This window comes from Diadema setosum, chromosome 21 (assembly GCF_964275005.1).
Source record: "Diadema setosum chromosome 21, eeDiaSeto1, whole genome shotgun sequence".
NCBI classification, from domain to species: domain Eukaryota; kingdom Metazoa; phylum Echinodermata; class Echinoidea; order Diadematoida; family Diadematidae; genus Diadema; species Diadema setosum.
The window spans coordinates 6,540,248-6,612,336 of record NC_092705.1 but is presented as its reverse complement, the minus strand read 5'-3'; the positions used below and the strand labels follow the sequence as shown (position 1 = coordinate 6,612,336).

General features: G+C 37.5%; 3 protein-coding genes across 3 annotated transcripts in view; 1 reads left to right on the top strand and 2 right to left on the bottom strand.

Moving 5' to 3' along the window:
* Window positions 1-8,085, bottom strand: part of LOC140244857 (adhesion G protein-coupled receptor E3-like) — a 74,887-nt gene extending 66,802 nt beyond the window's left edge. Inside the window, exon 1 of the mRNA XM_072324468.1 lies at window positions 8,019-8,085. Coding sequence (XP_072180569.1) covers window positions 8,019-8,085 — 67 coding nt within the window. The remainder of the gene's footprint in view (window positions 1-8,018) is intronic.
* A 12,435-nt stretch (window positions 8,086-20,520) lies between these two features.
* Window positions 20,521-52,602, top strand: LOC140244855 (putative adhesion G protein-coupled receptor E4P). Its single transcript, XM_072324465.1, has 16 exons — window positions 20,521-20,607; window positions 28,233-28,287; window positions 29,655-29,912; window positions 30,727-30,909; window positions 39,573-39,757; window positions 40,700-40,749; window positions 41,013-41,112; window positions 42,175-42,287; window positions 43,092-43,191; window positions 44,906-45,056; window positions 46,569-46,635; window positions 48,586-48,652; window positions 50,361-50,446; window positions 51,413-51,539; window positions 51,760-51,801; window positions 52,483-52,602. Exons 1-16 carry the CDS (start codon window positions 20,521-20,523, stop codon window positions 52,600-52,602), a joined length of 1,791 nt encoding a protein of 596 aa, XP_072180566.1.
* Window positions 52,603-62,122: 9,520 nt separating this feature from the next.
* Window positions 62,123-64,975, bottom strand: LOC140244589 (transmembrane protein 45B-like). Its single transcript, XM_072324212.1, has one exon. It carries the CDS (start codon window positions 63,912-63,914, stop codon window positions 62,826-62,828), a length of 1,089 nt encoding a protein of 362 aa, XP_072180313.1. The 5' UTR covers window positions 63,915-64,975; the 3' UTR covers window positions 62,123-62,825.
* Window positions 64,976-72,089: the final 7,114 nt, after the last annotated feature.

The following is a 72,089-nucleotide window of genomic DNA, read 5'->3' as shown; positions in this document are numbered from 1 at the left end:
GTTCTAATCCTTATAGCATGCAGCGGGTACTGCTTTGTTATTCAAATTCATGAAATTCTTCCGTCGAGATGTTTTCATTGCAACTGATTGACAAATTGCCCCACATCGACGTAAATAAACACTGAATTGATCAGTGTTTTGGTAGTAGCCATGATAAAAATCATGGGCGTACATACTCGAGCAGGATTCGAACCTACGACCTCCTGATCACCGGACAGGCGTCATCTCCACTAGACCACCGAGCTTTCGCCCGACAGCAAGTGTTGGTTCTAATCCTTATAGCATGAAGCGGGTACTGCTTTGTTATTCAAATTCATGAAATTCTTCCGTCGAGATGTTTTCATTGCAACTGATTGACAAATTGCCCCACATCGACATAAATAAACACTGAATTGATCAGTGTTTTAGTAGTAGCCATGATAAAAAATCATGGGCGTACATACTCGAGCAGGATTCGAACCTACGACCTCCTGATCACCGGACAGGCGTAATCTCCACTAGACCACCGAGCTTTCGCCCGACAGCAAGTGTTGGTTCTAATCCTTATAGCATGCAGCGGGTACTGCTTTGTTATTCAAATTCATGAAATTCTTCCGTCGAGATGTTTTCATTGCAACTGATTGACAAATTGCCCCACATCGACGTAAATAAACACTGAATTGATCAGTGTTTTAGTAGTAGCCATGATAAAAAATCATGGGCGTACATACTCGAGCAGGATTCGAACCTACGACCTCCTGATCACCGGACAGGCGTCATCTCCACTAGACCACCGAGCTTTCGCCCGACAGAAAGTGTTGGTTCTAATCCTTATAGCATGCAGCGGGTACTGCTTTGTTATTCAAATTCATGAAATTCTTCCGTCGAGATGTTTTCATTGCAACTGATCAGTCAGTCCGCAACACGTATGCTAATGGGCCGATCCGGCAAGATTTATTCAGCACTCTCGTTGACGATCTTTGCGTTCGAAAGGTGTCTCGTCGTGCGAGATTTTGCGAGACTTTGATAGGGCTATGGTTTTCACAGTGTAGCGACTTGTACATACATTCGTCATGGCTACAAGTCACGGTAAATTGTTCTCCAGACTTTGATCTTTATTTTGATACTAAATTTGCGTATAACATCGGATCTTATCATGACTCTATAATCAGTTGAATTTGCGTAAATTTTACCTGCTTTTCACGGAAGATTTTGTCGTCTAAAGTTCTTTTTTAGTTCCTGACCGGATTAAGAAACTGTTGTTTCTGATTTTGGCTTTTTCGTAGAGAGGAAACTTAGATGCTCATCATATATTGGAGTCAAGGAGACGCAAGCATGATTTATACTAGTTTTTCCGTTTTGAAATGTCTGTAAAATTCACTCCTAAGCCGGAAGTATGCTCCACACAAAGTGTACAGTGGCGCGAGAGAGCTCTCTCATTGGATAGTGCTTGCCTCCAGCACTTGAACTTGGCTTGAACTACACCCGTGCCAAGAAACCGCAAGTGGCATGAAACCGTTATGTAGCAGCGTAATAACGTAATGCAAGCGCTGAATGCAAGCGCTGTCCAATGAGAGAGCGAACTTGCTCTTGAGATTGCACGGTTTCAAGCTGATCAGCACTGACATCGATGTATATTTTACTGGTTCCTGACCGGATTAAGCAACAAATTGTCAAGATATTTACATGGATACAAAGATTTAGAGATGGACTACCAAATAAAGCATTTTCATTGAGACGCAAGGTGAATTTGGTATTTTTTGAACGTCTTGAACATGTACTGCACGAACTACTTTTTTCATCATTTTTCAAGCTCAAATTACGCTATGATATTTTTCATTTACAATAATTTGAGTAACATGTGACGATAGTTTACATATTTTCCTCGAATTTGATACCAAATTTGTGAACATAAGGTGTATTCTTGTTGCCGAAAGCCCAAGGACAAAATCCCCTTACGCAGCTCATTACGTATGCAAGCCTAGAGCGGGCTTGCATACGAGTTGAATAAATACGAGCGAATTATCGGGTGCTGCGGACTGACTGTGATTGACAAATTGCCCCACATCGACGTAAATAAACACTGAATTGATCAGTGTTTTAGTAGTAGCCATGATAAAAAAATCATGGGCGTACATACTCGAGCAGGATTCGAACCTACGACCTCCTGATCACCGGACAGGCGTCATCTCCACTAGACCACCGAGCTTTCGCCCGACAGCAAGTGTTGGTTCTAATCCTTATAGCACGCAGCGGGTACTGCTTTGCAGCGGGTACTGCCTATGATTTTTTTATCATGGCTACTACTAAAACACTGATCAATTCAGTGTTCATTTACGTCGATGTGGGGCAATTTGTCAATCAGTTGCAAAGCAAAGCTTGTAGGGTATATATAACATATAAACACAAAGATATATAAGTCTGGGTGCCAAAGCCACTTTTTGGGCCTAACCTTGTTTTACCGTCCACCCAATGTTTTTTGATGGTTTTGCCCTATTTTGAGGGTGTTGAATCCGAATCTGGATGATGCAACTCTTGCATCCTTGAGGGTTTTGAGATATTCAAAATGGCCGCCAAAATGGCCGCCCAAACCGGATATTCCCATGTATTTCCTTTTAAATGGTGAGAAATTAAAAACAATTGATAGTTTTACCCTATTTCGATGGTGCTGAATCCGAATATGGATGATGCAACTCTTGCATCGTTGACGGTTTTGACATATTCAAGATGGCCGCCCAAGTAGCCGCCAAAATGACCGCCAATCAAAACTAGATATTCTGATGTATTTCCTTCTAAATGGTGAGAAATTGAAAACAATTGATGGTTTTACCCTGTTTGGAGAATGCTGAATCCGAATCAGGGTGATGCAACTCCTGCATCCTTGAGGATTTTGAGATATTCCAGATGGTCGCAAAAATGGCCGCCAAAACCGGAAATTCTCACGTATTTCATTGTCAATAGTGAAAAATTAAGAACAATTGATGCTTTTACCCTATTTCGAGGGTGCTGAATCCAAATCTGGATGATGCTAGTCTTGCATCCTTGAGGATTTTGAGATATTCAAGATGGTCGCCAAAACGGCCGCCAAAACTGGAAATTCCCATGAATATCCTTTTAAATGGTGAGAAATTGAAAACAATTGGTGGTTTTACCCTATTTCGAAGGTGTTGAATCCGAATCTGGATGATGCAACTCTTGCACCCTTGAGGGTTTTGAGATATTCAAGATGGCCGCCAAAATGGCCGCCCAAACCGGAAAATACCATGTATTTCCTTCTAAATGGTGAGATATTAAAAACAATTGATAGTTTTACCATATTTCGAGGGTGCTGAATCCAAATCTGGATGATGCAACTCTTGCATATTTGAGGATTTTGAGATATTCAAGATGGCCGCCAAAATGGCCGCAGAGACCGGAAATTCCCATGTATTTCCTTCTAAATGGTGAGTTATCGAAAGCAATTGATTCTTCTACCCTATTTCAAGGGTGCTGAATCCGCCCGAATCTGGATGATGCAACTCTTGCATCCTTGAGGGTTTTGAGATATTCAAGATGGCCGCCAAATCTGGCGCCAAAATCGGAAATTCCCACGTACTAGTATTTCATTCGCAATTGTTCAAAATTGAGAACAGTAATGTTGATGGTTCTATCCTATTCCGATTTCAAAATGGCCGCCAAAACCGGAAATTTCCACGTATTTCAATATCAATGGTTCGAAATTGAGAAAGTTTTATTGATGATTCTACCCTATTTCGATCACTGTGCTGGAGATATTCAAGATAGCCGCCAAAATGCTCGCCTGAATGGTGAGAAATTGATAATAATTGATGGTTTCACCCTATTTCTGCTTTTCGTCAATGGCAAAATCTAAACCGAACTATACTCTGCTGATAAACAACGCATATTGTAGTTCTTTTATACCAGTTTGAACTTGCTGTACAGTGAAACCAGCTCTACCGGATATCTTGGAGTTGGTACGGTATCAGCTTTGCCAGCAATGAATCCTGCAAGACTACAGATGCGGTTGAATATTTTGAAAGATTACACTGTTTAATCTACATTTGTATTATCATGGATATGTTTTGAACACTAACAATCAGTGGACAAGACGTGTCCATCCCTATCATATTGCTATAGTGATGAAGAGAAGTTTACTGAGATTCCCAACATTACCTGTCTTAATCCATGAACAGTTTTAATCGTTTCATCCAAGAACACTCACATTGGTTGATTGGGGTACATTGGTGGTCTTGATGACATCGTTGAAGACACGAGTTGGACATTTTTATAGTTATGCTTCATATTTTTCTTCAATATGATGTAATATTATATATATACGTATATATCTACAAAATGTCACATGTTCAGGGAGAAAAACAAAAACTTAAACAAAAAGCAAACAAACATGGCAGCCAAGCACTATTAAAAATGAGAGAACCTTTCCTTTGACATGCCATGGTAGCTTCATTTTTGGGGCAAGACAGCTAAGGTTTGGACAGGATATCATTAACTGATTATCTGACTGTTTATTAAAAAAAAAATAATTTTCACCAAAATTTCAGATACAGGGTCTTGTCGCCCAAGCGACATCATTATATACACACGAGGGGGTGGAAAAATCACAAGGAACGAGAAAAAAAAAATAAAAACAAACAAACGACAACATGCAAGGTTATAGTTGATAGTCCAGTACTTACGAATATCATAATCACGCAGAGTGCTTTTGAAATTACCCTTATATTGATATCTACTATAGTGGTCATGGATGCAACCATTTCTAGTGACGTAGTCAGAATATGCCACAAGTTTCACAAGAGTACGCGGCGAGACTCACAAGAATACAAGACAAATTTCAACACCAAATACCAGCAGGCCATAATTTAATATTACTCTTTTAGCCAAAAAGGATTAACTTCACATCAGTCTGCGGAGCCCTTATTGGTTACCACAGGCATTACTCTATAACAATTGTGGATAAAAAAATGTCAGTCTTATCTTTGAGTTTCTACGTTTCAGCATGATGTCAATATCATTTTTCTTTCCATTACACGTTAGGTGCCATTTGAGACATATCGGAATATCTCAGTATATTACAATACCATTGTGACAGTCTTTTGGAAGCCATTAATTGTTGGCTGATTTGACAAATTTGCTCAACCGAGTTGAATTCAAGAATACGGATTATTGCTTATAATCCCTCGCTTCACGTTATAGCACAATATTTCACAATTTATAAGAAAATATCAAGGAATTTCCGTTTGTACAGGAAATTTGTAAATATCCCAAAACCTTCAGAACTCTCGAAATGAGGTGAGGCCATCAATTTATTTTCAAATTTTCACCATTTAGAAAAAAAAATGTTAACATTGGAATTTCAATTTCTGCCAATTATTTTGGCGGTCATCTTGGACATCTGAAAACCCTAAGGAATGCAAAAATGGCAACAACAAAATGTCGAGGGTGCTGAATAGGGTCTCAAAAATTTGATATTGACAGTTATTTTGGCGGTCATCTTGGAATTCTCAAAACCCCCAAAACACAAGAGTTGCATCAACCAGGTTCGGATTCAGCACCCTCAAAATACGGTAAAACCACCAATTGTTTTCAATTTTACACCATTTTGAACGACGGCCATTTGGGGGCCGTTTTGGCGGCCATCTTTACCATCTCAAAACCATCAAGGATGCAAGAGCTGATATCCTGCAGCTTCAAATTCAGCAAACTCAAAAAAGGGTAAAACCAGTAATTTGTTTTCAATTTTACACTATTTAGAAGGAAAAAGGAGGTCTACTTATGAGTTTCCATTTTTGGTGGTAATTTTGGTGGTCATCGTTATTATCTCAAAACCCTTAAAGATGCAAGAGTTTTATCAAGATTCTGATCCAGCACCCTCGAACTAGGGTAAAACCATCAACAATTTTTCAATTTCTCACCATTTAGAAATAAATACAGGGGAATTTCCGGTTTGGGCGGCCATTTTGGCGGCCATCTTGAATATCTCAGAACCCTTAACGATGCAAGAGTTGCATTATCCTGATTCGGATTTACCACCGTCGAAATAGCTTCGAACTATCAATTGTTTTCAATTACTCACCATTAAGAAGGAAATACATAGGAATTTCCGGTTTGGGCGGCCATTTTGGCGGTCATCCTGAATATCTCAAAGTCCTCAAGGATGCAAGAGTCGCATCAGCCACATTCGGATTCAGCACCCTCGAAATAGCTGAGAACCATCAATTGTTTTGAACTTCTCACCATTTAGAAGGAAATACATAGGAATTTCCGGGTTTTGGCGGCCATTTTGGCGGCCATCTTGTATATCTCAACATCCTCAAGGATGCAAGAGTCGCATCAGCCAGATTCGGATTCAGCTCCCACGAAATAGCTTAGAACCATCAATTTTTTTTTTCAATTTCTCACCATTTAGAAGGAAATACATAGGAATTTCCGATTTTGGCAGCCATTTTTGCGGCCATCTTGAATATCTCAAAATCCTCAAGGATGCAAGAGTTGCATCATCCAGATTTGTATTCAGCGCCCTCGAAATAGGGTAAAACCATCATTATTGTTTTCAATTTCTCACCATTTAGAAGGAAATACATGGGAATTTCCGGTTTGGGCGGCCATTTTGGCGGCCATCTTGAATATCTCAAAACCCTCAAGGACGCAAGAGTTGCATCATGGAGATTCGGATTCAGCACCCCTGAAATAGGGTAAAACCATCAAAAAACATTGGGTGGACGGTATAACAAGGTTCAACCTTTGGCACCCAGACTAATAACAATATCTTTGGTAATGATAGATTCATACAAAGACACGTGAAAATCTCAGCTTGTCGTCTATTCAGGCATCAGGGATGTAAAAGGAGATTCCGTGTACAATGGGAAAGAAACGAAGCATGGGAAACAACTTGTAGTGCACGTTTCGGAGCACTAAAACTCTTTCGAAATGAGATTCATTAGCATTGCTCCAGCCAATGATGTCACCGTACAAATGGGGTGAAATATTATTGTTTGACTATGAATTAACTTTGAAATAGCGATACTTTGATTTAATCATTGTGCCAATATGTTTGATAATTTGTTCCAAACATAACCGACATGATTTGGCCAATTACATTCATAGTCCTCATTTATTCCGAGGAAATTCAAAGAAGAGACCTGTTTAATTAAAAAAAAAAAACGACCCACAATATTGTGCTGATAGGTACTGCATGCCATACTCTTTGTAAATATCAGAAATTGAATTTTGCTAAATGACTCAGCAATTTATCAGTCGGCGAATCCATTTTGCATCAGATTGCAATTCTTATAAACCTCTTGCACAAAGTCAATATTATCATGCTCAATTCTTGTTAGTCTTGGAATGTCAAAATGTTCATCACCCTACTTCTTAAATAAAAGAAACACACACACATCACTGCCATTTGGCAATGTTTATGACGGACGTTCACCCAACCCAGGGCGGGTCACCTCCCTGCATGCCCAACCCAACGTTTCTTTCGTTGATTTCCCCCTTTTCTGTTATCGTGTACTGAGTAAAATGTGACTCTTTGCATGCATTTATTAGCAGTATGCAAGCATTTGTAAAGATGCCACATGATATTCTCTGACCCATACTCAAACCTGTACCGGTAGGTTCTGTCATCTTTTATCCTTTTCTTTTCTACGATTTTTAAGGGTTTTAGCCCACAATTACTGCAGGTGACACTCTATACTAGAGAGCGACTATATGCAATGCAAGTGAGTGATAGTGACTTATACCGTACAAAGGCTTCATCTCTCTCTCTCTCTTTTAATTTTGTTTTAATGCATTTCATTCATCATCTGCATCCTATACTTTATTTTGGCAGCAATATTCTTTAGAGCTCTGTACAAGTTAACCTATCTTTTAGCTAGTCCACACCAAATTTCAAAAATGTTCTTTTATCTTATTTTTCAGACTAATAACCGCCATCATGTTGCTTCTATGTTTATTCTTTCCTTATTTTGCGCCTCCTGCTCTTTTCTGATCACGTACTGAACTGCTAAAGCACCCACACACGCAGAATCCACGCACACCGCCATCTTCCCGATGCACTCTGGGCACGTTCCGCTTCGTCGCCATGGCGATGAAGCGTTTAGTTAAACTCATTGTATCACGGATCCTGAACACGCAGCAGACGACCAGCCACTAAAAGGCACCATATATGGGAAGTGTTGTAGCCGTGTATGTTCATATTCAATTTAGATTTAAAAATTAATAGTGATTTATTTATTCAAGGGAGGAGTCAACTACACTTGCCAGCATTATATCGCAGTATAACTTGACTAACATGACTAAGGCCTACCATACATTTTTGCATACTCTGCATATTTGTTTTATGTACCCCTGATGGAAAGTATCCCACAGTGTGTTCATAGTCAACAATGTGGAAACGCTCGAATTTGACAGTGTGAAGATGATTTCACACTGTGATGTGTTTTTTTTTCACAGAGAATTCACATAGGAATGTTCTGTTTAACACAATATGGTCACAATGTTTAAACGCTCGAAGAACAGTGTGAAGATACATGTATTTCACACAGTGTTTCACATTGTGTTTCACACTGTGTTTCACACTGTGTTTCACACTGTGTTTCACATTATGTTTCACACTGTGGAAGACTGTGTTCTTTCCAACAGGGCGGTGCCCGAGTGCACCAAGCGTGTGCACGCACAAGCATCATGTGGCACTTAACTACACTTAAGAATCTCATGCATAAGCACTATTTCTTTGTACAGTCCTCTTGTATATCAAAATCAAGTTTTTAGAGAAGCCGGACTTTTCCTCAAGCTGTGTTTAACATGGCGGTCATCTGCACTTTCTAACTGTTATTCGTTTCCTTTTATTTCATTTATTTGTCTCCATAATAATCTAAGTGATAATCGGTTTGTACAAGAAGGTGAAATGTCATGAAGCACGGATACAAATGCAAACAATAACAACACAACAGTATACACATACCTATACACCTACAAACTGTCATATAATTAATACACGTGTGAGTTCAAATAGCCCTCGCTAGTAAAGGAATATGGGGGATATGGACGGAACTTGCACAAAAAGCAGAGCTTTTTTCTCACCGATATCTAAATTATATTCTTCAATAATGCAACCTCAACCCAAGCTTATCTTTATGTTTTTGTTTTGACTTACTTTTTGTCATTTCTGTATTTAATTAGATTTGTCTCTTTCTGCTGTTGATGAATCTTAGGTTTTGTAGTGACATAAGTATCATTTGTAGAAAGTGCGGAAAGTCTTTCCTGAAATAAGGAAGTAAACCAACTTCCAACTACCCAGAAAGGAAAATGCTTGTGTGTATATATATATATATATATATATATATATATATATAGAGAGAGAGAGAGAGAGAGAGAGAGAGAGAGAGAGAGAGAGTCTGCAAAATGAACAAAATGCATTGTAAAATATCAGAAGCATTAAGTATGAATCAAGTACAAGAGAAATTAGATCGACCCCAGTGTTGATCCCTCATGATCCAAGAAACTAAACAGGGTCTCGACACTAATTCTGAGCGATCTGTTCGGGGTGATCAATTTTAACCAGGCTTTCGGAAAGGTGGCGAGAACAAGCATTTAAGTAGCAGTTGCACTTTCAGCGTTTTCACGGACTTGGATAAAGTAATCATGCAGTCGAAAGAGACAGTAGTTGACAGCCCATTTGTATCACCACATCGCCATCGCTGTCTATCACTCACCCACTCACTCAATCTATCAAGCAATCAACCAACCAATCAATCAATGTATGAATGTATTTGTATCACCATATCGCTGGGGTATCATATGTTCTACAGTATCTTAAAGGTAATAATTTTGATTATGAAGGTTTCTGATAGTTTGGCAGAGAAACATGGTGCATCGTTGGTAACTGACATTTCGGAATCAGAAAAACTACAGTTTAAAACACTTCATTGTGAAATGAGAGAGAGAAAAAGAAGAAGAATAGCCACCCCAACACTAAACAAAGCAAAAACCAACCGACCAGCCAACCAGCCAACCAACCAACCAACCAACCAACCAACCAACCAACCAACCAACAAACAAACAAACAAACAAACAAACAAACAAACAAACAAACAAACAAACAAACCTGAATGATAGAAATAGGGGAAAAGGGAATGATCAAGGTTTTCCAATTTTATTTTCCAATATTATTAGTTTGTCCCGCCCAATTTTATCAACATGGTAAAGATGCAATTATACAACTTCGAGCGAATTTTAATGGTTACCGAATTTGGCATTATTGAAAAAAAAAAACCCTAACTAGCTTATTAAAGTTCATTTGTTAAGCATGCGATTATAAATTCAAATCCAAGAATAAGTATAAGCAAGTAAAGCATTTCGGCTAAGCATTTCGGCTACGATTTTCATGACTACTTGCCTTCTTTGTATATTTCATAAGTTTGAATAAATTATGCAAACTTCATATAACTTGAAATGGGACCTTTCCCCTGTGTGATTTCCCCCCTTTCATTCTGACAAACCGTGTTGGAAGCAGCAGCTCGTATGATTTCCCTTTTATATTTTCATTTATATTACGAATATGGTGGCGACTCAAGGAGAGTACAATAATATGTTAATCTCGAATGTAGATTGTTAGACTGGCAAAAGCATTTTACAATCAATTCTAGTCAATTTTTATTTTCATATTTCTCGATGAAAAAATACATCAAATATAACAAAATTGAATAATACATGAGATCCCCCTAGGGAGAAATGCATAGAATATTGCAAACAAAAGTGGTCGATCTATGAAAGTGGGAATCTGAGAATGAATGGTAAAGAAATATGAAGGAACCTACTTAAAAGCAAGCTTGTCGAGTGTAGGTCCCAATCGACAAGACCACCCAGGAGTGGCCGCCACTCTAGGAATGAGAATATGTTACATCTATGCTGTTCATTCGCCGTTTGGTAATAAAGTGAAACTGAAAAATAAAATTAGAAAGAAATGAAATGGATAAAATGTGAGTATATGAAAATGAAATTGTGTAACTAAAAAAAAGAGAAAAAAAGATGAGGCAAATACAAAACTACAGAACATAATAGAACTTCAGAACTTGTTAAGTTCAGTGTATTGGAAAGTTCAAAAGGCGAATGCGTATGCCTATGAATGAAATTGAAATGGGTTTTGGGGACGAAATTGAACGCCTTTTCAGCTACATGGCTAGAAAATTGAAGAAAATATCACGTTGTCAAACTGAATGAATTTCTCTCTATATTGAATGAAATAAGATCTGATATAAATGATATAAAGAGAAACCGAATGCTCAAAGAATAATAAAAAAAATGAGCCATGAAATGAGATGAACTTGAAATCTTATGGATGAATTGGAATGCAACTCTGAAAAGGTTTGGAGGAAAACCTATGGTGTATACTCAGTGGATGGAAGCAGGCATTTTTGCCTTCTTTGGCAGGTTGATTGATAGATTTTCAACCCGTCCCCCACCCCAGCCGCTTAAGAGAATATACAAAGATGAACTGCAAATGGTCAAGAACAATAAGCCATGAATAGTGAAATTTCGACATTTTCGCACGTCAAATTTGCATCATAATCAGAATTTCACCTGAAATAAGACTACGTGTGATTGTGAAAATATACGCACTCGGACTAAGTGCTGTGTGATTAATCAATTCTAGTGTATTGGTAATGGCTTTTCGCAAGGCCATTGTGTAAGGTTGCCATTGTACGTGTATAGTACACGATAGAAGCCCTTTTCATAACTTTACTATTATGTAGGCCTACGTAGGCTTTTGGGTTTGAAAGGTATAGTGATCTTGTATTGGGAAAGAAAATAAAACCTAACAATTGTCGTGAATAACGAAGGAGGAAGAGTCAAGGTATAATTATAAATCGACTCAAGGAGAATGATATCATCAAACAACGTCGAAGGAGGGATAGTGCCTCTTTCTTTGCAGATTTCCCGTAGTGAAAGGTGTGATGTATCTCATTAATAGTATTAACTTCCGTGGACAAGGATGATTTAAACCGTTCATCTTTCAGTGCGCGCAAACTGAACGATGAGACAGCAAAAATGATAATTTTCATATTGCCAATTTAAACCCCCGTTGACTATCACTCGTGAACGACCAAGAGAATATAAACCGGGTTTGATTTGATGGAACTAGCAACGTTTCTAAATTCACTTTTATGTAAATTCTGCAAGTAAGTAGTAGATATGTGTGCTTTTAGTACCTTTAATAGGGATGGCTAGTAACTGATCAGTGGGAATCAATGGGAATGCTGGAGGGATGATTGTTCCAATCCCTGTGGGATTCATTTAAGAGTACATTATGTATCTATTGTCGACGTGTGAAAATTATTTGCTTCAGAATGGTCTCATAATCAAGCAATGTGCAGTTTAATGCTTCCAGGTTAGCATGCCTGTACAGAATTTGCCCGATTTCCATCCTTGATAATGGAAATAAACTGGAACAAAGCAAATGTTATAATCTCTGAGAACTGTTGGCAGGCGGCAACTCATACAATGACAAAATCCTGCTATGTTCCCTTCACTTTATATTCAAAGTCCATATTAACCGACTGAACATCAATCTTTCCAACCCTGCCCCCTGATATCACCTATCTAACAGGAAGGTGCCTATTCCTGAATACCTCTCTGCGATCCACGCTCGTCAATCTCCGACATTAAGGAGGGAGGAAAAGGAGGAGAAGAAGACGGGGCGATTAAACTACTTGAATATGAAACTATTCTGAAGCAAATAATTTTCACACAAAAATAGATATATAATGTACTCTTAAATGAATCCCACAAGGATTGGAACAATCATCCCCCTGCATGCCCACTGATTTCCACTGATCAGTTACTAGCCATCCCCTTTAAAACAGATACAATTCCACTCCTGAAGCTGGTGTTTATACTAAGAGGATAGCAGAATTCGTCTTTTTTTTCACAATAACGCGCACGAAATACACAAATTATGAAATGTTCACGTTTCAAATGATTTGATAAAGAAAACTTCCTCACAAGAAGATGTTTTGTTCATCTGATTTTTGCTTTAAAAACAAATGGCTATGAAATATCTATATAGAATGGATGATAATAGACGTCATTGAAGAGAAAACGAAGAATTATTGATGGCTTACAAGGAATATTCCAAGTCACCTTCTGATTCCGTTCTGTTTCTGCGTTTTACTGATGCGCATTAACGTTCACTGCTTACTGCTTCTAAATTATCGGAACCATGACGATAGTAATTCCGTTCAGTGGGATTTCGCTTCGGGACGCATTAAAGGGATGATATAGTTTTGGTTGAGATGATACGTAAGGTTTCCAACTTCTTATGAAATATGTAAGAGCATAAAACTCTAAGAGGAATTCAAAGTTCATTTGATGAAAATTGGTTTCGAAATGGCTGAGATATCCAAAACAAGGCGATACTAATAAAATGTAGCGTAGCCGGGGAGCGGTCCAAGAGCCTTAATTATTATGTCTACATGTATAATGTGTACTATGTGTAGCAGCACATCATTTGATCAGCACCTTATTCAGATAGCTCGCACACAGTCATACTCCACGTCTCTATACGGGCATTAGGACTCACTAGGCGCATTAGAAACCAGGGATTCTCCCAATCAACCATACAGCAACCCATTCACAGGGTCTAGTACCAAAGACTACCAGTTGCAAGAAGGAGGCTGGTGTGGAAACGACAGTCCGAAATACGGTTCAGTGCAGCATTGTTATATATTGTACTTCCTGCTGTTACAACCGATGAATTTCTCTCTGCTGAGCTCTGTGTGGTTCCCCATTAATTCTATAGTTTATTACCAAAAAGGAGAGAGTGTTGTGGACCCGCACTTACCCCCAACCCAACTGAAAACTTGTGCAGTGAGCTCGCGGTATTTATACCCTCTCGAGCCAGGGTCACGTGACTTATCCTTTCTTATTAACCCATCATGTATCAACATGAATTGGAGTACTATACTACCCTATTTCTATGACTTAATATTTTCTGAGCCCTTTTCCCTAGGGCTTCTGGCCTTTTTCCCTACTTTGGACATCATTAGCCTTGGTTTCTGTACAGGGTGTATCACAAAACTATAGGGTGTTCCAAAACCTTCTATACAATTTCTCCATTGGAAATGCACGGGGGCAAACTCTTTGGGATTTTTACACATGTTCAGAAATTAAGGGCATGAGCCGCATATTTTAAAGGTGCCCTATCGCATTTTCGCCACAAAAACATTTTTTTTTTTTTTTTAAGAGTCGCTTTGTTTTACTTTGTTTTCGGATATTTCAGCCATTTCAAAACCAAATTCTTCAAATGAACTTTTAATTTCGCTTAGAATTGTATGCTCTTTGATATTTCATTAGTGGCTTCTGATTAATCTGAATCCTCATCAACCAAAACTATACCATTCCTTTAAACATATATTCATATATCAGGCCGTTTTTTTTTTTACTCTGGTTTCGTTCGCAATTGTGTCTGTTCATTGAAGAGTGCCGGAATATATATATTTTTTTTTAGATTTTTGTTTTCAATATACTCAACGACCAAAATATTGTGGGGGATTAAGCAAATTGACACAGATTTGAAGGGGTTAAATTTCCAGGAGAAAAATCAATGGTACGGATTCTCCTTCATTCAATCAAATCCAGAGGGTAAATGCGAAGGCTTGATGAGGTTTTCCCTGGCTAGCGAATATCCGAGTGTGCAAATTTAGTGACTGGAGATTTATAATGTTTGGACAAGGTTTCACTACTGAGGTTTTGCTCTCTGTCTTTTTATGTGTTCGGAAGGATATAAAATCCATACATACAAATATATATGCATATTGTATATATATACAAATGTATACTATACATCTATATCTATATATGCACACATACATACGCATGTACATACATTATATAAATATATGTATATATATATATGTATACATATATATATATATATATATATCTATTTACATAAACGTGTATATGTATATATATATATATATATATATATATATATATAATATTATATGTATGTGCATGCACACAATTATGTAAAAGTGTATTTATTCAGCTCTATATTTACCAATGAATAAAAAACACAATCAGATTAAAATATATACTCGCCTAAATATGATATATCAAGTAGGCCCCATCATGTTTCATATATCTTAGCATTATATCCATGAACGATATTGTCATGCAGTAACATGTACAGTATACGTCCCCCCCCCCCTAAAAATTACAGTCGGATTTTAGCATTGATAACTTCCACTATGATTAAACTGTCTGAATGCTTTTCCAAGGTCTAAAAATATAACGTCTTACCGGTATTTTGCAGAAAGCCCCATTCAGTTTGGTTAAGTGGTCACAGAGAAATGTGGATCGTTGGAAAACATGTCATGGGTCTGATTATTCCAAGTTTGGCATTTGGATGCTCTTGGAGCTGCATAATGTGTAAACACAATTGACAGAACTTGGAGGGAAGGGATTAACCGATTCCTGTCATGTTCTACAAAAATCTCCATTTCTCTTTGACCGTTGGAACAAATCGCATGGGGTTTCTGTAAGATGTGGGTACTAAATTATAGTTTCATACTCTGAAATTGTATTTGGTTTGATTCACTATTTTTAAAGTTATTGTTGAGGAGGCTCCCGTTGTATTTTTTTTTTGTGGGGGGGGGGGGGCATACGGTAGAATTGAAGCACCATTACAACGGTAAAAAAAAATGATGTGGCGAAAGATGCTAATACTGAAGTTAAATGAATGCAAAGAATCAAAATTGTTCTTGAAGTCATATCGTCGAATAAGTCAGAAGGCAAAATGCAACTAATGATGCACCGTGATAGACAATAATTGCCGCATCGATCTCAAAGTTGGATTTGAGCAAACCCATAAACTGTTCAGCTGCTGTTGGGATCACACATAAAGACTTTCTTTTTGTTTTTCCTTGATCTTTATTGATACCATTCAAATCACACATGGATTAACTGGATTAACCCATTATGGGTATAACATGAACAAAGACAATACAAATACAAATCAAAAACAAAAAGCAAATCTATTTTCAATATATACTAAGTACTGCAAATAATATCTCATTTCAACGTAATAATGACTCAGTTATAAACCATTCGCACTGGTAAATTCTTCACGAAAGAATAAATTGACATAATAAATTATGCAAAGTTAGTATATTTCCCTTGAATATGTTGGAATCATATAAATCATACTCCCCTTCCAGGAACATATACATATAAAATGCATCGTACAAATCAAGAATGAAATCATTCATATAAGACGCACACAAAGACAACAACACACACACACACACGCACACGCACGCATGCACACACACATCCACACACACACACACACAAAATTAACACGGTATAAAGACAATACAGCTAACAATGGCTAACGGGACTTCAGCTTCATTGCACGTGGAATGGATAGACAATACACGTTTCCACTAAATAGATTAAAATGGTATGTATATGTTCAATTCATTATCTGCACGTGTGATTGATTTAAAATGCACAAGCTAATCATATTCAGTCGGGGAGTATTGAACCCGCCATTGAAATCTATATCTGCTTTGGGAAAAAAAAAAACCACTTCAGATATGAAAAGGCATCTTGCTGGTGTTTTCTAGTAATCATTAGAGGGTGATTCCGCAGTGTTGGTGATATTCTTTCCTTTTTTTTCACACTATTTTTTGTCCTTAGTACGTCTCATCAATCATTATTATTTATCGTCATTATTTGACCACACCATTGGCAATTGTCATTGTCTCGTTATACTAAACTCCTCTGAAATCCTGCGTCGGGCCTAGATAACCCCTTAAACTTTTGAAAGAAAACAAAGACATAATACTTTATAATGTTTGAATAAAACTACGGATATGTTTTTTTTTTTTTTTTGGTGTAAGTCCATTTTTTGGTAATTCTTTATTCGAAGTTTGTTCAAGTTCATATCACAGAAACAAAAAACGTTCACAGAAACAAAAACAAAACATTATACACAAATAAACTGTGTTATACACAAACATTGTACAAATAATATCAATCTTACATTATATAAAGACAAAATGCAGTATACACAAAAATTGTGATACGATGCTCTGGTACAAAAGAAAAGGAGTACACGCACGCACGCACAAGCACTCACCCACACACACACACACACACACACTCGAACACACGAACACACATACTTCCATGCGCTTATAACATAATACATGGACATAGACATTGACACTCTCGTCAAAACCTGTATAGGTTACTCCTCTCGCATAGATTAGTTGTCCATCACCACATCTACCCCTCTCCCGTCATGCACTGATGATAACGTGGCATCGCGAGTGATAGCATCCCGTTACCGGGGCAACCGATTGATTATATTACCAGAGCGCCTCATCAGAGGGTACACTTCTCTGTGTGTATTTCTGTGGTGACAACGTTACAGAATAATGTGTTCAAGAGCTCTACAGAGCGCAATTGTATAGACATTGTTATAATAGGTAATTCTCAGGGTTACAACGTTTGCGGCAATGGACTTAAAATATCACTTCCTATCAACACCTGATCAATCATCTTTGGTACGCCAAAAGAAATGTTTTACAATATTGGGGCTTTTAAATGACAAATTGACTCACATTACTTGCAAATCTGTTTGTTGTTTGTTTGTGTGTTTGTTTGTTTTGTCATTGAGTACGACTTTTGATGTCCCTGTAATGCCATTATAATACCATGGAGCTATTACAAGAAATAATACGATGAGTGACTGGAAGACAGTCCATTATAATATACAAATCCACAGATGTCATATCTTCCACAGTATTCAGTTTTTCCTTCGTTTTCGGAGGGGGGGGGGGAGAAAGCATAAAGTGCGAGTAAGCATGACTTCAAGAAAGGTACTTTTATTTGGCTTAAATACAAATTCCTACTCTTACTTTCAATATCTTTTTTTTGTGTAATATAACTTAAATTGATGTTATAGAAAAAATATTTTCAACAATTAAAGCTTAAAAAAAACCCACACCAAAATAACTGGAAAACAACATGGTTTCAACTTTTTATCAAAATGTACATAGATATCAAGACAATATTCGTCTTATGTTCCTTGCAAATTATTTCTTCCTTTCTTAGAGCAATCCATACAATTAAAAAATATACATAAATATATATATATATATATATATATATATATATATATATGCTTTTAATTTCTTTTTCCATGTACAGTTAAGATAACATTATACATGTAGTTGCTTACTTGTTCATTTTAATATAAAGATGAAATTAATATGACTATTTCATGTATTATTGAAGTTATGTGTGATTTGAAATTCTTTTCTCATGTAAGCGTTAATATTACTCTGCATCACTTTGTAAGGATGTTTATCCAATCATTTGAATTGAATTGAATTGAATTGAACTGATCTCAAACAATATGTTTCTACCTAGTGAAATAGAGGTGTAATCGTTTTTGTTTAATTAAAAAGAAAAGATGTGTTTAGTCTTTGTATCCACAGGATAATCGGGGTATGAAAGAAAAATAACATAAATGTAGTTCGATTTGCAGAATCGCATTATAGCCAAAAGATGCGAACTATAGATGATTGAGTTAATAGAGACATCAAAGAGAAATAAGGCAAGCAATCAATCAATCAATAGATCAATCTATCGATCACTCACTAAGTCAATTAATTAGTCAATTAATTAATCAATTGATCAATAAATCTACCTATCTATCACTATCACTCACTCAATCAATCAATCAATCAAGCAATCAATCAACTATTCAATCAATGTATGTATGTATGTATGAATTTGTCAGGTACTCAGAATTGGTATAGAATTTGCCTTATCACTAATATAAAGAAATATTTTTAACAGAGTCAAAAATAGAAAACTGTAAAGCTTATGTCACCAAATTAGGCTTTATGCGCATTTTCTTTTCTTTTTATGAGCTACGGCTTAAACGGGTAACGTTATCACGCACATAATATTGCAGAGAGAGAGAGAGAGAGAGAGAAGAAACGTCGTGTGGATCACTTACAAGTGTTGTAGAACAGTTAGAAATATATTTGTATATAACCTATAAATGAGTTTCGATAGTCATATAGGAAATATGGAGAATACGTAGAAAGGATGAACACTTTTTCTACTTCATAGGTTATTTAGGTGCAATTATATAAAGTACCCATCAAACCGGCCGAGGGGAATCGCACCACCGCATCGCTAATTTTATTCGAGGTCTAACAGATAATTGGTTTTCGTATTCGGAAAGAGAAAAACAAAACAGAATGCAAAGAAAGGGGGAAACTAGGCAGAGAGAGAGAAAGATCTAAGACAGAGAAATAGTCAGATAGAGAAATAGACAGATATGGAGACAGGAAAGAAGGAGAGGGAGAAAGATGGAAAGTGAAGGAGTGTCAGAGAAGAAGAGCAACAAATAGTGGTGATAATCTCTCATCGTTATAGAGCTTTGAGATTTGAAATAGAAATAGAGTTTTGATGAATACATTGTACTAAGGAATCAAAGATAAATAGAGCTTCTGTTGAAAGGCATAGAAACCAGAACAAGTCGACGATATATTTCGATGAAGCCGAGGGGGGGGGGGGGGGAGATGTGACATTACACAGCGGTCCGTCCCGACACACACACACACACACACACGCGCGCGCGCGCGCACACACACACACAATAAAATCCAAGAAAATACATCTCTAAAGGGGAAAAAAGTATTTTCCAAACATGAATTATTTATGAACAATCATCGAGAGTGCCCGATTAAAATGGTATGGATTCGCCTCCACGCTTCGCTAATAATTTTCGAGGTCTAACGGCTTTTGTGGTGGTTTTCTGAACTCAAAGGAGGAAATAGGGGATGGCGGTGGTAGAAAGGTAGGGTGCGAGAGAGAAGGGCAGAAAGAGAGGGAGAGAGAGTAAGAGAGAGAGAGAGTGGGTAGAAATGAGCCAATGATTATCGTGATTATCCGTCATAAATAAATACATCGCTAATCATTTCGCTTTACAACTGTACTCTCTCCTCAACGTCTGTTACTCGGGCAACTGGCGCTATTCCCGGACTGCAGCTCTCTTGCCAAACTTGTTATCCGGTGGTGATTGGCTGAAAGGGAGCAGTTTTCACGGATCTCGAACAGATACCAGCGAAAGCGCTGAGTCGCGGTGTCCGTAGCTTCCGTGCCTTACCCACTCCCGATGTGCTCATCCAATATCCAGTCTCCTCGTGCTGCGTGGGGTTTGCTATATTCTCAAATCAAATCGAAATATTGTTCTTGAAGACGATTAGTCCGTGACGGCAGTGAGAGATAGGAAACTCAGCCAAATACCAACCAATTATTATTGGATTCCAGCTTGAACTTATGGAAAGAGCCGCTTCTTTGCACACTAACCATCGTCAATACGCCCACTGTCTTGCAACCAACAATCGATTTCAAATTGAGAAATCATAAACATATCATTTTTTTTTTAATCGGAAGCGGGTTACCATTTACCACCCACACACCACCATGACTCGTGGACTTGTCCCCGTAGTGTCCAGGAACCTGCGACTATTTCTGAACATCGTTGTAATGGTCTTGCTTGGACATGCTTTGGTAAGTTACATTGATTAGCTATTTCTTTGAATGCGCAGCTGAACGTATATAGCGTCACGTTAGAAGAGAGAGAATTCTTGATTGCCTTTAAGTGTGAGTGCCATGGCACAAGACGTGGCATGTATAGTGTTTGAATTGTTCTCACTTTCACTATAACATTTTCATATAGAATATGCATCTTTCGTTATCCGTACCTTCATATGACATTTGTTATGTTTTATGTTTTATGTGTGTGTGTGTGTGTGTGTGTGTGTGGTTGTGTGTGAGAGAGAGACTTCCTAGAATCCAAAGATGCCATGTATCAAACAAAATATTATACTATGGTTCTGTTTTTCTTGACAGTAACACAATTTTGTAACAACAGCCTCCCATTGCCACAAAGCAAAACATTTATACAAAATATGGAAGTGTAGATCCTCAACACAAAGGAGAAAGAATGATACAACGCAAACTCCCTGCTCATTGCGATGGATGAATGAAGCGGGATCTTTTACGTGCATGAGATAGTTGTGACTCTCTCACGCATACTCACGGGACAACCATTGTATGTCCTATCCGAGGGACCGAGTGTTTTGCCTCTTACTAAAGGGAACGGTATGATTACACACAACATTGCTCCGTTAGACTCGGGAATCAAACCCTGGGTCCTCTGGATCTGGAGGCAGACGCGCTCCCGACTGAGCCAATTTACCGCTAAATGATATGCAATCCCTACCCTACCTATATCGTGGACCTTTCTGAGAAGCGAAGCGATCGAGCGGGGTACGGTCTGTATTACATAGACTTAGTAACTCCCACATCGTCCGACGCATGAGGCAGCCAGCTTCCTCCATTTGGACCCATCGGCGGTCAGATCTTTTAAGTCTTCCCAGTTTCAATGCAAAGCTGCCTTAAAGATCTCGATGGATGATCTGTTGCTTGGTCATCTTGGGTCTGAGTCGGCGTCTTCTCCCTTTCGGGTTCCACCACAAAGAGCTTGGGTTGCAAAACAGAATGGCGGGAGCCTTGCAGCATGACCTAACCATTTACGGCCTCTATAATTTGCAGATTACATTTAATACTGGAGGTTGGTTTGACATATCTCTGACTTCTGTATTTGTTATGAAGTCCGTACATGATCCGTAGAATTCTTCGGAGACTCTTTGCATCGAAAGCATCAAGCTTTAATTCTTTCCTGGAATAACTTGAGATTCCAAGTTTCACAGCCATTAAAGCGTGCACATGGGCAGCACAGTTGCATCGTAAGATGTTCGTTTCAACTTTACAGAAAACTTCTTGCTCGACCGAATTTTGTTCAGCTGTTTGAATGCAGATGAAGCCTTCCGAATTCTGCAATTGATTTTATTTGACACGTCCCCTTGCTAGATTTATCGACCTGCTAAGATATGTAAAGTTATCGACAACTGTAAAGTTGTCGACAACTGATATTCACTGCCGACCAAGGCAGATATCATGTTAGGGTGCAGTCTCCTGTAAGCATGCCTTTGTTCCTCCCCTCGCTTATATTCAGGCCGAGTTGTCGGGTGCACGTCACGAGACCAACACCCACGAATCATACAGCCCATGAGTCATACAGCCCACGAGTCATACAGCCCATGAGTCATAAAGCCCATGAGTTATACAGCCCACAAATTAAACAGCTCACGAGTCATACAGCCCGTGAGTTCGACACTAAGCAAACAAGGCCCACGAGACCGACAAACGCCGTGTTGTATCTGTCAAACTCGTGGGTTGTTTTTGCCTAGTGTCGAACTCGTGGGCTTTATTTACCAATTAGTGTCAAACTCATGGGCCGTATGACTCGTGAGCTGTATGATTCATGGACCTGTTTTCAATGTCGAACTCGTGGGTGTATGACTCGTGGGTGTCGGTCTCATGGGATGACCCCGAGTTGTCCAGCATTGTTACCAATGACATCAACTAGCTCTTGTAACTGTTTGAGCGATCTGATAACTTCATCTTTCCAGTCCAGTCGGTTCTTTTATCTACAGTCGCTTGGCTGCTGGCATCAAGATTCGGCAATAGAATACATCCTTGACGTAGACACCCGTGAGCACCTGGAACCCACGCTTAAAATCTTCAGTTCTTACACCCTGTATAGCATCTTGAGCTGACATATATCTTCTTTATTGCTGGAACAATTATGTCAGGCAGACCATATTACGAGATAAGCACTTTCCATAAGGACGAGCGATGCACGCCATCAAAAGCCTTGCTAAATTAATTTAACTAATGGCAAAGGGGATTCAATACTCCTGGCTCTTTTCTATAATGCGACGGAGAGTCAACATCAGTTCTTTTGGGACTGTATCCTGCTTACTCGTCGCATAGCATATCATCTATCACATGTCTTAACTTGTTCAAAATCATCTGGCAGTAAACTTTACTAGGAATGGACAGTAGAGCCACGTACTCCCTCCCCTCCAGTTGTTACAGTCGGCTTATCTCTCCTTCTTTGGAACGCACACCACAAGCGCCCTTCCATGCAGTCCTGGGGCATATTTCTATCCACCTATGAACTGTTGCACATGTATTATGGAGATTCCAGTAAGGTACATTTTCATTTCATTTTTATTTCATTTCCGGCCAAACCATACATGACAAATGCATATAAACAAATTAAGTACAATGTAACTTTAGCATATCCAAATGAAATTTAAATACACGTTAGTTGTTTACATGAAACAATAAACATACTTTAGTTGAAGAAATACTTCAGCATTCCACTTCTCAGCAGTTACACCGGTTACAGTTCGTTATTCCGAAGGTTCGTTATTCCAAAGGTTCTTTAGTCCGAAGGTTCTTTAGTCCGAAGGTTCGTTATTCCGAAGGTTCGTTATTCCGAAAATTCGTTATTCCAAAGGTTCGTTAATCCGAAAATGTGATAAGGTTTGTTATTCTGAAGGTTCGTTAATCTGAAAATGAAGTAAGGTTCGTTATTCCGAAGGTTCGTTAATCCGAAAATGAAACAAGCTCGTTATTCTGAAGGTTCGTTATGGACCCTATTTCAATGTCGGATCAACGAACCTTCGGAATAACGAACCCTATTTCATTTTCGGATTAACGAGCCTTCGGAATAGCGTACTCTAATTCATTTTCGGATTAACGAACCTTCGGAATGACGAACCTTTGGAATAACGCCACAAATGTTCGGATGAACGAACCCTTTTTCATTTTCGGATTAACGAGCCTCTATAGGTATAGGGACTTTGTGTGTGTTTCGGATTAACGAACCTTCGGAATAATGAACAGCACCCGTTACACCATCCATACCAGGCATTTTCTTATTCCTCATCACCTTATTAGCCCTCCTTTCCCTGCTAGAAAGAACACAGTGTGTCACAGTAACTATGAAACACAATGTGAAACACAGTGTGAACACATAGTAAACACATACACAGTGTAGAATCTTTTCACACTGTTGGAATCGAGCGTTTAAACAGTGTGAACACACTATGAATCATCAATCAACATTGTGACAACTCATCGCTTCATAGTGTGAAAGAGAACATTTCTCTGCGAAAACTGTGAACAACAACACTACAGTGTGGAATCATCTTCACACTGTTAAATTCGAGCGTTTTCACAAAGCCGACCATGTGAACACCTTGTGAATACACTGCGGGGCATCGAGTTCTTTCCAGCAAGGTTCTTCAGCTGGAGTAGAAACCTTTGTATCAAGTGAGAACATTTCAGTTCGTTCAGTTGGTTGATGAGGTATCTGGTTCGGCTCTATTTTGAACCTCCTTGAAGTGCTCTGCCCACCTGTCTAGTCTTTCCTCTCCTTTGGAGAGGAGCCTAAAGCTCCCATCTTTTGTTTTTATTGGTGCAGTTCTTGTAGGGTTCTTCTTGATAATCTTTTGACAACTTGATAAATCGTCCTCAAGTCGTTACGAGCAGCAGCCTCTTCAGTACAGGGTACGGTCTGGGAAGAGTAGCATAGACCCTATTTTTGTGTAAAATCGATCAATTTTTCCCCTTTAATTGTTTGGTTTGACAATAAAATTACTCATGAAGAAAAGTCTATGATCTTCTTCCTGTCTATACCGCATTGTTCTAACGTATTGCTTATACCAAGTTCAGCATCATCGTTCTTGGATTTGTGTTGACGAATTATGTTGACGAAGACGTCAACATGACCTCATTCAGGTTGATCACTTCCGGGTTACGAATGTGAAGGAGAGCAAGAGACATTCGTCGAGTTCATCATGGGTGTAGGAATACAATTGAGTTCATTATTCTAGGAAGCACGCCGGCGAGGAAGCGCAGCTAGCCTGAAATCGAATGGTGTATGGGGGATGATGGTAACCCCACCCTTTTCCAAACGAGGGAATTTCTGCATTTTAATATAACAACTTAAAATTCACCGATCCAGCGCACACTTTGATGAGTGGGAATATTTGGGAAATTTTCAATACAAAAAGTTTAAATGATACCTTTATATATTGTTTATATTCAAATTGGAAAATAAAGCCGAAGCATACTAATCTCTGCAAATAAGCAAGATTTTGATCCGAATCGCTGTTGTTGTTGTTGTTGTTGTTGTTGTTGTTGTTAGTGCTGTTGTTGTTTTTAATGAAAAGATGGGGGCCTATTGAAAAAAAAAAATGCATCTGCCATGACTGATATCAAATTAAATGATGTTACGATCAAACGATATAAATAGCAATCAGCTTCGAAGAGACTATCATCCTCCTGCTAATTATCATCCCCTAATGGTATTACATTGTACTACCCCAGCGGTACGCTGGTAGCCTTGAAGTGAAATGAAATTGCATTAAAAAAAATACCGTATGTATGTGTGTGTGTTTTTTATAGTTTCTAGTAAAAAGCAAGTTTAAAGGTACTGTTTACAATTGGAAGCAGTGATTCAAGAAGATGTTCGAGTTATCACATTTGATGCATATGTGTAGGTCAGTTGTATCACAAAACATCCTACCATACAAACATTTCACAATAAAGCCTAAAATATTAGGAGATTCAAGCTGTATCACTGTATCACTTCTCACTATAAACCATAACTGTAGATAGTTTAGTCTAGGAACAATTTTATTATAACTATGGCTCACATTTTGTATATTTAACAATACTTAACATGTATCATAATGATGGCATTTTTACATTGGTTGTTTCTATCCCTACATCACATTTGAGAACTATTTTTAAGCACTAACGCTGGGTTTTTGTTTTGCCTATATTACACCTGATTCAAAACGTTGCTGTATATGGGCTTATTGGTATATGTGGACGTTGAACATTAAAGTTTACAAAGGATACTATATATATATATATATATATATATATATATATATATATATATATATAATGTATTGAGACTATCAAGGGTTTATATTGAATTTTGCTCAGTTTAAACAGTCTGCTTTGCTTTGCAATAAAAATACATTTAAATCTTGTAACAGTTATTTAGAACCGTATGTTTGCATCATGTAATTTGTGCAGAGCTATTTGTTATAGAATTAATGTTAAGTGGTATTTGAGATTATTTGAAGTATTTGAATTAACCTTTTACTTTTGTCTATCTACTTAAACAGTGTGCAAGGAAAGTATAAAAACAGGGACAGTAGAATATGGAGTAGCCAGACAGATGAAAAAACACCAGAAGCAAACGAATCAGAAATGTCTTTGATGGATTGATACATCAACGTATCACCTTTAAAATCCTTCTTATGGTTTTTAAGATCATATGTTACAATGTTGCTCCATCTTATCTCAAAGACTTGATTTCTATAAACAGTTTCGAAGTGGAAATGCAGGAAATTAGGCTATTTTACGAGCTTTTTGAGGTACGTGTAATTCAATTCAATTCAATTCAATTCAATTCAATTCAAATTTATTTCATTTATTCGACGAGAACATATACATTTCACTTTCTCTGGTAGCATAGAATAAAGTTTCATAAGCAAAACAAATCAAAGTGAGAATTTTTATTGATATTTTCTATTGATAGATGCTTTATTTTCTGCAAATCAATATGTACATAAACATGAACATGGGTAACGTACAAAGTATATTTGAAACAGAGTCATTTGACTTGCATAAACAACGATATAAAGGGAAATTAATGATATAATATCACAGTATGCACGTCTATGCAGCAGGGATTACAATAACAATATCATATTTAAGAAGCGATAATGCAGAGGGCCGCCATTGTAAGCATTGCTTGAAAAGATGGCCGGCCCGAGGAAAAGGTAGGGACGTACTAGATTCGTAACAATGCAAATTCTGCTGCGAAGATAGCAGGGGAAAATAAACTCTGATGTGTGATGGTGGTGAATGTGCGTGCAAGTGCTTGAAAGTGCACAGGGGCAGATAGGCTGGAATTTAGAATAATAGAATTGGTTTGCTGGAAGAGGGAACGAGTAGAAGAGAAGAGTATATTGTGGAACCATATACATTGTAATGAAAGCTGAAGTGCTCAAAATTAAATAACAATACGCAAACTGCGAAAAATGGAGGGACCCATTCCCCCCCCCCCCAAAAAAAAAAATGGCAACTGCCTCTGGAGATATCATTGGTGCAGGGCACTGCTTCGGGAATTAATGAATAAAGTGCAATGTGCCGTTGCTCTGGTGACGAAATGTGCGTTGCTCTATATCATATCCTTACCCGGGGCCTGCATTCCCATTGACTGTGCTCAAAAGAATAGAAGCCGACCACTTTTCTGTCAAAAGCAAGGAGGTAGCAACGGCGGGTTTGAAAACGAATGTTTGTTGGCTCGTTTTCTTTCGGAAGAGGCACTAAAGGCATAGCAGAATCAGTTTTTAAGTGCATCTCATGAATAGCAGATTATTATTTTGGGCAATTATGTAAGGTGTGGAGAGCGTCGTTTGAATGTTGACATAACCATACCTCATTTTTCATGACAAAGTCTAAACCAGACATAATGGCATAAACATATTTCTCTCTGTTCCTTATTTCTTACTTTTTGAAATCAACTCAAAAGTCAAAAGGAGCCCGAGTTTTGGATCCTGTAGCAGAATCTTCGTCAGCTGCGAAATTGCAAACATGTATGAAAAGCAATATGAAAACATGACATATAGGGACTACACACAACAAGCATGCACAGTCTGAAGAGGGCTAGGAACACAAGACAAAAAAACAAACAAACAAACAAACAGAAAGAAAATGTGTGGGTGTAGAAGTTAAAGGCCGGGAGCCATGGAAATAATTTACGATTATAAAAGAAAGAAAAAATGTTATGTCCATTGATAATAATCTAAGTAGCTTGTATAGCATGTTAGCATTTTTTTTTCTCGGAAATTTTGTTAACAGACAATGTGCCATGTACGTATTTATCTTGATCAACTTGACAATGTTTGCATGGGACGCTTGTCTAGTGATTCTTGCTCAGTATACCATACATGAATTAATCTCGAGAAAACAGAGTAGTCATTAGAAATTTTAGATATTTAGAAATATAATGTTATCTAATATCATTTAGTATAAAATGTACTTTTCAATGCTAGTGAAGTTAGGAGTTTAAACTTCAAACTAACACATATAATGAAAGTAAAAAAAAGGTCATGGTCGAAGGGAAAATACAGTACAGTACTTAAAAATTTAAGTCAGTTTTCTTCTTATCGACATCATTCCCTTGACAGACTTCTTCGTGCGCAGAATCAGACTACGGAAGATGTGAAAGCTTCCCCAACGACAGTAAGTTCAGTCAAGAGTACACCTATATCTCATTGCTGCATATACATTGTATAATATATAGGCTCTATACGTATATGCATAATATAGGCATATCATATATGATGTATAATGTAATTTATACAGATATATCATGAATGTAATATATGATATAATATCATATACATTATATAATATATTATATATTACATATTGTATATTATATATTATATATCATATATTAGATATAATATATATTAAGCCAAACACTTACTTTTTTCTCTGATGGTCACTAAAATCTTTCAATGTGAAATTTTAGGTAGTCCGAAATAACAAGGAGACATGACAATCCATTTTAAAACTTAGTTGCCTGATCGGGCCTCCAGAAATTTGGTGGCTAAATTTGGTGGCTCGACATCATTTTTTAGTGGCCGCTGCCCACGGCTTATGTCAAGCCCTGTACATGCTGTATAAATATTATTATATAATATCATATGAGAACAACCAAAAACAGGACAGGCAAAGCAAGACATAATGCTTTCCTATAGAGGTAGAAACTGTTATCTATTCTTCTTGCGTATTTGTCCACGCTCGCTCGAACTGTCGGTTGCTCCGAAATCCCGGGGACTTAGCTTTGGTTCACACTTAATGGGATATTATTGGTTTGTTTGTTTTTATTTAACTGAGGTAGTCTACTCAATATGCCATCACGAATGTTAATGTTTTTATGTGTTTTTGTTTTACTTGTACATCATTACTCACAGGTTATTTCCTGAGATTTGTAGTTCGCATTGTAAATAATATTATCCTCATCAAGTCATAATGATATTATTTACAATTCAAATTCATATCAAATTCCAGTTTACATTAAACTGCATCCCTGTGTGTGGTATTGATTGACAAGCTCATAGAATGTTTTTTCAATGTTGCGCTCGTGTATAAAGCGTGTGTGTGTGCGTGTGTGTGTGTGTGGGTATATATATCCTATATATACGTATACCTTTGACAAAAACATTGGTAAGAGTTAAAATGAGTGAAAGCAGCATTTTTTTTTTTTTATCCATGAACGGTCAGAACCCGCAGAAGACGAATGATCATTTCTTGTCTTACAGCTGTGGAAGCATCGTCATAAGATTAGGCATTAAACTATCATATTCCAAGAGAAGCTTACAATATTTCATATTTAAATTTGCTGTAAATCAGTTCACTTTGTCTCCTTAGCGTGGGACAGCAAAAAAAAAAAAAAAAATGGAGGTAAAAAAAGAAAGAAAAATGGGAAAAATATCACATAATATCTCTTTAAACAAATTTATCGAATGAACCCTCTAAATTTATATAACTATTACGGTTCTTGCCAAATTCAAATTGATATTTCTTTGTTTGGCCACAAGCGAGTAGCTGCAGCAACCTCTTGCTGAGTTGCGGCGGCCAGCCGATTTCGGTCAACAACCGCAACGTGGTTGTCGACGTCTTCATGCTGCGTAACGTCACGCAACCCACCGATTACGATTTAGCATCTTGCCTCGTCGAAGAGCACTGCAATAACCAGACCGACTGCGACGTCGTCGACCTGATCATGATGGAGATCGAGTCCGTGATCTGTCCAGATGAGTGCTACTACATAAGCATTCCACACGAGTCTTGCAACGGTGAGACAACAAAGAAGGAACAAAAAACAAAATCAAAAACAAAAAGTGATATGACGTGAGTAGAGCTAAAAGAGGGAGAGAGAAAAACCACACAATATTTAATACAAGTGATACGAAGGGAGAGAGAGGGAGAGAGAGAAGGCGCGGTACAGACTGGCAAAAGATCGAGAAGTTTAAGATCGCGAAGTTTGGGCCATTGGTACGCGCGCAAGCAAGAATGCGCCGTCCGATGGCTAATGATTGTGACGAAACAATGCAAATCTATACATGACAATGGCCTCGCGCTTCGGAGGTACCGCCCGCAAACAGATCGAGAAGTTTCGCGGGAAGTTTCGCGGGAAGTTTGCGGTCACACTGGCAAAACTTCGAGATCTTTTGCCAGTCTGACCGCGCCTAGAGAGAGAGAGAGAGAGAGATGAAATTATTAAAGGAAATAATATGTTTTCTGGACATCTGATGTGTCTTCAAGTTTTAAGTCTATTTGTTTGTAATTCGTGGGAACATTTACCCAGATCAGAAAAATCTTTTTTTTTTTTTTTTTTCTCTCACCAATCAGTATTTGGGGTTTGGGCGAGCATAATCTGCAGCTTGAAACATGGTATATATTTTTCTAAAACACTGAGCTAAGCAGTAGCAAAAAAAAAAAAAAAAAAAAAAAAAAGAAAGACCCTCCCCCCAAAACAAACAAACAAACAAACTTCGAAGTGGTATGATGTTCTTTGCTTATTTGTGTATTACATGTATATGTAAACCTGTGTGCGCGTAAAAATTCTTACAGTCTCTTATCTCCCTGTTTTTATACTTTCTCCGATAGAAGATGGAAAAACCTTCAATACCACGACCTTTCTCATGCAGCTGAAGGATAAGAGAATTGTTATAAGGCGTGTCATTTCGAACAATCCCATCAACGACATCCGAGTGAATTCATCTTGTCTTGTGGAGGGATCGTCTGTCGATGACAACAATGCCACCTGCCAGATCGATCTCTCTTGTAAAGGTAGGAGAATCCATGTTTCAAATACTTATGCTGCTCCCTTTTCTGTATACTGCTGAGGGGCCTATGTGTTTCATAAAGAGTTGCGATTGATCTTACGCTTGATTTACTGAGCGTAACTCGTGAATCGAGCGTAAGTTCAATATTAAACGTAAGTCCTGATTCATAAACACACTTATTCTTGATTTCAAGATAAAAAAAATCAAGGGTAACTTTCAGTAGATTGAACGCTATTTGCGATCAATCACAAACTTGTTTATGAAATGTAATTTGCGATTGACTGTAACTTACCCACAATCTCTATGAAACAGGCCCCAGAACCGAGAATACAAGGCGTGACGAATTTTACTTCAGAAATCATCATATTCCATGTCTTCTTTGTAAAATCGAGAACTCTGTCTATATATTGGAGAAAGATCTTTGTTTGTTTTTCTGTCTGTCTGTCTGTTTGTTTGTTTTTTACACTCCAATTCAGCGGATGAAGAATGTAAATACTCTGGGCACTGAAAATCTAACATTAATTTGTAGCAAAAACTTTATTGACACACTTTTGACTGAAATTGTCACTTTATGTCACTAAATGTCATGTCAAGTAATCTACAAAAACATGCTGGAGCCAGGCATTTCAATTACTTACATCATGTACGCATTTGTGAATAATAAAATGACAATTGTGCCGCTGATTGTGTCCGACAGGTAACCAACGACATTATATAATTTATTGGACGTGCTTAGTTAAGTGTGTGTGTGTGTGTGTGTGTGTGTGTGTGTGTGTGTGTGTGTGTATGTGTGTGCATGAAGCAGAGGCATGTAGCAGAATATTGGAAACATTGAATTGTACTAAATAATACTATGGCACTCTGCAAAAATAAATGCATTGCAGTTATGAATCTGACACATTTAATTAACATTATTACATTTGATGTCTTAATTTCTCAAAATAGTCAGCATTTTCTGACGTTTTACTGATTTCAGCCACTGGGGTATTTTTTCCCCTTTGTCTATTCTCATGTTATAGTAAATATTATTTTTTAGAAGAGTGAATGTAATAGATGGAGTAATAATAGATAGATTTGCATTATAGTTCTGCAGATGCACGTTGTTACTTTTAAATCTTACGGCGATACTTCGTGATGTAGAATTAAATGCATATATACCGTATCATGTCCGCACTAGGCGCAAATCTCAACAAAGTGTCCTTGTAATAATTATGTTCCCGGAGGTCACGGCAGTCACGTTTCAGGCCACCGTGGACAAAACGGGATGGACGTGAGACAGCGCGGTGGAACGGGATAGGCAAACGTGACAGGTCTACGTGATAACCGGTGGAGGCCGTGTCAGATATTGAATTTGTTCCCCCTCCCCCCCCCCAAAAAAAAAAACCAACAAAAAAAAAAGACAAAAGAACAACAACATGGCGATCCCAATGCTAATACGAAGTCTTGTAGGTAGCTATAGAACGGGGTGAACGTAACCAAACGAGACGGCACGTAAGAGGCCGTAACATACATTGTAGACGGTCTGTAGTGGGACGCGACAGAATATATTGTGTAGTCTATCCTGACCAGACGCTGTAAGAACGGCGTCTGATATCTACATGATGTTACCCGAGGACTAGAACGAACAAGACTAGAATATGGAGGGGAAACAGTAGAATATCTCATCTACCCACGGCGCATTACGTTTCGGGCAACGGGGCTGCCATGGCCGCCGGGAACATGGCGTATACGCAGCATAAGAAATGAAGTCAGGAGTGTAGGTCCTAAATATTGCTAAAATTGCTTTAAAAAAATTGCTTAAATCATTTCAGAATTTTTAATACTCAGCAATGAATACCGGGTATAGACAGGGAGCCAAAGTTTGCAATATTGTTGACAAGAATGCAGTAATTATCATTTTTTTTTCTTTTTTTTGTGCTAATTTACCACAACAGAAAAACGAAATTGCCCTATCAAATTTGAACATTGGTCTTGCAGATCTTATCACATCGTTGAAATCCATATGATTGAAATTCCTTCTTTACTGTCTGACCTAACAATGTTAGTCAGAGTTTATATGAAAGTACGTGGTATGGAGTTCTTCTTCCAGCTTGGAGTCGCTCGACATTACCGTGCAACGCTCTAAACACCGTCTCTGCAGTATACCTGTACCAAAATTAATGGATCTTTCGTTTCCTACAACCTAGCTCTTAACGAACCATTTTATACACCCAATAATAACAATAGCAACAACGACAACAACAACAAAAATAAAAGTAATGATGAAAAACAAAGTTCTCATATAGCTCATTTAAGACTTTAAAAGAATTTCAATAAGTTTTACAAACAATATAATACAAAATATACCAACAAAAATTGCAAAATTTAATATGATATGTTTTACTCTGCCATATAATCGTTTTACACATACGTACACACAAGAGGTCAAAGTTGCAAATACATCCGTCGTAATTGCACGAATAAGTTCAAAGTTAACAAACATTATGCTATTTTGTGCAAATAAGTTTTGAATTTCTGTTTGAAATTGTCAAATGACGTCTGACTTTTCGATCTGACTGATAGAGAATTTCAGAGTGTATGGGTGCAGCATGAGAAAAAGCCCTTTCTTCCATGAGACTTTTTCTTAGGGATGGGCGGTATTGACCGATTCGGGTTCGTTGAGGGCAGCAGACATTTTATGGCACTGGGCGCAGCCATGAGCTCAAATTGCGGTGTCTCAGCCGACCCCCCCCCCCTGCTCTCCCCCACCCCACGGGCAACATGTTTATCGCGCAACTGTAACAAAGGTTCGCGCACTAAGCAAGCATTCGCGCACTCAGTACGAGATGCCCATTGGCTAAAACAACCATGCATCAGTTTTTCATTCTGCGCGCGTGAGAGGGGTGGGGAGAGAGGAGGGGGGGGGGGGGTCGGATGATACATCGCAGTAATGGCGCTGCCCATGCCAAAAATACACATAGCGCGTCACAGAAGTTTTGAGCGAAGGATCGGAAACATCTAGAAGGCTTGAATGGGGTTATGAGCTCTGTGTATGTGGTGTAATACAGGGTTGTTCCATATTCTGCTTGAAAGTGATGAGAAGGACCAATGCTGTACTTTGAAGGAAGCTATAGTGCAGATCTTGAGGGTTCTTGAGGTTTCTTTAATGAGCAGAAAGTTCACTTCACATTCATCAGTTGTTGCAAAGTAGGGCAACCCTCCGTCGAGCTTTGTGCTTGCTCAGGCAGCTTTTAGTGAACAATGCATGTAGAATAATAGAATTGGAATACTTAACAGAAAGAACCAATCTGTTATACACGTTACCGTCGATCGCTTTGCTTATTCAAATTCATCATTAGCAATTCCACACTCTATTTCGTTTCCCTCTCTTCCTCCTTCCCTCTACCTTTCTCTCACTTTCTACCCAGAGCTTGACGGCAGGCACCAATTAAATGAATGGCTATACATGTTACTTTTTGTGTCTTACTGATCATAACATTGTGATAGTTTTAATGCAACAACAGTTTATAGCGTATATACCAAAGTAGGCTTTATATGCAAATCATGTCCTACTCCGGAAACCAAAGATAGCTTGGTCACAGTAAAGGTTCTTATTTTAGTATATATTTTTCTTTTTTTATCACATAGGCATACCCCGCTTTTCTTATTTGGTACCATTAAATCGCCTGGTCTTATCTTCTATCCGTTCTCCGTTTCTTTTTCACAAACACTGATTACTCGGGGCTTACAGCCAAACAAGCTAGCTTTCATGTAGGTCCCGTCATACTTCTCTTTGTTCGACCCCATTTCGATTTTGACCAGTTATCTTTACAATTGATGTGTTATCACCACACTCTTAAAATAGTTGGGCAAAAAAAAAAAATGCCCAACTTTTAACCAGCACTGGGCAACATACTGTCCACACAACTATTGGTTAAAATCTGCCCAACTGATGTTGGGTAATGAGTTTGCTATGTGGTTGGGCAAATTAAATTGCCCATCAGGTGTTGACCAATCAGACTTTACCCAACTTTGCAATTTCTCAACCGTTGGTTATATTTTGAGTTGGGTAATTATTTGCCCAACCAATTTTACCCAATTAGATATTGTTGACAAAATTAATTTTCTGTTTAATTATTTGATGTAGGAATTTTTACCAGAACATGTGTATGTAAAGACATTGTTCACATCTAATCTATCATTATCCTACAGCTAGTCTCAAAGCCTATACCTACAAGTACATCTAGGCTTAGCGTACATCCTAGACCTAGTTAGTACCAGGGATATTTCATTCACATATATAGGGCCATTTAGTTGTAATGCTTTAAGACATGGTTACCATGTAGATTACACTTTTATTTAAAAAAATATGAAAATATCTCATCAAAGGTACAAGTTGAAATTGTGAATATAACGGCAATAATATTCAATGAATTTCTAATACATTTCAGACATTTCAGAGTTTATTGAAAACATAAAAAACATTAAATCTAACAATATTTTGTCTTTTTCGCGAAGAAAATTTGAATAGCTTATGAATATTCATGAAAAAAAAAAAACAAACAGTAAAAACCAATAGAAACCAACTGGTATCAACTGGTATCAAATTTCAATGTTTTAGTTACTGGGTTTTAATCTGGAATGAAGTGGTCAGCAAGTCCAGTCAGGTATTAGGGGTTTCAAATTGTGTCATCTAACTATTTGCACACAAACCGACACATACACGCACGTGCACACACACACACACACACACACACAAGCACACACAAAAAACAACTAGCAATACTATAGGAGTATCCTGTAGTTTGCTCCCACAGACAGATACTCCCACAATGTTGATTTTTTAACCCCTCCGGTGTTGACGGAATAAAGGGAAACGTAAGAAAATTTTGTCAAAATACGTCCACAATGTAGCTCTTGCTTATATATATTGAATATAATATATGTATGTATATATATATATATGTATATATAGACAATACCGTGTGTGTGTGTGTGTGTGTTGTCCCCCCCCCCCCCCCCCCTTCCCATTCCTAAAACGGAGAACACCCTTTAGTAATTCTTGGTACGCCCTACAAAATCGTAAGGTTCGGCCATCCTTCCATACGTAGGCCTATACCACACACACACACACACACATACACACACACACACACACACACACACACACACACACACACACACACACACACGCACACACCGTCACATACATACACACATACACGCGTACACCACAGACTTTTTTACTTGTCCATGAAAATTTACCAACTTAGAAAGGAACGTAACAAAATTACCCAAGTACTGATAAGAAATACCCAGGCTTAATGTCCAAAATAATAATTTATTTGTAAATTATCAGACTGATTATAAAAGGCGAATTTCTACCCAAGTATTAGTTGCCCCAACAAAAAATACCCAACACGCAAAGGGAATGCGTCACTTACACAACAGCGGGGCGAAAAGTACCCAACTCTCCATTACCAATTCTGTTGGTAAATATTCGCCTAATATTCAAGTAAGTATTCAATGTTGGTTTAATCACCTAAAAGCTCAATTAGGCGATAATTGCCCAGAATGATGATTTTTTTTTTTTTTTACCAACCAACAATTACCCAACTAAATTTACCCAATATTTCAAGAGTGCATGTATGTTGATTGTTTTCTGCACATTGTTTACAAGGTAAAAGAACTTGTATTATTATTTCTGTTGTAATATTCATAAATGAGAAGTATGAAAATAAAATGAATTGAATTGAATTGAAATTATAATTATAGTGAAACAACCGAGCGTTTCTGGTGAGGTGGTCGCGGAAGTTCTCGAAACGTTTATGCCCGGAGAGAAGGTGGAGGTGAATATGAACGCAGAAGACGGGACACAGGTTTCGATTGGTCTCAGCGCCCCGTCATTAGCCGAAAAGGGAGGTAACAGCTGTACTTGTGTGGCTTAAAATAAAAAAGAGATAAAGATGTTGATGAAGGCCATGTAATAACAGTTTAGTTCCATTTATTGCCCATTAAAGCAACCAGCCAATGCAAATGCTTGTTAGCTTGTATATGATACCTTTATAATCGCTGTTGTTGTATGTGGCCAAACGAATATCTAAATACATGCCATATACAGTCAACACAACTAAAATCGGGTCCAAAGAAACCAGTGAAAATCATTCCACTGTACTAACGTGAAGTGTGACTTAAACAATAGAATAAGAATAACAAGAAGTTAATATCCATATGGGGTAAAACATCTCTTCGACTTAGCCAATCTACGACTTGTGCAAAGTCGACAAAGGCAAGATTGATAGTATATTCTTAAAAGATAAAATTTTTCTTCAGATTATTTGGATACGCGCACAAAAAACCTTCCAAACTATAAAGATTATACCAGTGGCATCATCTGTCAATCATTGCAAAAGTATACGTGATTAACAAAAGACAATGGAATGCGCCTTTCTCTAGGCTGAGCGTGTAACTTGCATGCTTCCCTCGTTATTAATTAACAAAGACCAAATATTCAAATTCATTTTGAATGCAAATTCCCACTTTTTTGCAATCTTACTGGATTGCCCATCTGATGTTAGCAAACCTTTTGAAGAAAATGGCATTTATGGCGGCCATTTTAAAAAAAATGGCTACCATGGCCGTTGAGGGCGATTTTTCCGATGGCCAAATGTAGATCTATTTTGAATGTAATTTCTCATTTGTGAGTAAAATCTTATTGACTTTTGCCTCCTAAAATTAGTAAATTTTACGGAAAATGGCATTTATGGCAGCCATTTTGAAAAATGGCTGCCATGGACGTTGAGGGCGCTATTTACGATGGCCCAATATCTAAATTTAGTCTGAACATGATTGTCAACCTGTGTACGAAATTTGGTGCTTTTATCACAAAATGCACAATTGTTCGGCTATGCCGCTCCACTAAATATGATTATACAAAAGACATTGCCCGAAAATGTGCATGCTATGCTCAGTCTATGGGAAGCTGGTGCATGCCATTGTCTTTTGTTAAGCGCGTTAGTGCTCAAAGCAGTTATTAATCAATGACGTCACTGGAAGAATCTTGGCTTGGATTTCCTGTGTTATTTGTGGATGTACAAAGTAATATGAAGTTATAACAATACTAAAATTAATCCAAAGTAATCTGAAGTTATAACAATAGAACAACTGCTATAGAATACACTGCACATAATTATATTCTCTAGATTTTATCCTGGCCATAAGATCAATACAAGTCAACATGAATTTGCATTGCATAGCCCCTTTAACAATAAATAATTCATGTTCAATATTCGAACAAAAAAAAAGTAACTTGCTATCCCAATTGCCCGATATTATCTGGAAAAGGCTGGAGAAGTTTTTTTTTTTTTTTTTTTTTTTTCAATAAGCAGGGGGTATAAAGATTAACGTAAGTGAGCAGAAATGAACAGGTTATAGACTGGTGTGAAAATCCCAAACACTGATTATATTCCAACTGTATTTCCACCGATTTACTGATTTATCATACAATTACAAGCCTGGCTAAATGAAGAGATATGACCAAGGCTGCAAGTCCTTTCGAAAGCCGTTTCCAAAGCCCTTCAGAAACGGCTTCCAAAATAGTTGCGATTATCAACTCATCACGAACACGAAAACTGGCCTTGTCACTTTGCAGCTGCATTGTGCAATTTGACCCGAGGAGAAGGGGACGTATACTGTAACCGCAGTACAAAGCCGTTTCAAGACAGCTTTGCGTTTATCTTTTTTCAAAGGGCTTCTAGAAACAGGTTTCTGGAAACCTGTTTCGGAAACCTGTTTCTGAAAGCACAAATTTATAAGGCTTTCCGAACCCCATAATCAAAACAGCTTTGCATTTATCATCTCGTAAAAATTCCCTGAAAGCCGTTTAGAAAACCTGTTTCTGCCGAGAAAAAGAGTTGATAAACGCACCCCAAGACGTTGTTCATGTTTTGCATAGCTAACATGCACTGCGTGATTTGTTATAATCTGTGTCATCAAGAATTTAAATGTTACGATTAAAAATACTAAAACTATATATATATATATATATATATATATATATATATATATATATATATATATATATATATACATATATATACATATATTGTAGCGGTGATTTCTTTTGCAAAACATAATCCCAATTCACCGGTGCGTGATTCTTATTAGAAGATCCAGCTGAGGCACGCGGTTGGTTGTTATTCAAAACTCCCTGCCCCAAAAAGGAACATGTGCATAAAGAGTTGAAAGGTTGGTCCGTCGGGTAATCGAGCTTGGGTCTGCCTGAACTGCCATGACGTCTCCGTGGCTGAGCAGTTTAAGACGTTTGCGTTCCATGCCAAAGACCCAGGTTCGATTCCCAGCGGTGACCAATTTTTCAACTCTTGCACTTTTCCGAAAAGGAGGAACAGTTAGAGGAATAATGTATGATGTCAAATCTACGCATCGATTTCTCCTTACTTTCTCATATATGTATGTATATATATATATATATATATATATATATATATATATATATATATACACAAATATACATGATATATAGTATATGTATACTATGTTAAAATACTCTCCTTTAGTTACGCGAGAAAAGAAACAAAAAGATCATGAAACTTGACTCTCCATTCTAACAATTTTCGAAGCCTACAATTGGGTCATATTTTACCTGTGTGGTTTATATCAACCTCGAAGTGTCCGTGGCCGCGTCAATGATCAAGCCCGATGACCCTGACACAGTGGTTAAAGGCGAGACGGAAGGGGTTGTGCTCAAAATCGACTCCGTGGTTCTCGATCTCGTTTTCCTCGACAAGAACGGTTCGGCCCTCGAACTCAAGGACGGCGAGACGATTGATATCGTCTTCGATTCCGAGGAACCGGTAGGTGGCATACGAAGCTATTCATAATCGTCTCTTAGTGCCTTCAAACATTAATGCCGCTTCAAACATTGTCAAACACTCGATTTTGCTGCTTCGAATTCCCTAGCGTTTTAAACCTTACAAACTACAATGACGACCTTCCATGTCATCACAATCATCATAGATTCCATCAAATGTCCGTGATACTTTGCTAATTATATTTTCCGTTGTCCGTTCCGCTCCCTTGTCCTGCGCGGCTGTTATGCCCTGTCTTTCTTGTTGTCGTCATAATAACTCCGTACGCACGTCCCCTTATGCTTGGATATCAATGTCCACAATCATGTACAATGTATATAGACCTTCTTCTCTGATTTCGTCTCTGCATGTCTCTGTCGTTTATTGTCCTGGATCCCCATAGCACTGTTTCTATTTATTCATCTCTCATGATTCCCTGCATAACTGGATGTGCATAATCTTCTTGTTCCTTTAACTTTTAGAGCTGTGCTCCCAGCATGTTTCAAATCATTGCCATAGTTACAATTTGTACTTACGTGTATTGTTTGCTGGAAAATGAACCTGAACTAGACACGACATTTCAACGATGTTGATAAAAGCGGACTAACAAACACACCCACACACACACAGAAAGGGACGAAACACTCTGTGGCCATCTTCGCAAGACGCTGTTGGGCTGTATAGGTGCCCGAAGCATTCAAGTCTTGTCAACATTTGACACTGAATAGCCATTGAAGTTCGTGTGAATATGGCCTCTTGCAAAGGGAAGAATCAGACATTATCTTACCAATTAACTCTGCACTCATGTAATGATGCTTCAAGTGACATTTTTCAAACAACCAAGATGTAAACAACTCTATCACGATCAGGACCATCATTTTAGGCGTAGAAACGTCGCTGGTGTTGTAGTCTTTTTACACGAATGAACCTATGCTTGTCATTTTGCAGGGAGAAAATGCAACAAGGCTTTGTTCATTCTACGACGTCGATGGGAACATGTAAGTCATACCTCAACTCTCCGATTGTGTTTCTTTTAACTAACTTCATTCACAACATCATTCCGTTTGTATCTAATTTCCAAGTTACAACAGGGATCATTCTATATGTCTATCATTTAAGTGCTCTGCACGCTAAAATGAGTTTTGACAAGGCGATGTGTTTAGTCGTGTTATCATCTATCATGAGGTGTTTTGTGGTTTGTTTACTATTTGTTTGTGCATACCTTCACGCTACTATATGCATTTGTAATTTTCTGAGAAAGATGGTCTAACTACGGATGCTATCCATCGAACTGGACGGCGTCTAAGATGACGTGCACATGCAACCACACCACCAGTTTTGCCGTTCTTTTGCAGTTTTCTGTGAGTATAGCATCAAAACAACAAGCATTCATCCATGGATGTAGTGTCTACTGGCTATTGTGGTATGCATGCGACGCGCATGGTTTTAGGAATTTCACACACAAGCCCTGTATATAATGACAGATGTCATCTATCCTTCCCCTTTATGTAAGTAGCTGATGTCTGATGTATACTTATGCCACATCTAACAAGCCCAAGTTATGCTAAAAATTTATAACAAGTCCGGATAATGACTCTCTCATAACTAACGCAGTCACTGACAACTATGATATAGCCATTTCGCATAAAAGATTCTTATATATAAAAACTGATACTGGCATGCCGGGACAAGATGATTGCGTTTTACGCTAAAAATGCGACGGGAATTGCTCGTTATCAGAGGCGACAAGAATACTTGATACTCATCTTTCTTGACAGTGCCGTTTTTGCAAATAAAAATCACAAAACATAATTATGCATTCATTTAAACAGAAGTGAAGAAAAAGTTAGTCAAACAAGATATTAACCGGTATAACCTATTGCAACAGGTGTTTAAAGAAAGTTAGCGTCACTTCAGAGTAGTTGCATGGATGGAAAAAAAATGCAAGCTATTACTGCAACTGACAAAATCGAAACCTAAATCCGCGTATGTATAAAAAAAAAATTAGGGCATGTATAAAAAAAAAAATGCGATATCATTTTGTCGTTGTTGTTGTTGTTGTTGTTGTTGTTGTTGTTGTTGTTGTCGTCGTTGTTGTTGTCGTTGTTGTTAAGATGTGTTGTTTGCTTGGAGAATAATGTGACACAGAGGATCATAGAAACATTTGTAGTTGATTTATTTATATGCCATGTTCAGAACGTTCATTGTAACTGTCACGTAAACAAGTACATGTTATGTGAGATGTGTTTGTATTGTTGTTCATTTCAATGGAAGTAATATTTCCATGTTCTTTGATATATCAACAGAGATGAATCTGAGTCGGAATATAGGTTATCTATACATATTAATCACGTGACTCACAATCGACCGCGTTTGAATAATGAAAGGGGTTTTCCCTTGTTTGATATTATACCTCACCACAGGATAACGTGATCACTGGACCTAACTTGAAGGTACAAACTCTTCTAACGAGAGTCCTCAACGCCTTTTCCATCGGAACACTCTTTTTGTCTGTCGTGATATTCGTTTACTTCAAGTGAGTAACTATATGCCATATATTCATATTTTGAACAAGATATCCTCTGGCGTCTATTCTAAACCAATGCACGTGACCGTGCGTCACAACACCAACAAAAAGTCGCATCACCTGATTTTACGAGAGGACTCAAAAAGGGGAAACGGGTCAAGCAAGTTAATCCTGATTTTTACACGAGAGCCTTTCTTCTTCTACATTATTCTAAAGTTGGGGATCATATATCAACGTATGGGAAAGTGTGTTTCCAACAGTTTTTCTACTACATTTTTTTGTAGAATAATGTGATTAGATATGTCTTAGAGTCCCCTTTTAATTTCTTAAAAATCCTTTACACACTCTTCACTCTCAACTCTAATAACTTTTGAAAGGATAATGCTACTGCTTTTGACGTTAACATTAATCATAAAGAGAATGTATTCATAGAGTATGCTCAATTTTAGTTTAATCTGATTGTCCTTTCATTATTGTTGCTCCGGTGGTTTACATCCTGTTTTTGTCCCATTCATCACACAGCGAGCATGGCTTGGTGAAAATTAAGCGCTTGAATATAGACCCTGTACTTCAGAGCCTCTTTTCTCAGTTCACACCGAGTGTGTGCTTTCTTTCCAATATTTGGGTAGGTTAGGAACGTCCACTTGAGTTGAGTTATATATCATTTTAAAGCTCAGAGTCCGTTCTTTGAGAATCTACCCTCAACTAAAAATTAATGTTGGCAACTTTTTTTTAAATGTTTTTGGTTTTGTGATGCAGGAATATGTATATTTGATGTTATTTCTTTTTTTTAATTTCTGTTTAACCACGGAGGCTCTACCACTCGGACCAGGTCAAAGTTCACATCTCGTTAGCTATTTCCCTGGCATTGGCTCAGACTCTCATGCTCTTCATGGACCAAACCCAAAGTCCGGTAAGTATGCATGTGACCAATCGAGACTCGAATCGGCGCCATGTTCCTGCTGAATTGAGAAAGCACGGTTGGAATGCGTGAAGAAATATGAGAAAAGCAAGGAGAACACACCAATACACAGTCACACACACACACACACGCACACACACACACACACACACACACACACACACACAGACATGTACATGTATATTGATTATAAATATGATTACATATTTTTCTCTTTAATATTTCACATTCCCCTGGGTGGTAACTCTTCCAGAAAAAAAAAAAACCAAAAAACTATAGTCCTATTGATATGAATATTCTTCTTGTTTTAGAGATTTTCTATGCTAGGCATCAAACAACCTGCCATATTTCCGATAATTTTGGCTGTAGAAAACATTAAAGGTTGAAGAAGGACAAACAAAAACATGATAACTTTTTGAAGTGTCTGTGTATGTGTATGTATGTACAATAGACATACATACTGACGCTACGAGCTGAGGCGTCTAATGGCAACATAGAAACTTAACTTATGAGACAAAATGGTGCTCAGCATAGTCACCGCTGCTTCCAGTCCCGACAGTGTGATATCGACATACACGGACAGTGTACTGATAATTGCCAAACGCAATACAAATAATAGAGTAGCTCCATGTATAGATCCATGGTAATACACTGTTATAGAACAGTGTCATTTATATTATACTTTGAGTGCTGGGGTGCGTGCAGGTGGTAATGCTTTCTTTCTTTGTCTGGTTTTTATAGTAGTAGTTTAGTTTTGATTCGCTTTGAGCTGCATGAGAACGGGGAGATGGTGGCGTGATAGATCAGATCTGCTGTATCATTCATGTCATTATAGTGTATGTTTTGCAATCTCAGGTTTCATAATTATTGTATTATAATGTTTCTGTTGATATTATACCATTTCATGTTTGTGAATATTATGTGTTTATAATATTGTACAAGCTGGGCCCCCATGAACAGCAGTGTTCAACTCACTGGTGGAGCCATATACCTGTGAAAAGAAGGCAAATGAGTAGATAAACGAATATATAAATGAATAGATAAATAAATGAGTAAACGTGTGTGTGTGTGTGTGCGTGAGTGTGTGTGTGTGTGTGTGTGGACGGTGATTTAGGAAACATGTTCCTGTAAACCTGAGATGAAAGATTAAAAGTCAGAAAAGATCGAGAACTCCATTCCAAAATATTTGCGACTCTTATCTCTCTTTCTTTCTATCTATCTATCTATCTTTCTCTCTATCTATCTATCTATCTATCTCTCTTTTTCTCTATTATGATTCTATGTCTATCTATCTCTTTATCTCTCTCTCTCTCTCTATCTATCTATCTATATCTCTCTCTTTCTCTCTATTATGATTCTATCTATGTCTATCTATCTCTCTATCTATCATGAGTCATTCTATCTATCTATCTATCTATCTGTCTGTCTATCAATCTGTCTATCTATCTATCTATCTATATCTCTCTCTTTCTCTCTATTATGATTCTATCTATGTCTTTCTATCTATCTATCTATCTCTCTATCTATCTGTCTGTCTATCTATCTATCTGTCTATCTATCTATCTATCTAATTTATCTATCTATCTATCTATCTATCTATCTATCTATCTATCTATCTATCTATCTATCTATCATGATTCATTCTATCTAATCTTTCTATCTATCTATCTATTTATATCTATCTATCTATCTATCTATCTTGCAGGATATGTGCAAAGCCATCGCCGGATTGCTGCACTATCTGATGACCGTCTACTGTGTGTGTATGATGCAGGAGGGGATCCTGCTGTCGCGCAAGGCATCGAAGACCCAGAAACCTCCCGTCAAGGGATGGGTACTCGTGCTCACTGCCTGGGGTGCGTGTCCGACCTATATCAGGGTCCCGTTTTATCAAAAGATAAAATCGATTTTAAATTTCCTTACCACACAGGCTGCTATAGACTTACAGTTGAAATCAACTTTAAAATCAATTTTAACTCTTCATAAAACAGGGCCCATAACAATCAAAAGAAGAAAAATTAAAACATTAAAAAATTAAAGTTATTAAAAAATCACATCAAATTAAAGGGGAATTCCAGACAATTTTCATAATTTCACATCATGTAGTACATAAATCGACAGCTCTATGTGAAGATTTGTGGAATATTATTGTTGTCCTTGAGCAGAAAAATGATATTTTGAAAAACCTTAAACAAATTACACTGAACAATGATGATGACATAGGAGGCTCACATATTTCAGAAATGTAGCAGTGTACTTCCATTACAATACTGTTTGATTGCAAGTTTACCTGTGTGTAATCTATGCATGCCTTCTTCTTTTGTTCTGCTTCCTTGAGCTCCAACTCATGCATTCTTATGGTGACCCTGCCATGTCATCATCCTTGTTCATTGCAATTTGTTATAAATTTTGAAAACATTCTTTATTCTTCACCCTAATCATTATAAATTTTGAAACTCTGTACTCAATATAACTAATTTACACTTGTTCAAATGTAAAAATATGAAAATCATTTGTAGGTCTCCTTTAAAACCACCAGCACCATCCAAAATACAGACCCAACGCTGTCAGCAAGAGCAGTATCACCGCTGCTTATTTCAAAAAGTCGGTAAACATATACTGACACCAATATCAACTCATCCTCAAATCCTAATGCAACTACCTCACGCCAAAGCCCCTACCGACTTTGATGGGCATATTTACTTTACAGTTATCCTAATCCGTATGCATGCCCATATCTTTATCAAATATCTACATCCATGTTCATATTCATATTCACAACGTCTACATCTACAGCTACATCTATATGAATATCCGTATTCAATTTATTAATTCATATTAGTATAAATATGTGTTTCCCTACCTCTCACCCAAATCCATAACCACATCCATTTCCATACTCATTCTTATACTCTTCGATATCCCTGTATTCATATTTACAGTACATTTATGCATATCAACATCCATATACTGAGTAATATATCAATATTTATCATATCCATACCCATACATATATCAATATATATACCCATATCCATACCCATATCTATATCCATATCCATATAAATATAAATATCCATACCCATATCCATATCCATATCCATACCCATATCCATATCCATATCCATATCCATATCCATATCCATATCTGAGTCCATATTCATGTTGATAGCAATACCTGCCTCCACATCGGCATACACAGCCACATCCAAAGCCACAGATAGCTAAAGCTATACACTGTATGTACATTCTGATTCATATATCCATAAATTGTCCATACCCACACCGATACCACCTACTCAACGGCTTTTACCATGTACAACTGTTTATAACATCCATTAACACCGATGATGCCTTTATATGACCAGGTATGCCGTTGGTGATGGTAGTTACCCTCATGTTCACCATGCAGGATGGATACGGATCCGACACAGTGTAAGTTAATCTACACTTGTTGACACTTAGGAATATACTACGTGCATTTGCTGATATTATTTTTGCAATTCTATTGGATTGTCAGTGATCGTGCGGAGCTTGTGGAATGTTCAGGCATGGTCTCTGAAAATTGCATTTTATAAAGACGGCAGACTGGTGATAATTTTGATAATCATCGGGTTTATCTACCTGGAAGGCTTGTGGCTTGTCGGGAAGTGGAAATTAGATTGAATTTGAATTGGAACTGGAATTGGACTTAGACTCTCAAAATCAGATTTGCGCGTGATGCATTGATATCCAAATTGTTCTGCGTATCCATTATTGTAAATTATCAAATTTGGGTTCAGTCAATACAATTTTTGTAAAACTTTATCCTAAACAAATCATTAAATCAGCTCATCCTCCTCTTTTTCTTCCATTCTTTTTCTTCTTAGAGGGGATAATGTTTGTGCAACATGAGCTTTTGCATTGTATGAAAGTGGGTTCTGTAATTTCTGTCCAGACTACATCGCTTTCATGTATAGCAATATTTCTTTGATAGATACGTTATTTTCTGCAAATCAATATATACATAAATTACATAATCATGAACATGGGAAACATACAAAGTATATATGAAACAGAGTCGTTTGACTTGCATAAACAACGATATAAAAGGAAATTAATGATATAATATTACAGTATGCATGTCTATGCAGCAGGGATTACAATAACAATATTATATTTAAGAAGCGATAATGCAGAGGGCCGCCATTGTAAGCATTGCTTGAAAAGATGGCCGGCCCGAGGAAAAGGTAGGGACGTATTAAATTCGTAACAATACAAATTCTGCTGCAAAGATAGCAGGGGAAAATAAACTCTGATGTGTGATGGTGGTGAATGTGCGTACAGGTGCTTGAAAGTGCACAGGGGCAGATAGGCTGGAATTTAGAATAATAAAATTGGTTTGCTGGAAGAGTGAACGACATACGATGTTGCTATTGGGAGACCAACATGAGTCATATAAATTATTTGTGCTTAGCTCGTATTTGAAGTATACTGCAGTAATGAAAACAAGGAGCACACTGTTTCAACTCCTCAGGAAGAGTGTTCCATGTATCCGGACCGTGATGTCTAATCGACTTTTGAGCAAGTAAAAGCTTTGGATTACTTAAATGAAAATCATGGGAACGACGGGTAGGGTATGGGTGAATATGGTCATTGGTTACTAGGGCATTATGGAAAAATAGTAATAAATTTCGAATGTGTTTATACATAAATATGGCAGTTAGCTATAAATGTATATCATGGGCCTTTAGAGTTTTTAGGCGATAAAATATGGGATCAGTGTGAGCCAAAAAATTTGAATGTGTGCATATATCAAATGTTTTTGGTTGTGTGTAGGTGTGCAGTATAGATTGTGCTTATGATTTTGAATTGTGATGATGCTTGTGTAATGTGTGTGCATTAATGAGTACGTGTGTAGTGTGTGTGCGCGCGTGTGTGTGTGCATGTATGTGTGTGTGATTGTGGCTAGAGGGTTTTTGATGTTTTGGATAGTTGGCTTTATACTGTTAGAAAGGGCAGCTATAGGGAGAATTGTTTTGGGGATGGGTTTCACTTTTCTAATAGATAAACGTCCGATTCTTGGGAGTTGGTAGTTTGCTGTACTAATTATTTAATTTCATTTGCAACCATGAAAACTGAAATGCATGTGTCATTCCCAAGTGCGGAAATGTTACTAAAAGAACTATTTTTCTTACGTTGTACAAAAATACCAAATTGGATTGCTGATTTTGGTATTCAGTTGACTGGAAGTGAATTCATAATTAAAAAAAGAAAGAAGAAGAAGTGATTGTGTATGATGGCGATGTGAGAGTGTCTTTAGAGACACTTTGATTGTACTCAATCATCAAAACATACATCATCTGCGTTAGATTAATACAGTCGTTTGGTTTTTCTTATCTACAGCTGTTGGCTAACAGTAGAAGGCAAGACAATGTGGATATTCGTTGCCCAGATAAGCGTTGTTGTGACGGTAAGTAGATTGAGATTGGTCGGTCCTGGAAAACGCCTTAGTCATACGATCAGATCCTACATGGACTTGCACAGAAATATACAAAGTCGCTCAGTCAGTGCTAAATAAAATGTTGGAGATTAGAATTTAATGCCGGGGGGGGGGGGGGGGGGGGGCTGTATGAATGATGACCCTTTTCATCAGTTTTCTCCGAGATTACTGTTCTTTTTTGAATAACTTGGATATTTTTTCGGGTGACAGTCCTACACCTTGTCTTTGTCTTCTGTTTTTTTTTTCTTTGAGAATATAGATGCGGATTGTGGATATCAATTGATCTTACCCATTGTACAGCGATGTTTCTAATCTACGTTAATAACAACACCAAACCTTCAGCTACATGAAGAGTACGTCCTTTTACCAGTCACTTACCGGATGAAATGGTATACGATTTCACGCTCGGGTGACGAGGTCGGGTTAATATTTTAATCCCACTCCATCCGTGCACGTGATTGAGAATTGCGAATGCTCTGAACAACAGTTTAACCCATGAGCTTCGGGTTGTATGATGGATTTATTGCACGTTTTTTTATGTTAATCGTAACCTTGGCTTTCGGTAGTCATGGTAGTAAGGATGGGGTGGAAATTGTCCCCGTTCTATGTGAGACAGTTGATGATTGATGTTGACACCCAGTACCATTTCAGTCTATACCAGTACATGTATACTTCCATACGTATTGTAAATGAGTCAACTTATCTCTTTTCAATTCAATTCAATTCAATTCATTTATTTTCATTCTTCTTTTTCCAACAAAACATAACAGAATAAATCAGGGGCCCATTTCATAATACTTGTCATCAGTGACCAGTTGTCATAGATGTGACAAGCTACTGAAATCCTTGCATGTGATTGGCTGAGAGCAAATTTGTCATAGAAATGTGGCAGTTGTCACTGATAACAAGTTTTATGAAACGGGCCCCAGGAATAAAACATAAACATTCGACTTTGCAAAAGATAAATGATACAGATAAATATAAGAAGGCATACTGGCAAATAATACAAAGTTATGCTTCAGTTGAGAAACAAAAAGAACTTAGAAGTCTTTATGCATTCGTTTTAAGTGACAACTGCCACATTTCTATGACAAATTTGCTCTCAGCCAATCAGATGCAAGGATATCAGTAGCTTGTCACATCTATGACAACTTGTCACTGATGACAAGTTTTATGAAACGGGCCCCTGCTGGAGCACGGTAGTCATGTGGCAGTGGTAAAGTTGACAAGGCTATCGCTGGCTATGGGAAGTTCCAGGGTTCGAATACCGCCCGGTCCGTTTACCCCCGATTACGATGCCTCGCCCACAAAGTCCCTCTTCAGACAGGTGTATATGCCTGGCATTGCTAGATACAGTAAAACCTGCCTTAGCGGCATCCTGTCTATAGCGGACACCTGCCGTAAACGGCCAGTAAAAGAAAACAATTCCAACAGCCACGTTAACGACTATTTCTATATCGGCAACTTGTCTTTAACGGCCACTTCTTTCGTCAGGATTTTAGACAGGGTTGACTGTATTACAAAATGGCAAGACTCTCTGATCGACAAGTGTCAACACTGTAAAGAGGATAAACGCTCATAACACACACAAAGAACATATATATTACTCATTACATTTATTCCCGAATATTGCAAATGCATTTTCTTCTTCTTCTCTTCTTTTCTTTTTCGGCAACAGGTAAGCAGCGTGTTACTGTTCTCGATTATGCAGACGTTCGTTTCCCTGAAGGCGAACAAAAAGAAGAGTGACAGCGATAAAATCAAGTGAGTTTTGGGCGATGAAAAAACAAAAACAAAACAAAATATATTCTCTCTTTTCTTTTATTTATATCTTTTCTTGACGGTTCTTTTTCCCTGTTATTTTATCATTATTTTTTCTCCTAAGCTTTTCAAAAGGATTTCAACATGAAGAAACCAAAACCCTCCAAAATCAACATCAACGACATCAGAGAGTTGAAATAATGAGTCAAAGACGATTTTTTTATTTTATTTGAAAAACCAGGGTTAGCACATTTGCTTGATTACTGACAACAAACGATGTTTTACTAGTCAAAAGGATGACGTCATTAATGAATGTAAACGTGATCAGTACCATCGTTTAAGAAAAGCAAATTATAGAAACTCAACAACATGTTAGCTTTGGCCTACAGTCAAAGTTTTCTTTTTGGTTTGCGTTACTGTCTTTGTTTTTACTTAAAGGGTGTGTACAGTTCTGGTCAAGGTGAGGATTTAGCTTATAACGTTTTGCGAGATATTCAGAAACCACTCTATGAGATGTCAAAGAGCATGCAATTCTAAGGGGTATCAAAAGTTTATTTGATGAAAATCGGTTTTGAAATGGCTGAGATATCCAAAAACAAGGTGAAACAAAGAGATCCTAATAAAAGGCGTGGCCTGTCACCTTTTATTATTATCACTTTTTTTGGATATCTCACCCATTTGAAAACCAATTTTCATCAAATAAACGTTGAATCCTTCTTACAATTACATGCTCTTTCCTATTTCATAAGAGGTTTCTCATTATCTCACTTAAGAATGTTCAAAACATGAATCCCCACCTCAACCAGTACTGTACAGTCCCTTTAATTCAAACCATATCTATATCTAACCAATATTCAAATCATATTGATTGGGTAGATAAGTATGTTTTCCATGTAGACTGGAAAAATTAAACATACCACTTCCGTGACCTCGAGTTTACTGGTTTTCCACACCCTTCCCTCCCGGCAGAGCAACAGTCCGGGCCGTACTCATCATGATTCCACTCCTTGGATTGGTGTGGACTTTCGGCATCCTTCAGGCTACCACGCAAGACATCTTTATGCAGTACCTCTTCGTCTTACTCAATGCACTCCAGGTAATCGTATGGCCTCCAATCAAGTCACTCCAAGTGTATACTCTTAAATATTGAAAATCAAATGATAATCATGATAATACACATCAATAATATTGTAGAGTGATTACAGATAAATTTAGCCAATAACACTTCAAAAATAATTGTAATTTACTGGACGTGTAGACTAAATATGACGAAACTAATGAAATCTAAAGTCTTTTTTTTCATCACGTTACTGCAGGGACCTGTGTTCTTTGTGTTCCAGTGCCTGTTGCATCATGAGGTAAGTCATTGGTTCTGATTTTTCATAATCATTCAGTCACTATTTTATAGGGTATTTTCGACGGAATACATTTGACGGGGGTCATTGAGAATGTTGAGTCTGTTTTGGTACAGCGACCCTGCTTCTTTAAGTTAAAATAGAACCCAGTTGTAGGTGTGACTTGATAGAATGCAGCAATATTAAAAGAACGTATCAGCGACGTTTGAGGAAAATCGGACGTTTCGTGTGTTTTTTTCATCAAATTTTGTGGAATTCCTTTTTAATTCTCTTTATGATGCTGGCCATGCGTGACGTCACGAACGTTGCAGTCTTAATTTTTACCCAGGGTTGGCTGCATCGAAACTTAAAAAATTCATAACTTTCAACGGATTGTCCAATTTTCCTAACCTTGTTTCATTTTTGGATTTAACAAACCTTGTTTCATTTTCGGATTTAAAGAACCTTGTTTCATTTTCAGATTTAACGAACCTTGTTTTATTTTCGGATGTAACGAATCTTGTTGCATTTTCGGATTTAACGAACCTTATTTCATTTTCGGATATAACGAACCTCAGAGACAGAGGAGGGGAGAGGAATTTTACGCAAGTCTATCATGGACTTGAAAGAAGCATACTAAGACACTTGCGACAATGAATGCATTTTGCTCTTCTTCTTTCAATTATGCCCCCTTATAACCTATAGGTTCAGAAGGTGTTTTGCCGCAGTCGTAACAAGGTTGACGACTCGTCGAAATGGGCAATGAGCACCTCGTCTACTGCTATGACGGAGAAGAAGTCGGGAAAGTTCGACAAGGAATTTTAAGCACCTGCCCTCACGTCAGACCATAAACTGCATGGTTCTAAAAGACCTAACAGTTTTTGTTTGTTTGCTTGATTCTTTTTTTTTTTTTGCTTGCTTGCTTGTTTGTTTTTGTTTCTTTGTTATGTGCATGCTGGAGCGAGTGCACTGTATTAGTGCAGGTTTCATTCGACTTAAATGCAATTTCAAACGGAGTACATTGTTTTGTCAACGGAACGTATACTAAGCTCACATGGCTCATTTAATACTGTAAAGCGTATGATAACTTCAGAGTAAATCACACATTTCAGACAGGACACACCAAGATACACAGTCAAATGAATAAAACGCATTTCCAGTCAACAACAGAGTTATCACTGGAGCGTTGTGGTGAGGTGTTGTCGAACGCACTGTGCTCCATAACGTAGGGGAAAGGCACTGTATAAAACTATTATCATAATTGCACAGGGACGCACATACCTGACTGTCAACATTGTTAATTAATATTGTTAACATCAATTTGGGCAATTTCATCACAGACGGGGCTCAGTCTTTTCCATCGTCTGAAATTGTGCCATTGCTTTAATGTCAGTCACATAAAGTGATGCATCAAGTAGAAATCGACAATATGGCGCCAGCAGTCACGTAGTTAGTAGACTAAACTTTTATGACAAACACTGCCGTTATTGCGTATTTCACAGATGTTAACACTCATGCACAGTGCACTTGCAGTGAGATTATCAAAATATGGTTCTGGATCTTTATCATGTATATTTCTTACTACTCGAAATATTGATATCGAGGACAATTTAATTTTTTCTTTTAAGCTCAAAGGCCCTAGAGAACTATTGTGATCATTAATCGTCCGTGGTGCGTTAACTTTTTTTTTTTTTTTTTTTTTTTTTTTTTTTTTTTACATCTGCAGCTTCTTCTTGAAAACCCCATGACAGATTTTTACTAAACTTGGGAGACCCATTTGGGACAAAATCTGGGGCCAGTTTCCACTTTTTGATCTCCTTTTTCAAAACACATGGCCAAATTTCCCATAAACTTGGCAGTTCTTATTGCCAGTGTAACAGAATACTACAAACGGACACCATACCCTCATGGCGGTCCCGCAAAACTCCCCCAGTTTTCTGTTTTCTTCTTGGATGTATCGTCTGCAAGAACGTGTGGAAAAGTAAACGTGCGATTCTTGGGTGAGCGCGAGTCCCCCTGCGGTGTCTTGTTATATTTTTTCATATGAATTTCTCACATTTCGCATTACAAAATCAGTTAGCACATGATTGTGTTTGGTAAAGATTGTGACTGTTGATGTGATTCAGAAGTAGAAATATACTAGATATTGCTCATCTCTTATATGGTATCAGATTTTTCATGGATTATAGATCCATGTTTTTATGTGGTATATTTGGTAAGGTGCATAGATATTCAGAAACAAAGTTCTCAATAGATTAAGGTCTCGTTCTATTCATTTACAATCTGTACATAGTCAGCTGCCAGTATGTGTGTCATTTTCATCGCAGCCATTCCACGTCTTTTGAATGCATTTCTAGCGATGGAAAGTTTTGTGTAAAAATGTTTACATTGTCGAATTCAAATGGTGATGTTCATGTAATTATAACAACTGTAGACCGGAGATAACTACTATAAAGGCTTGTGTAAATGATGTCTATACTTAAAATCCTTTGTGAATATGGGTATGTGTGTGTGAGTATGTGTGTGTGTGAGTTTGGTTGGATGCTCGCGGTTTTACAGGACTTTGTGCCTTATATATCCTTATTTCGCCGTCGTGTGTGAACAGAAATAATTCAAGATGCAATTTCAGTCATTTCGACATAGGATAGAACCATACGACGATCTGCTTTATGCACTTTGACATTCAAAATACAACTTTGTGGTAATGTAAATATTAATCAAAATAATAAAGTAATTTCGGTAATGTTTTAGTAACGTATCAATAAGTGTCATTTAACAATTATTGTACAGCCATGGTAAGATTGAAGAGATACACCAACTTGCTGGTAACATAGATTTTTAAAATTTCCTGTTAATGCTTGAAATATACCTAGGTCTTTACATTAAAATCTTCAAATGTGAAATTTTGGTGGCCGGAAAAAGATATTTTGTGGACGAAAAACAACAACAACAAAAACATCCAGAAATATCTATCTTGTATGTTTATATTGTGTGTAGGTCTATATTATATTGCAATTATGTTGTATTTAATCTAAATGTTTTCTATCGTTACATCCTGTTTAGAATCATGATCATAGTGCCGGCCTTATAAACTTCAACAAATCATTTTTTTTTTCAATTTATTTATGTATCTTGCCATCGGGATTAGAAGTGTTAAATAGAATATATATTTCTAACATCACTTTATTCAAATGTGTGCAACATAAGTTACTTATGATTACTAAATTATCATCATTATGATTATTACTTATAATTAATTACTCATAAAAGTATATTGATTATTGTGTAAAAAATATATTATGTTTAAGCCCAATTGAAGCCTGTTAAATCTCTAGACAGAGATGAGAAGAGAGTTTACTGTTCCTCGTAGAATTCATGGAGATTGTAATTCATTTCCACTTTTTGTTAGCAAAGACAGCATTACTAAATTACAATGATTTTTAACAATACAATGACATTGTTTTTCAAAGTGAATGACAGGCAAAACGTATATCTTTAGCAACAAAATTTGGTACTTCAAAATGGAAATGAACACGAAAGTTGGGAGACCTATCTGCCTATATTGAAAGCACAACTTTTATAACTTAGGGTCCCCGAAATTGAATGTTTGACAAAGCATATACGAAATTTGTTTAAATTAAAAACAGAAGATCTACTTATTAGAAAGAGAAAGGAGGAGAAAGTAACAAAAAAAAAAGGAGCATACGAGACAAGTTGAGATGGGAAGATCTTCAGACTTTAAAGCTTAAAGGGGAAATCCAGTCCAAACATAAGTTAGTCTGATAAGAAAGAGTAAAATACTCGAGTTCAACGGTAAAATTTTGATCGAAATCGGATAAAAAATAAGGAAGTTATGACATTTTGAAGTTTCGCTAGTATTTGACATGTTTGAGGAAGCAGTTCTTGAACAGTCAATATGGATATGCAAATGGCAAAGTGAGCGTGTCATCCCCTCACAACTTGCCATATAGTTTGTACATAACTTTTTGACATTTCCAGTACCTGTTTTTCATTTAAACGCAATTATGCCTGAGGCTCAAATCCTGGTATATCTATCTGATCACTATTCTGAAGTTATTCAACCAGGAATAACATCACGTTTCAGACTTCAATGACAGAAACACTGAATTTTCGTCGTTTTTTACACTATCAATGGAAATTGTGAGGTTATGACATGGTCAGCTCACTCATTTGCATATTCATATTCACTGTACCAGAACTGTTTTCAAGAAATTAGCAAAACTTCAACATTTCATAACTTCCTTATTTTTCATCCGATTTCAGTCAAATTGTATTGTTGAACTCGTAAGATTTTACACTTTTTATCAGACTAACTCATTTTTTGGGACTAGATTTCCCTTTAAAAGATTTTAGACTCGAAGATTGCATATATTTTCTGTAACTCGCCAATGCTTTGTAGATTGCTATGTAAGGTTTTGTTCTGTGGACTCTTAGTTGCCCCATTTGGCCACCAAAAGTTGACCATTCTGGGTCCCACTGGACTACCGCTATTGTAGAGCCCTGGGCCCTGTTTTATGAACAGTTACAATTGATCATATAATTCATTTCTGTCATAAGTCTGTGGCAGCCTGTGTGGTAAGGAAATTTATAATCGATTAGACCTTTTGATAAAACGGGGCCCTGGTATACAATTAGCAATGAATCTCGGATGTTTCAATTAGTAACTGTCATATGCACGATGCCTGTACATTACCTTGTTTAGCAAAATCAGGCATGCGCAATGATATTGAAATGAAATGCTTGAAATACACCAATTGCCTTTTGCACTCAACCGTCCCCATGTTTAAATAGCTGTCGTCAATAAAGTATATTCTTTTGGCCCAAAACATACCATTGCCGTGTCTAGTATCAAAAGAGTTATATATGTCTCTTGAAGAGCATTACACACAGTGTTCTAATAATTGGCCTCAATAATAGAGTATATAAAACAATCCCGTATATACAAATAAATTGTATCCTTCGCATTAAATGCTGAGGTTTTGTGATAATCGAGCAACGCTTGTAAGTTAAAAGGGGTTACTTTTCAGTTGCTAGATTATAAGCAAAACACCAGGATAAAAAAGAGAGCGAGACATGATATTTATGTGCACATTACAGAACGGAAGAATTGTGAAATGGTGACATAATTGCAACTTCAAAGCTTGGTGAAATTTCCATCACTTTTTAGTTTTTCGATTTCTAATTTCATATGCGATTTTAATTAATGAAACTTCTATATGACATTCTGCATATTACAGTTAACATGAACAGTGTGTGGAATTGCTCTTTAAATGAATCATGGCATTGAATGCGAGTGAATGGAGACATTAGACCATGTTTTACAAATACTTTTTGTGTCTACTTTGCCAGTACATACATTACGAGGAAGCGCTCATTGATTATAATGGACTGTTATGGAGTTGATACGCCACATGCCAGAATTTACGGATAAAGACTATAGATTTAATTTCGACTGTAATTTGTGTGTGTTTGTGTGTGTGTGTTTGAATATGTGTGTGTGTGTGTGTGTGTGTGTGTGTGTGTGTGTGTGAGGGTGGGTGTATAAGTGTGCGTGCGTGGGGGGGGGGGGTGACTAGCTTACAAATGAAGCGGACATGATGGCCAATGGCTGTAACTGGGGAAAAGGAATATAATAGTTTTTTTTTTTTTTCTGGCATATTTAGATTAAGAGATGATCGAGTTCCGAGATGTTTTTAGTGCTTTGTTTAACGATAAAGCTGTGTTGAATGATCACAATCAAAACCCAACGAAACTTGAATGGGATAAGTATTCGTCAGAAATTTTGAAATAAACTTTAAAGACAAATTCGCAAAAGATTCTAGCCCAACATACATGATCTCCTAAACGCTTTCATTGACGCAAAACGTTTTGCCAATGGCATTGGAATTAAATTGCTCGCACACAAATATATCATGGGAGATAAGAGTTCGGGTTGATAACATCATGGCAATGAAGCAACAGTGACGCTGCTAAATTATTTATAACCTTACTGCGCGATGAATGTGCAGCGACTAACTGAGGAAAATATTCACCTTTGCATAAATTACCAGTAATTTGATTTTGCTGAAAGGCCTTTAATGCAGGTTTAATAGTGAGCCCGAAATGCGTGGGTGTATATGTGGGTATATATGTGTGTGAGGAAGTGTGCTTTGAAAGCTCCAGTCACCTCCCCCCCCCCCCTACGCTTCCGAGACCTTATGCTTTAAAGTACGCTCTTCGTAATCATGCGCATCCATTAGTATGACACAGTCGGGTTGCACAAAATTAACATGGCCCCAAATTGACAATCTATATGACCACAGTCAATCCACTTTCTCACAGTTCTTTGTCGATTTACAATAGCATCGTTCCTGCATGGAAACGTTTGGTTTAGTGTATATCTAACTTGCCGTATCATTGTATTATATATAAAGATCTATTCAAAACAGGTTGTGAGGTGAAATCGATAAAAAGACAAGTTCAGAAATGAACAATGCATTTTCACGAAGTGAAATACCAATGTCCTTCAAATTTTCAGTTTTATTGTATTTTGCCACCATGACATCTTATGCTGATGCTGACTATCTCAATGAACTTATGTTTACACACATATTGTATAATATCATAATCAGTATACGTGTGTATGTATGCCTATGTATTAGTGTGTGTGTGTGTGCGTGCGTCTGTGTGCTTATAAATGTGAATGTCTCTGTGTGTAGGAAGTATAGCTTTTATCGTGCGCAACGATATGAACATTAAATAATAGACATACGAGAGTAACATTGGCATCTTTAATATTTCTCATTCTTAAAAACAGCCTAATGGCTTACTCTCAACGTTTTGCCTCAAGTGCAATGTCTATTTTCGTCTAGCTTTCAGCATCGACGTTTCAGGGGCAAAAGCTTTTGCAGCGACGTCTAGAGTTTCCATGACAACTGCTTTCAGGGACACTGCAGTATTCACGCAGCACGATGAATATTGCACGAGAATACTAGCAAGTTCATGGACCAGGCAAGCATTAAAAAAAAAAAACAACAAAAAAAAACAAAAAACAAAAAACGCTTGTACACGAAAGTCTAGTGCATTCTCGAGAATAGAACGTCGTTATATTGATGAGTGCACGTCACGAACTCGACACTCACGAGCCATAGCGCCCACGAGTCATACTGCCCACGAGTTATACAGCTCACCGATCATGAGTCATACAGCCCATGAGCTATACACCAAGTGAACAAGGCCCATGAGCTCGACATGAACTGAAATAGGCCCATGAGCTATTACGGTCCACGAGCTAGACACGAGCAAACAAGGCCCATGACGAGGCTGTATGAAAAGTGTCGAGCTGGTCGACTTTATTTGCCTAGTGTCCAGCTCATTCATTTGCCTATAATGATATCATTGTCTAGCTCATGGGCCTGTTCTAATTGGTATCTAGCTAGCAGTGGGCCTGTTTTACTTGGTCACTAACTCGTAGGCTGTATGACTCGTGGACTGTATGACTTAAAGACCTTTTTTTTTCTCAATATCTAGCTTGTGGGTCGTATGACTCGTGGGCGTCGAGCTCGTGGGATGATCCTGTAATGATCAGTCCATGATATTTTAAGATTGCTTTACCTACGATGTCTCTCTTCACGATGCTGGATATATCTATAGTGGAACTATACAATATATGTATCAGCGAGTTATACGAAGCAAAGTTTGCTTATAATAAGGCAGTATAGGCAGGCCTAATTGAAAAAGCGAGTCAAAATAATACTTTTCCTATCGGTATATTCCCCTTTTACAAGAAGAGAATGACAATATAAAAATCTTAATGATAATGATCTTAATGATAAAAATCTTAATGAGGGCTCACACCTAACCTTTGGTGGCAGGCACTCTATTTCGCGCGCTATCTGTCGACTCTGATATTATGGAAATACCCGACATGATTTTTGAAGGGTAATTCAGGAAAAGAAATAGAATGATCCTGAAATGAATAAAAGTAAGACAATTATCCCTTCAAGATGACTAAACAAATAATAATAAAAAAAAAACGGGGGAAAGAAAATAGGATTCAACCACGACAGAAAAAAGGGTTTTGCTACCAAAATCCACTCTGATTTGGATCACGCGTTTAGTTTGGATCGCATTGGCTGACACATTTCAAAAAACACAGTCGAACATACAAACAAAATAAATAATGCATAAATAAACAGACATAAGTTATATTATGTGATACACTTGGGAAAAGTATTTCAATGTTCAATGTTGTAATGAATGAACTCGCCTTGTCTCTTGGATACCCAATAAAAAACTAATGGAAACTAAAACAACTTCGTGCTCTCCCTGTGAGAAAATGAAGGTTACCGGTATATTCTATATATCTATAATGGTGGCAAATAAGAGAAACTGCCCCAACAGTATATACTTATGGCATTCGGTAGTAATGAGGACGGCGTCGAATTGGTGATACATTGTAGTTGCAGGAACTTTTCTTTAGAAAGCGTGATCGATGCTTCATAACTGCTTCTACATCTCCACATTGCTACTTTTCGCCTCACCTCTGCCACCTCCCCCACTCCCTTAAAAAGAACCCCAAGGGAGTATGGTGCTGAATTTCTGAAGAAAAAACAAATGAGAGAAATTGTCTATAAACATTCATTTGTAGTGAAACTAACGAGCTCTTGACATAATTTATTATCTTTACCATTGGCGCAAGCGATTGTCCGTACTTGGACAAAAGAGGACGCTAGTCCCACTCTTCACTAAGTATAAGTTTGTAAGTAAGTATAAAACAGTTTGAATACGAAAAAGCAACATTAAAGTATAAATTGACATTACACTACGCGAAATGGGAAAACTATACTTCATGAAATACCGGGTTTAACTATTGCATCTTGTTAAGATATATCTTTTGTATTTGTACCTCAGCGAATCTATCTAGAATAATTCGAATCTCCTGTGTTTTCAGCTTTGCCCGCTCCACTTGTTTAATTTCTCTGATCCTCATATCATTAAAACTTAATCAAATATTATTTGGTTATGAATCTCCACTTGCATAAGACCCTGCGAGATATTAGTCATTATGATGTTCATAACTGGTGAATAGGATACATCTTAAAGATTTTGAAAGTCCATCACCTCTCACGTTTTTTGTATTTGTTTTAGATAAAATTTTTATTCAGACTGGTGACTCCTTTCCTCGAGTAGGAAGGCTGAGTGTCTTAGAATTATGTATATTCCATTTCTGTATGAGGTGTTTATTGTACATTCATGAATCATGTCAAATGTGTACAATTTATGTATGTTTTATCTATACTTCTTTGCACACAACCTTTTGTTTTCCGTTAAACATTGTATTATAGTTATATTTTGTGTCATCACAATGTAACAATTTCATTTGATTTGTCTGAATAAAGGCTATAAAAAGCGTCCAAAAAAAAAATAATAAGCCTCCCACCAGTTTAAGGGGGAAAAATCCATACAGACAAGTATTAAAAGAATCAATAATGATACTCTAAATGAAATATTCAATATCGTTCGTGTTTCGTATCTAAGTAAATCAACCTGTGTCACTCAAGTCCTGGTATTTGAAGGGGGGGGGGGGGGAGGAATGCTTGAATGCTGAAGATTACGATCTCATCACTCAAACGTAGACCATTTAAATACGTATTCTTGTAATCTACACCGAAACAAAGGTCACTTTGAATTCAAAGGAAATCGTGCTATGTGTCAGAGTAAAGTGCATAAAAAAAAAAATGAGAAAAAAATCCATCTCAATCAACCATGTACAATTTATTATTTTGTCAGAGGTGCTATTTCTTAATTACAAGCACCCACGCACAAATACACACACACACACACAGGCGTGAACACCACAGCACAATATATATATATATATATATATATATATATATATATATAATATATATATATATATATATATATATATATATATATATATGTAGTGAAAACTATATATATATATATATATATATATATATATATATATATATATATATATAGTGAAAACTTTGAGCAAAGAAAACCCATCCCGATGAAAACCCATTTTCTTTGCTCAAAGTTTTTACTATTTATTATTTGTTTCTGGTCAGTTTTCCCCTTTCTTTGTTTCAATATATATATATATATATATATATATATATATATATATATATATATATATATATATATAATATATATAATATATATGTACATGTATATATATGTATATGTATGACATACATATGACACCTTTTGTTGTTATGTATTTAATCAAAGCTACATCTGATATTTGTTATGTAAATAAATCCAATTCATTTAATCATTTTCTATGTGGAAGTCGTAGTGTTTTCATTGCCCCATGGAAAAGCTGTTATTTTTCTAGTCATCATTGTATGCAGTATATCATACTAAAAAAGAAAAAAAAATCACTATAGTAATCAGTCTGCTCAAATGAAACCCTTGCGTCAATATCATACCTATCCAACATAATCAAATATCTATACCTATACAACATTCCCTCTCGACCCGAGAGCACAAATTATAAAATACCTGACAATAATCATGACAGAATTCTTGGGAATAACAGCCCTGTCGCTGTGAAAGTTGCAAGTCACAACTTGCCATTTTCACACCCCTTACCACTAATCTTTGCAGTACTGAGTATAATAGAGGCCCATCTCTGTAATACTTAGTATTTGTTCATGCCGAAGAACATTGCGGGAGCGCAAAGAATTTTACATTTCTTCCTAGAATAAGTTGAAATACGATGAAAATAGATTATAGAAATAACTTTACCAACGTAGATGTGTTCCAACTGCCATTGATGTTTATCATATCCTCTTCAGCGTAAGACGAGCAGGTTCAGCTTAATTCTAGACAAACGACTTTACTTCGAAACTTCATCTACAAAATGACCTTTAAAAGCAAACAAGAGCACTTACAAGACCTACATTCAGAATTGCACTTTGCTGTAGTTTCAGAATGTCTACAGACTTTGATAGGATTGACATTACGTTGAAAAAAAGAGTAAAGATGATGAATTACTGTTTTTAAGGAATGTGCTACGAATACCTACAGCAATTGAGTTTGGAGCAACGTCTTATTATGAGTTTGATGATTAGAAATATTATGAGTACAAACAGGAGGTGCCAGGCAAACATTGTCGTCAGCATCATGATGCTCTCAGTTCCGGACGGTTTCCATGGCGACGGTGAATTTACATCTCGCCATGGATTATAGAGGACGAAAGCGATCTGCCAAAACCACGTGCCCTGGAGAGTAGCCGCAACTACCCATAGACGCCGAACGGACGGGGAGGAGGGATGATAGCACCACGGCTCCAGACCCGAGCAGATGGCACAAAGTAAGATGGCGCCAACTAACAGCGAGTGGATGTGCACGTCCAGGTCGTCGCGGCCGCCGGTGTGAAAGTGGAAGAGGAGAGCCTCGATCCAGAACGCCAGGGAGAGAAAAATCTTCTCGCAGTTTAAAGTTGCATTCTGACGAGCGCATGTCTGTAAAGTGATATCCGCCACGCCGCTCATGGCAAAGAACATAAACATGGTGGCGTGCTGCCAGTTGTTGGCGTTGGTGAATTCGCCCGTTCTCGGGCTGAACATGTACCATCCTCCCCACCAGAGTTCGCCGAGAGCGCCGATGATAGCGGACACAATCTTCAGGACGCCTTCGATCACCGTGACATTCGTATAGATATCTCTCAATTTCATACACTTTCTTGCAGGATTGACGGATATGTCTCGGAAACTATTCCTTTTGTCCTCACCCGCGGAATCCTGATCGTCAAATCTCTCGGCGGGATCTTCGTGTCGTTCATCAAGGTCGTCTGCGCTAGATATCTGCGAGAGCGCGAAGTGTTTCGCGGGATCGCGCGAATACAATGTGGTCTCATCTTCAGCAGATTCAAAGTCGAAACTTTCCCACGAGCCGTCTTCTTCTCTAAGAGCCAAATAGGTTCCTCCGTGGTCAAGTTCCCCTTGATCTCGTGTGCCGGGACGACCAGTTCTCGGCTGATTAGGTGGACGTCTTCTCTCACCTACCGCTATGGTACTGAATGCATCACGTACCATGTAAAACAACCCGTAGATGAAGAAAAACGTTCCGGGTAGAATATGCCCTAGAAATGTACCCATTCTGAAAATGTGAGAATATCAGATGAACGTTTTCAAGCTTGCCTTTTCGCCTGGATTTGTATATAGACCTAAACAGCAACTGAGTGAGCCTTTCACATGACCCTCCACGTCTACGGAATTTCAGTCCAGAAAGTAGATCCTGATTTGCGAACAACTCCCTCCTTCATGCCTAAGATATAGAACGCGACTCAACCAGAAAAGTTCTAATCACGTACATTGTATTTTCTATTAACGAAAAATGAATATGTGTTGCTGCGCAAATACAATGCAAATTGTTCGCTGATGTAGTCTACCCCAAAGTGACAAAAAAGCATGAACGGAACGCACATAAATCACTTTAATATATCGCAACACGAAGCACAACGGCGAGCGAACTTGACAGAAGTTCTTTTGTTGCACAATGAGTTCCAATATGCAGAGTAACTTACGTTTCACATAATAAATTTACTTCCTGGTAAAGATACAGCGTATCTGCAGCAGAGTGTCAAAACAAATCGTAATGTGACGAAAAGTACCCATGCACACCAAATTAACTGCACAGCGGAAATCTGATCACTTCCGACTGCAAGGAGGGAAATTTGGCCACATTAAGCAGGATAATGTTGTCAGCTGAAGTCCATTACGATTCCAAGCCTCCCACCAGCTAATTATGAATACATGACCGTAGAGGCCAATGCTAGTTGTAATGAAAGGCTTGGGAATTTTTTTGCGACGAGTACATTTCGAAACCCCACCTGGTTTAACGAAAAATTTCGTTGGTGCTGAAATCGATAACGCGCAACACGGTGAAGGGATCGTAGATCAATTGTTCTATTTATCCTGACCCCAGCTGTTAATGATTGTCCAAAACGAAGCGATAATAGCACGCCCAGCAGAGCATAAAGTAAATATTGCGTGCGATTCGAGTAATTGGATTCATTTTGGCGCCCGCTCCAATTAAATGGGGAGGTTCACCTCTCTATTGACATGGGAACATGCAATATATAGGTCCCATGGTTTTTCATAATGAAGTGGTGCTCATTGTATATTAACCAAGGAGGTTTTATACATGGAGTTCCAACTGGCTGTAATTATTCAAACAGTTGTCAGATTTCTATTGCTGTACAAAAGAATTCCACATGTGCACTTGTGCTTTGATAATCGCTGTTCGACGCCGCCGTCTTGCTGAGCAATCTGAAGATTTATTTTGAACGTCATAATGTTGGCCAGTTGCCTATTTATTCATTAAATGAAATGAAATTTCACTTAATGATAAAGCATGTAAAACAAAAGTCAATTCCGTCCAGAAATTTGCACAAAAGTGTAAATCAGAGCTGTATCATGTGAAAATGTTTAAAACTGTACCATCATGCAAAGCTGGTTTTATCACTTTTCGGCTTAATTTCCCCAATTAAAAGTGATATGGAATAATCTTCAAGTATAATTCTTTATTGATAGATATATCAGATTAGTGCCCACATATGCCCAGTCCAGTAATTTTCAGCTTTATTTCAGCTTTTTTTTGCTCAATTTTTGTTCGCGCATCCTCGTGTCTGTACCACCTACCTTTTATTAAGAAGGGGTAGCGAAAAGTAATTACCATCACAAAGACATATCTTCCTTTGAAAGTGGCTGGTGATTATGCAATGAGACACTAGTCAATTGTCTTCCTATCTGTGAGGGAGCACCAGTTTAGCACATACTTAAAATATTTCTTAGTGGCGGCATCAAACATGAGATCAAAGGGAATGAAACTGTTCTTACTCCATGTATAAAACCTCCTTGATATTAACGGTCTCATTGCCCTGGTTCCGTACAAGCTCTGCTATTTAGGCCTCCTATACAGTACTGCACCGGAAGACAATGACCGCTTCGGTTGTGGTTGTTCAATGTTCAACTGGCTGTTAGGGCCGACATTTCATATTTTTTGTTTACCCCATTCTTGGACAGAGTTGCAAACTCGCATTTAAATCGTAACAGGGGTATACACGTAATATCAGTCTGCGCACTATTAACCCTTTTTGTGCTGTGAGTGCCGATTGGTTGAGAAAACCCCGTAGCGCTGTACACAGGCCTACTGTCCAAAGTCCCTGGCGCAGAAAGGATTAAAGATTTCCACATCATTAGAATAATACGTTGAGATAATCTTTGCAATAATATACGCCGCATCGGGAAGGGTAACAATAATAATACTGTCATAATATATCGTACATAGCATTGTTAGCTGGTAAACTCCACAAAAATGCATTTTAACAGGTAAACGTACTCTGAGACAGTTTATGGTTGGTTTAGGGACGAGGAAGTCTCTTTCCATCTCCTGTTACAGCAAGAAACAGATGGCATATTGCTGACACTCTCCGCCAACCTATTACTATTGTAGGATAAACGCTCTCCAGGCGATCTCAACACCCCGACAAAATCATTAACGATCAACCGACTGTTGTAGACGCCGAATATTTCGCGAGGTTTTTATTTTCGCGAATTTCGCCAGTCCTGTGCTATTCGCGAATTTAAAAAGACGCGAAAATTAATATTGACTCTGATCCCGACATGAATGTGACGTGCACGCATATATTTCTCCGTTCAGTATTTTTTACCGATTCTGTGACGCGCTATGTGTACTAGTATTTTTGGCATGGGCAGCGCCATTACTGCGGTGTATCATCCGACCCCCCCCCCCTCTTTCCCCATCCCTCTCACGCGCACGGAATGAAAAACTGATGCATGGTTGCTTTAGCCAATGGGCGTCTCGTACTGAGCGCGCGAATGCTTGCTTAGTGCGCGAACCTTTGTTACAAGTGCGCGATAAACATGTTGCCCTGGGGGTGGGGGAGAGCAGGGGGGGGGGGGGAGGGTCGGCTGAGACACCGCAATTTGAGCTCATGGCTGCTCCCAGTGCCATAAAATGTCTGCTGCCCTCAACGAACCCGAATCGGTCAATACCGTGCTGCACGATCGCGAATTCAACCACTTCCGAAATCGTCGGGAATTTCCTATTCGCGAAAACTTAGACTCGCTGAATATTATATTATGGGATTCACAGATATCAGTTTTCGGCAAAACAAACACATACACAAACTACTTGGTACGTATTATATGATATATATGACAAGAATGCTCGCAAAGCATCCTCATTTTTGTCAAAGATAACCCTGTGTTTACTGACATGACTTGTATGTTATTTCCATTTCCATGACGAATTCTGAAAATTATGACAAAATAGTACAATAAAAATAAACAATCCAACCGTCGACTGTACCTACTTATCATGTTATTGCCGTTCTAGATCTCTTAAACTAGTCACTCTCTTGATAAATGAATAAATGAATAAGAAAATGTACATTTTATGATTATGCATATACATGTATATACAGTATATATATATATATATATATATATAGTGAAAAATTTGAGCAAAGAAAATGGTTTTTTATCGGGATGAAACCCATTTTCTTTGCTCAGAGTTTTCAGCATTTATTATTTGTTTCTGGTCAGTTTACCCTTTCTTTGTTTCAATATATTGTATTATATTACAAAAAAAAAAAAATGAAAAGCTGCATCGCTTCGGTGATCCCTCGCATTTATTCCAAAGTTGATTTACATCCTTTATATATATATATATCTATATATATATATATATATATATATATATATATATATATATAAGCGTTCACAAGTCCGGCGGGCGCGGAGAACTACTGCATTAAGTCCTGACATGATCTTATTCCAACACGCGGATAATAATACCATATTATATATATATATATATATATATATATATATATATATATATATATGTGTACATATGTGTGTATATATATTCATCTATACACCTACATAACAACGTATATAGATATCAGTCTAAATATCTTTTTCTTTTATGATCAAAGAGACACATAGAAGAACAAACATTATTAAACATTTACTTATTATGTATTTGTACATTTATGCCCTTTCATCAAGTCAAAATACATGCAATGTGACTTGCTTAGTAGCTTCAATAGCATGACAAAATCAAATTAAGCAGACATAAAGAAATCTGAGAAATTACTCTCAGGTAACATACAAATGTACTGTTTATTAAGAGCACTGTTTTTAGACCATGAAGTACTCAACAATCAATCTAACATCTGTCATCAAAGTTTGTTAAGAATTATTGGTCTACAATAAATGCCAGACTGTACTGTTCAGAACATTCTGTTATAAACAGGGGTATGATAGTACTTTAAGGAAAAAAATCAGAAAAAATCTGAAACATTAAAAAAATAATCTGAAGCGCATTAAACTGTGAGCATTTCAATGCATTTGAATTGTTAAAAAATAGTGAAAAAACTCTGAATTTTCACATAACTGTATAAGAATGTGATGCAGACAGAAGTTGATATAAGAGGTGATAACTCCCAAAGAGAAAATATAAACCAGCAATGTACCTTTCCATATTTTTTTTTCAAAGACATCATATAGCATAGAGGAGAGGGATGAAAGGAAAGTGCTAATGTTGGCTTGTTGAGGTGTACTGTACATTAGGTGTTGACAATAATAATTGATTTGATATACAAATGTTATGAGGCATGTGTGCATGTCTACTTCACTATGAAGGAAAAAACGGATTTTCCTCTATCATTCTGATTTAAAATACAATATATAACACTTTCACTTTGGTTCTTCAATCCACATACATCTCGGTTTATACAAGTATACTTACACACTTTTTCACCCTTTCAATGACAAGTTTTTGGGGTGATTTTAGTGCAGAAATCATTATCAGAGCTTCATCAAATTGGCAACTCCTGATGATTATTGAATTCTGATGAATTTTTCTATGAATTTTACTGCATACTTTATACTGCAGTATAGGATTGCATTTACTGCATACTTTATAATGCAGTATAGAATTGCATAAATCTGCACAAAATAAAGGATTATTTGCTCATTCATACTGAAACGTTAACTTTAATCTTTTACCATCAGATGTCAATTCAAGTACGTTGTATCAGTGATGCAAGTAGGGATGCAGATGCTTCTGACAATTCTCCAATCGTAACAAAGAATGGTATATGACTACAATAGGGCTCAAATGAAGGAGAATGTTTCATTCTATCACATTGAATATACTGTAATAGCAATGAATGACAAAACTGATAATAAAGATACAACATCAAACCTAGAAACTAGAGTTTCTTGGACTTTATGGCCCAAATTCACAAAGGTGGTACAATCTTGTCCATGGTTTAAACCATGGACAAAGATCGTTGTTTATATGGGGTGCCAAGTGTCGCATGCCCTACAATGTATGTCGATATGAAATCAGTTATTTCGTCAACGAAATGATCGATGAAATGACTGATTTCGTATGATCATGATCGTGATTTCAAATGATCATTTTGTCTACAAAATGATAATTTCGTCAATGAAATGACTGATTTCGTATGATCATGATCATGATTTCAAATTATCATTTCGTAACGAAATGATCATGCGACACTTGGCGCCTCATAAAAAACTACGATCTTCGTCCATGGTTTAAACCATGGACAAGATTTTACCACCTTCGTGGATTTGAGCCTATAGGTAAATAAAAATTCTTTGGTTACTGTATTCCGCCAGTGGTAATACGAAATCTGATGGTGTTGTAGATTATCATCAATATGATGCTGTTTGACACAGCTATGAAATGTCAACCACATGTGTGACATCAACCATGGCAAGCCATTTTATGTGACATACCATACATGACATAGCACAGACTCTCGAGTCCTAGTTTCTTGTATAACTTGTTCATGTTCATCATGACACCTATGTACTTTCATTTGATTTGCAAAATGTTCAACAAGTTATATCTGCAAAAATGATAACCAAGTCAAAATAGTCTGGGAGCCAACATGGATCAGCCTAGCTGAGAACATTACCAACTTTTACAAATACAAAAAAAAAAAAAAAAAAAAAAAAATTCCCTGAATGGGTCTTACATAAATTCATCATGTGCTTTCCTTTACTAAAAGAGGAACAGCTGAAATTGCCTGAAAATGATGGAGATGGCGTGGAGGACCTTTAAATTGACACAATTGATGATGAATCTGGACAAGAAAGCATCACTGAAACACCTATCCTCTCAGTTGTTGAACTGTTGAGTGAGATGAAGAATTGTGTACTGCCTGGTAACTATCACAAATAACAATAACCCATTGTTTACCATGGCCCTCCCAGTCACACCCACCACCAATGACCAGCCAGACTTTCATTTCCATACAAGGGGCATATCATACAAAATTACCATGTGCATGATAAATGGTAACCTTTTTAGTAAGGCTGACCCCCGCTGGCTTCCCAACTAAAAGAAAAAGACCTTCATCGACAGAGTTCATAAGTCTGTTCCAACTTCTTGCTATAAATACACTTGTACTTGTGCTATCGAGTTATTCAACAGCTATATGTGACTGTTTGTGCTCTTAGACTACTTGCAATGTGGATAATTGCCCTATCTCACACCACTGCCCACATCTCCCAATATTTGTGCCATACTCCAACAACAGCACACTTATTTGGCCCCTGGTCTCACAAACTTCTACAGAAAATAGTACTACACGCTGTACACGAAGGCTACTTTGTATAACGCATAATAGTAGCCCAGGTGAACAAATCTCTTGTGCCCCTGGAAAAAAAAAAATGCTTCCCTGCCAAAAGATTGACAGGACCACATCCCAGGTCAACCCTCTTGCCTTCCAGACATTGTTATTCCCCCTTGAACTCATACATGCCTCAGTTGCTTCCCATAATAACTGGCTTAATTAACAAGCAATGATGAGAGGTAATTTTAAGAAATAAAAGGAAAGGACCCTGTAATAGATGCGAGTGTTTTGTTTTGGTGATGCAGCGCCTAATGATGTTTACTTGCGGTATAGTGTACACTGGATGCTTAGAGTGTTGACTTTGATGACCATCTATGATATGCTCTTCTGTTTATCAGCCCATGTAATGATCTTCACCAATGTCCTCACATCATCCTGTGTGGCAGAGTCTTGCAATCAATCATATTTCTTCACAAATTATATCAAGCAAATCAAAATCAAATTCAACATGCATAAGCAATAAATATCAACACTGTTTGGGTGCAGGTTGTATACTGTAGTATCTGTAACAAAATACTTTGAATTTGACTATTATAACGGGGCTGCACACTTTCTTCTACTGGTCCAACCTTTCTGTCGAACCAGTAGATACCCTTTTTATTCAGTTTATACAGGTAAATTCCTGAAAAAGTTACTGGTCCGACAGTGTTTTTTACTGGTCAGGGACCGTCAGACCAGTGCCAGTGTGCATTGCTTATAATCAGAAGCATTTGAAACTCCCTTCTCCCCACTTATAAAATTGACATGAACACTGCGACTCCAAACAAGGAACCTCATGTGTACATCATTTTGTGCATCAACTGCATGACATTTTACATACAGACAAGTGGATAGTTTGTCAGGAGTGGTATTCCAGACAGAAAACAGGAAATACGCACAGTATAATGATGGCATATGTTGGTGCAATACGGTTACCTCGTTTCCGCAGGATATTGAGGAAAAAAAAATAATCCCAGAGAAGCTATGGAGTACAATACACACAGTGAAACAATGGAAGTACTGGTACGGCATACCAAATTTGAGCAATCACTCCAGATGTAAATGGCTATCTAGTAGACAGTCGACTGTGGCAGTGTATGGACACTTCAGATATGCAACCTGTCAAGATGACAGCTGAATAAAGTTCTTTGGCGTTTATTTTCTGATTTTGGTACATGTATTATCAAATTCTCCATACTCTCGGCTTTCATTAGGGCATATTTTGTCTCATTAAATTTCAAAAGCCTGCCACAGATTGGGTAACATTTATGCCCATTACTTTTGAGGAACGGTCTAAGAATTTCAATGCAGAAGAGTACTACAACATCAGGAATTTATCAAGAACTCGTTCATCCTATACTTCATGTAAACCAGAAAAATTCAAATTTGAACACATTTTCAGACTTTGAAATTTTGCACTGACAGGAGAAATTTCAAATATGAAACTGTGAATTTATTTTAACAAAATGTCACATTTGTTATCAAATTCATTCAGCAGTTTGCTTGGCTTTAAAACCTGCATCTTTGTGAGGTTAATGAGGTGAAGGGATAGAAATTCCCTCATCATCAAGGTAAGAGCTCCTTACCT

Coding starts and splice junctions, on each gene's coding strand:
- LOC140244589 (XM_072324212.1), bottom strand. CDS start 63,914: ATGGGTACATTTCTAGGGCATATTCTACCCGGAACGTTTTTCTTCATC.
- LOC140244855 (XM_072324465.1), top strand. CDS start 20,521: ATGACTCGTGGACTTGTCCCCGTAGTGTCCAGGAACCTGCGACTATTT. Junction 41,113..42,174: donor CCGTTCTTTTGCAGTTTTCT/GTGAGTATAGCA, acceptor ACCTCACCACAG/GATAACGTGATCACTGGACC. Junction 45,057..46,568: donor ACTCGTGCTCACTGCCTGGG/GTGCGTGTCCGA, acceptor TTATATGACCAG/GTATGCCGTTGGTGATGGTA.